This window comes from Chelmon rostratus, chromosome 1 (assembly GCF_017976325.1).
Source record: "Chelmon rostratus isolate fCheRos1 chromosome 1, fCheRos1.pri, whole genome shotgun sequence".
In the NCBI taxonomy this organism is placed as follows: Eukaryota; Metazoa; Chordata; class Actinopteri; order Chaetodontiformes; family Chaetodontidae; genus Chelmon; species Chelmon rostratus.
Window position 1 is genome coordinate 28750341 of NC_055658.1, and position 72089 is coordinate 28822429.

Consider the following 72089-nt stretch of genomic DNA (forward strand, 5'->3'; position numbering starts at 1 on the left):
CCTTCTCAAGCTGAAGTGTAAATGGACTTATATCACGCGTTTCTACTTTAACAGACAAAGTGCTTTACAATTGCCCACTCATTCACCCATTCACGCACACACTCACACACTGATGACCGTAGAGCTGCCATGCAAGGCGCTGGCCTGTCCATCAAGAGCAACTTAACCCGTGGACTTTTTGACATGTGGACAGGAGGAGCTGGGGACTGAACCGCCAGCCCAGCGATTAGTAGATAACTCAGTCTACCTCCTGAACCCTGGTGAAAGATGTTGAGGTTAAATGGATCTAAAGCAGTCCATTTATATTGTAACTCATTTTGAAGTTTAGATATTAATAGTTGATGTCCTAATTGATATATTATGGCAAATATTCTATGTATATTTGTGTCATTTATTCAGCTAAAACTGTTGATTAATGTTTTGATATGGCTGTGATATGATTTTTTGGGTTGCTGTCAGTACAACTGAGCTCGCCAAAATGAGTGTGACTCTGTTACAGTGTAAATAACTGGACCGTAAGTGTCAGGCTGCACTCGAGACTTCTATCATGTAGAAGTCTCTAATCTGCTCTTTGAAGTAAAGTCTGATCCAATGGAAACTCTCCCATGATGGCTGTAACCAGGACTTTTTTTTTTTATGTGGTGGCCCTGCCTCAGTCTCTGGTGTCACTTAGTTTAATCATGGTGCCTGTCTGTGCTGCTTAATTACCGGGACCAGCGTGGTGTCCACAAGGTGCCTGAGGTGAAATCGGCATGGAGCAGTGGACGGCAGCCAGGCACAGAGATTTGGCCGTGACGCTCTCTCTGTTTCATCCCAAAGTCTTTGTTTATGTAAAAACAGTGGTGAGCCCTTTACCCCTAGATAACTCCCTGCTGGGAGGATAAAGATACACACACACACACACACACACACACACACAGCCTGGGAACGGGCCCTGGGCCAGGGCCAGCTCAGTCCAGGGATAAAGAGATTGAGGCACAGAGACAAGAGGCTTGACTACAAACCATCTAACCTTTGCCACGAGGTTTGCACTTGGTTGCTCTTAGTGTGATTACAGTGGAATAAAAATGTGTACGCCATGAAGCACTTGATATTCACAATTTATTTCTGAATGAAAGGAAAAGAACTGTAAAAATAAAGCTAAAGCTAAGGAAATCAGATTTTTCTGATCTGCCTTTTTGATTTGGCAATGGCTTTTTACACTAGGATACCCTTCCTGATGCAACCCTCCTCGTTTATCCAGGCTTGGGACTGGCAATGAGAAATACTCTGGCCTGTGCATCCTCAGTGGATGGGGAAACCAGGGGTCAGTGTCTTAGCCAAGGCAGGAGGAGGTGGGGATTGAACCGCCATCCCTGTGATCAGTAGACAGCCTGTCTGTGTTTTAGATATTACTTTTCATACCCTACTTTCATGAGCAGCTCAGCATCAGATAGTGACAAAACTGTAGCCATCAAAACATGAGCAACTGCTCAAGAAAGGCAAATTGTTATTGGTTTACTTTTACTGGCGTTAACATTAGTCAGTGAACAGTCTTGGATTGATTTAGATCATTTTTGGCTTTCAAGCCATAATTCCTGATAAGCACAGCATATCTCTTTCTCACACACACAAAGCCAATACTGCTGCAGGCATTCCTTCAGCCGAGGGAACTCATTCAGCACCTTGGACAGCGGCTCTTTAACCAGTGCAGAAAGGGTGCAGGTTTTTCTCCTGGACCACCACCTCCTTTTACTAAAGACCCATTAAAAGCCAAAAAGCAGAAATAGTTGCTAAACTGTTATCCATAGTTTCAAACTTTTGTGAATGTCTAATGAAGCCAAAATCATTTCATGTGCTCTACGATATCTGATTGGGGTATGGCCAAAGGTGCAGCATGCTAGTCTTTAGGGAATGCAGCACCAACGGTTTTCTGACCTATGAGACCGATGATTAATTAGTTTTAAGCATTAGAGAACAAAAACTTGTCAACGAGATGACCTCGGCATTACAGTGATACAGACTAGCTGTGGATTTGTGAATGTTTGTCCATTTAACAACCTTAAAATATGTCTCTTTTAACAACAGCAGTCCACCAAAAACTGATGTAAATTCGATGATAGCTACCTAAGTCACATTTTCAGCATATTGCTTGGAGTGATTGATTGCAGGTAGTGACAACAAATTGATTGGTTTTCTCTTCAGAGGAGGAGCAACCTGCCAAAATACCTTTCTGACCTCCTCACCTGAGTTATCTCGACCAGGAAGAGGCTCCACTCTTATTTATTAAAGTGTATGTTATGTTTTCCTTGAACTGCAGTCGTATCTTCATCAGGCTTGTCCGGGCACAGTAAAACTTGATTTGGGTCTGTTTTTTGGAGGGGGGTGGGGGGTGGGTCAGTACTGAGAAGCATTACTGTTACATTACTGTTGTCTTAAATAATATATATAGCATTTTTTGGACCATTCCCTGTAAATGCAGCATTGTCAGAGACGAGCAAAAGTGTCTCCTCACCAACATCACAGTCTGAATAATGACTGATGTGGCTGAAATGAGCTGAAGAGATATTGATTGTGGGAGAAAATATTCTTAAAGACTAATCCATCATTCTCAGAAAGTTTCCCCATGCATTATTTAGTTCTGTCAGGCTGACAACTTTTATGATTGTGATTTCTGACTAATCAATACGTAAGCACCAGCCTCTCCTTTACTATAAAGTACTCATAAGCCTTTAGTGAGAGATGAATCTCTGTTCACCTCTTCAACACTCATCCATGCATGAAAATGATTTCAGCAAGTCTGGTAGATTTCAATTCACAATTTCCGCAAGCAGCAACCTTCCCATCACTCTCAGTTAAAGAGAATTTAGAAGTAAAACCTGGAGCACCACAGTTTGAAAAACATTGGTGTTTTTGTGGCAGCTGGGAAGAGAAACAAATGATCTGTCTCTGCTGCTTTTTAAGGCTTAACTGATGAAAACATATCTGAGCCCCGGCCTTCAGTGTCCATTAAAGAACACACTCCTTTGCAGAGCGTTTACATCAAAGCATACATATATCATAAAAAGAGTAAGACTCAGCAGTGGCTGTAGGAGTGCTGCTGTCACCACAAGCATTTTTCAAGCAGAGGTGCTGTGTATTAGGAGTTTAAGATACTGTGTGTTACTGATTCAGCAGATAGATTCTTTGGATGATGACATTTTCATAAATGTAGTGCTTGTTTTTCACCTGATACCAGCAAAAGTTTGCTGTTGTTATACACTGAAGAGATTTTACTCTAACTTTTAGTTGTTAAACTTGTTCAGGTTGTTACAGTCTGGGTTTGTTGTGTTTTACGCGGTTGTTTTGTGCAGCATCTAGGGAATTATTTTGTCATGAAGAATTGACTTTTTTTGGTCCATTTATTCTTGGTTAGTTAATATTTTTGCTATTTCCCACAAGACTTTTTTTCCTGACAGAATTTGTTGCAGTCACATGTGTAGGCGGATTGAGCTGTAGCAAAGTATGTTGAGAGTTTCTCTGTCAAGACAGATGAGTTGTGCCGCTTTCTCCAAACACATCTTCAAGCTGCACTGAGTCACTGAGGCGACTGTCAGGTCAGAAAGTCCTGTCTCTGCCTCTTCCAGGATGGATCTCTTCCCGTGTGGTAGTTAAGCATTTATTCTTAACTGGCACTCAGAGCTGTTTCTTACTGGAAATGTTGCACAACCCCAATTAAAGAAGTTGTGATTCTGGATAAAAGGTAAACAAAAACAGAATGCAACCTCGCTCCATCCTCGCTGTGAACCACTGAGCCTTTCCAGGATGCTCCTTTCATACCCAATCATGATACTATCACCTGTTACCAATCAACCTGTTTACCTGTGGAATGATCCAAACAGGTGTTTCAAACCAACTGGTTTGAAACGTGTCGCTGCATCAAATTCAGAATAAGCAGACATTTACAAAAATCTATGAAGTTGATGAGGAGAAATATTAAATATATTGTCTTTGTACTGTCTGCACTTTTAATATATGTTTAAAAAATAATAATTGATGTTTTACACAGCGTTCCAACTTCTGGAATCTGGGTTGTGGATAAACTGAGAAAGAGACATTGTAGTTGTACCGTAATGTCTCAGTGTGACTTTGTTTAATTTAACCAGCAATTCATCGAAACAAGATAAATACAAATAAATTCAACCAAAAATGCAATGTGTATCAGCTGTATTTAGGCATTTTAGGGGGGATCCTGCTTTGAGGTTTGTGCAGAGTTTGCCTGATATTAACATGTTATGTCATAACATCTTAAGGCAGACATCAGCATATATTGTACAATCTAGTTAAACCCAGAAACACACTATTTTTAGCCTGTTGGGAACAGTACAATTGATTTACTTCTGTCCTCAGTGTGACTTACTGAGTTGTCATATAGATAGTATCACAGTAGTGTGCAGACAGATAGCGAAGATATAATGGCACAAAGGTGAAAAAGCTAGTCTTTACTAACCGTAAGACATAGTTGCAATAAAATCTAGCTTCTAAGCCATAGTAATAAAAAGTACAGGTTGTGAAGAATGGACCCTTGTTACATAACTGTAGAGCTGTAAGATTTCCTTAGAGCAACACAAACACATGGGCTTACTTTAGCTGAATTGCAGATATATTATATTATTATTATTATTATTATTAATAGAAATAAACACTATTTATACTGCGCTCTACATGGTTGAACCAACATTAAAACTGGCCACTGCATTACAAGACATGTGATCAAAGATGTGTTTGAATATGTTGAGTAGCAGTATCAATATAATGGCCTCAGAAATCCAATATTGGTCAGACCCTACTGATCTAACTTCTCCATATACAGTGTACTGGTCTGCTCAAACAAAGTGCTTTGTTATTAAGAGCATCTCATTATTGCTGCTTTCTCTCTGGTGTTAACTTTCACAGCTATATCCTGTACAAAATTCCAAATGGGACTCTTGTCTCTGCAGCGCCACATGCCTGCCTCCCTCTTCACTTCTTCATCGGCCACCACGCTACACTACACCAAACTGATCTGGAGCTGACGCTTCAGACTCTCCAGCTCTCCATCTGTAAGCACCTTGTTTAATACCTGAGAGACACGCAGCTACACCTCGCCTCCCCTACTTCTCAGACACAACAAAGCTAGTCCATGTGGCCTCCAGCCGACCCCCTAATCCACCTATATAATTACAAATACCTCTCCCCTCAGACTGCCTAAGCAATCTCCCAGCAAATACACAGGAGGCTGGAGGTGGGTGGTGGCAGAAATCAGATTAGGAGGCCTCTCAGCTTCATCAAGTGTTTCCTTATCACAGACTAAAGACACTCAAAGAGTGCATGGACATGCACGTATTCAGAAACATTCCCACACACATACAAGTACACTCTTTCTCCCAGATAGATAAACATGGCCGTACACAATACTACCAGGAGAACATAGAGTGATGAAGATGAAGGAGTCAAAATAAATAAGTAATTCTGCTCAGCAGCACAACGACAGATTGATGATGATTGTCGGCAGTGCTGATTGACCGATAAATGCATGCAAATCAAAACCTTTTTCTGACTACCATTTAAATCGCTGTTTATCTCTCCCACTGGGATGGAGTGAAGGAGGGCTCCCAATCACCCACCCGTCCATGCTTGAAGCCTCTGGAGGGAAGAGAAAAGAAGAGGGGGAGGCTTAAGTAAACAGAAGAGAACAAATGAGCTCTGTGACGGCTCAGCAAGCACTGCCTCCCTCCTTGCCTGTCTGAATGCCCGTCCTTTGTTGATGGCTGAATAGGGGGCTAAATATCCCTTGAAATCAGTGCCAGAGCCAACTCTCTGGATTCTATATTCTGAGGCTAAATCCTTTCATATGCAAAGAGTGACTGGGTTAGGATTGGTTCTACCCCAGTGGTTGGTGTGCTATAATGGACATCACATTTAGGGTCAGAGGATGAGTAATGGGGCAATATTTGGGCTTCTCATCTTCAGTTAGCTTTTGGAGTCTTTGATTGTCCTTTGGGTTATTAGCATTGTGTGCTTATTCAAGCTGGTTTGACAAGATCTCTCCTTTTTTATATGGGATGTGACCAGATGGTGTCCCATGAACTGGTGTTTAGCATGGCAGGAAGCAGGGTTTGGGGTGAGAGGAATGCTTAGTTACAATTCACTCAAGGATGAGTGTGTGTGTGTGTGTGTGTGTGCGTGTGCGTGTGTGTGTGTTTGATGGGGACACATCGATGTGTGTTAGTGGCTTGGCAACCCATTCATTAGGACCTAAATCACCAACTAATACCCTCTGAATTCCCTAAATGGGTTTGGTCCTCAAAGCAGAAGCTAACAGTCTGTGGTGACTTTGGTCGATGTTGTTAAAAGCCAGCAGACACACACACACACACAAGCGCTAATACAGCCTCTCAGAAGTAGATAATGACACCTACTTCACCACCTTCTTTTGAAGCCGTTTCCACGCTGAGCTGGATCTTCTTGCGATAGTCAGCGACCAAATTTTGGCTCATTCTTCATAAATGCCACTGATTAACCAAGATGGACATTAATTCCTTCAGCAGTCAAGTCACTGTTTTTTATGCGTTTGAAGTTTTCTGGCATTGTGAAATTCAGTTTTGCTGACACGATCTGTTAAGACCTGTGTCATCATTTTGAATAAACTTCCTTTTTCCATTCACACAGCAACACATCATGGGCATTCTCAGATGAATTAATTGTGCAGAACATGTAAGAAAAGCTCTGTTGTGGGGTGAAAAACAACCTCCGTCTACGTAATGGCCAAACAAGAAATGAGAAATCTGTGTTAGCCTCCTCAAAGTCTTCAAAAAGCATGAAAAAGTAGGGGCAGCATTACCAAAACTTCAGTTTACAGAGTGAATTAAAGCAATATATATAAAACGTGTCTTTCCTGAGCACCTAGTGTTATATCATATTACACACTGATTCACACCATTCATTATACCGCTGTGTTTAAGCTATGAGTGGATGGTAAAAACGGTTTGTAGATGTGTAGCAGGATTCGACTCTATCAGCATGCGATTCATCCAGAAAACGTGATAGGCCTTGCTCCACCCACCCCTGCACCCACCTGTGGGGAAGATTATATGATCTCTCCATTCTCCCTGCTGTGCTGAGCTTGGTGCTTCCTTGTGGGAAGTGAAGAGGTCAAAGCACAGACTGAATAATAATAGTCAGTAAGACTTAATCCACTTTGACACAAACTGTAAATTAATGATCACTGCTTAGTTTGTGAAGTATATTCTGGCAAAATCAATCATCCTGTGCTACACTGATGACGACCATGTGAACTGAATAACTTTGGTGATTTTTTAATTATTTTCAAATGATTTTTTGGAGCTTTTAATTTCCCCGGCGTGGGATTAATAAAGTGTTATTTTATCTTAAAAATGTTCACCATCAAGCTAAAAATCATCTCTTCAGCTGTCTCGGAAGGAACAGGAAACAAAAAGCTATTTCTTTAATATAATACTGTATCGGAATTGCAGCAATTTGTCAATACACAGTTTTTCAAATAGGGAAACTCATAATATCCTCAGATTGGTAGCTGTCATGGAAAGAAAGACCCATACAATTTTCTGCTGCCTTGAAGAATACTTGAGTGACACTCAACAGCTTTCTTAAGAGCAGCCAGAACATTGGCTTTTGTCGGTGTCTGGAATGAGGGCAATTACCTGTGCCTCTTATAATGCTCACTGCCTTTTGTAATCTTGCTGTGGAGAGGCTGAAAGGAAAATATGAGGGATTACTCAAGTACATCTACGCTCCATCAAGATATGAAGCACAGAGATTTCTGTTTGGTCAAGGTAGAATAAAAGAGGTCATCAGTTGAAGGTGATCCTCACCTGAGGATTTGAACTTGAGCTGCTGTCGTCTCTCTGTAATGTACTTCATGATGCTTTGTTTGAAGGCTTTTCTCCAATGTCATTTTGCATGTCTAATTGTTCTGGAGGACACAGGGCTTGTGCGGGAGCACTGCAGCGAATTTCACTATTGACAAAATTGACAGTGTTATTAGTTAAACACGCATTAGAAGTGTGTCATATCATATCGTTCGTGACAATATCAGTACAAATCTTTCAGATATAATCTAAAAAAATTTGCATTTAAATGTCTGTTAAGTCACAGTTGAGTGAGGTAATCTGTGATTGAGCCTGTGCAGTATTGCAGTAATTATATATTTGCAGTATTGTGAACTCGGTGTCAGTCCCGGAAGAAATGTATTGAGTTACTGTGAATGCAAATCGACTTGCAGCTTCACATTTAACTGGTGAAAAAGTTGACTTTCATGTTGCTAAAGTGCTTGCTCATGAGGGAATTGTTGCATCTCTGTAGATAAAGAGTTTGGTCTGTACATGTGAAAAGTGTCCTGAGACAACTTTGGTTGTGATTTGGCGCTATATAAATAAAATTGATTTGATTTGATGAAGTAGTCACAGTGAAATGAAGTGTGTCAGGGAGCTTTACAAAAAATTGCTATCGTTCATCAAAAATGTGTCTCTTTTTTCCACTATCGAATATTAATTTTAACATCCAAATGTAGGGATTTTTTACAATTCCAATCTTAATTCGCATTTAGAATATTCGCTGACAGCCCTCGTCTTGTGTAAAGTTAAAGGAAACAGCTGCTGGCTCCGCCTGACAAGGTTCGGTTTAAAAAAAGGAGCACACTGAAGTTAGTTTCATAATCACCATCAAATTGAAGTTAGTTCTCTAATTTGATGTTAATCAGGTGACTAATGTCAGTACAACAGGTCTGTACACCTGCTACACCTACCGGCTAACTAACCAGCCAACCAGCCAGTAGCTTCTTCAGAAATAATGTCATGGCAGAGATGCCTTGTGGCATCAGGACATTATTGCAAGGCCGTGTTGCCCATCCATTTCTTGCAGTAGGAATGACAAAGTATCACCTCATTTGTGTGAAGACTAGATTCTTGCAGTGTCATAAGAATTGTTGATAATTAAGAATCATTTTTCGATGCATATAAAATCTGAGCAGCTCCCACCCTTTTGATTCTCCATTACTGTGTCCGTTATTGTGTGTGTGTGTGTGTGTGTGTGTGTGTGTGTGTGTGTGTGTGTGTGTGTGTGTGTGTGTGTGTGTGTGTGTGTGTGATCATGGTGCTCCCAGATTGTGAATCAGTATTATAATAAGAGAGGCACAAAACCACTGAAACATCTCCGTTTGCTGCTATTTCTGAGGCTGCCTCTTAATTAGAGCTGAGTGGCAGCCTTGAATTAATTAGCATTTTGTGTGAGAGAAACGGGACTCAGACATAAATACATGTTGACACGAGATGACATTCAGCAGACTCTCTTTTAAACATCGCACACAATTTACTGCCAAATGTAATTCAAGTCATTGTGATTTCACTGTGCGCATACATTACAGGCACACATTTGTGGGCCCACATATACGCACACTTAGAAAGTCAAAAGTCAGATGGAAGGAAATACTCCTGCACTTTCAGTGCTTTATTTTATTTCTTTATGAACAGTAATGCTCCATTAAAGCCAGATACAACTTACAGATACTGATCGCATGTAAAAGAAATCAGTTTCAATGTATCTGCTTGTTGCAGTAATGTCTGAGACTGTGGATGGATTTAAAGACGATGTTTTATTGACAATATGTTGTTGAGGATGCTCCTCTTATACCCAATACCTGTTACCAATCAACCTGTTTACCTGTGGAATGTTCCAAACAGGTGTATTTGGAGCGTTCCACATCTTTGCCAGTTTGTTGTCCTGTCCCAACTTGTCCAACTTGCTTCATCAAATTCAGAATAAGCAGATTTTTACAAAAATCAACAAAGCAGATGAGCTACAATATTGAATATGTTGTCTTTGTACTGTTTTCAAGTCGGTGTTGTTCGATTTGTCGTCTGCCCAGACCTGCAAAGGTCCGTAGAGAGTATGCATCGACTGAACATGCAGTGGGTGGGGGTGAAAAAAATAAAAGGCTGCCAGTGTGCAGAAAGTGTTCTTGCATGTAGGGCAGCATAGAAAGCACTTGATCCAGTTTTCATCAGACCACCGTAAAGGGCGCATTATCATGTTTTATGTACCATAGAGGCATGCAAGATCGCACTTCTGATGCCCTTTTATTCTGGAGTATATTTGAGCCTTAACTCTGCTCCACGTGCTCTACATGGCCAACAGTTTTGTCAGAATCAGATGAATTACAGTTTGTTTTTGACTGACAGAAGCTATAATTGTCCTTCAACTAACTGAATGTACATCAGTCAGCAGAGACTGGTTTGCTGATATTGTAAATTTCATGTTGGAATTTTGCCTCCTTGCATTTATGCCCGTTTATAGATATAATCCCCATAATCATTCAGGTTATGATAGAGTCTGAATGCTGTTTGTCGTAGCTGGAGGCAGTGTGCTACAGGTGGAATTCAGTGAACACTGTTTTACCAAGTTAAACGATGTCTGAGCATCTGTATTAAATCCAGAAAATCTATCACCAAAAACAGGTTGCAAATAACCATTTATGTTACATACAGTGCCTGGGAATATTACATTCTATACATACTGTATACTGGCTATAGCCCATAATATACTGATTCCTCAACAACTTTTTGATGACTATATGTCAGCATGTCATGAGACCTTCACAAAGAGCGAACCATATTATGTTTACTGGAGGTCACACAGTTAAAATGAAGGGAAATCAGCCCATGAAATGTAAATTAGTCAAAGATTTGACATGTAACAGTGGGAGTTATTAGTCTTAATTCTTACTTTACAGTTTTAGGGGAGGGAGTTTATCTCACTAATTAAACTGTAGTATCAGATCTAATCTCTCATCCCATCTCATCCAAGCACTTCTCTGAAAATCCAAGCACACTCTGAAAAGCTTCTCTCCATTTTTCTCCTCTGTTCCCAGATCACCGATCTGCAGCACAGCAATCAGCAATATTTGTCCTTGCTTACCCTGTGTCAGCCCAATGATGGGTCTGTATACACGCTCAGACGGCTGCTGGGTTTGTCCTCCGTCCAAACAGCAGCCCAGTTCACTGTACGCTCTGTGTAGCATGTTAGCTGCTTTTCACCTCTGTGCCTGCTAATCATTTTTAAGGAAGCAATTACTGTGAATCCAATTTATGTGGGACACCACACGGGCAACCTCTGCAAGAGCAAAGTGAGCAGACTTTGCATTTAGATTATTTACCACAGATATGTGTCTCCCCACGTCAGGAGTGACTCTCCATGCTCGAACATAAAGAAATGTTTTTCTTTGTTTGGTGTGGAAGAATTTGACTGGCCTGTGCTGAGCCCTGACCCCAACCCCTCACCCATTCAGGATGAAATCAGAACCCCACCTCATTGATGCTCCTGTGGCTGAATGGGAGCAAATCCCTGCAGCCAGGTTCCAAGATGTTGTGGAAAGCCTGAAATCAGAAGAGTAGAGGCTGCTATAGCAGCAGATTAAAGCCCACCTGCGCTACCCGAACACTTTTGGCCAGGTAGTGCAGTGCTGTGTGAATTACGATGGCTGGACTGGGAAACGTCTGGACAACAGAAAGGCTGTCTCATTAAAAAGCCAATTATTTGATTCATAGTTGTGGAATTGATAGAGGAGGACTGCAGGGCTGAGAGGTTTGTCAAGTGATTTGTGTGTGTTGAGTATTTGAGAAGTAAACTACACCAACCCCCAACCCGTACACACCTAAATGACCGCTGTCTATCTTTCTTTGCTGTCCTTCTCTCTCTCTCTCTCTCTCTCTCTCTCACACACACACACACACACACACACACACACACACCCTCTGCACCCTTCCTGAGGACAATAGCTGTGCAGTGAGGTGAGACTGCAAAAGGAAAAGCATTTATCCAAGCGGAGTCGTGCTGATGACCCTCCCTGCTGGCTCCGTCTTGCTCTCTTTCTCCCTCAGGGCTAACACAGGAAGCTTTTCTGTCGGCTGGACAGAGTCGGGGTGGGTGTGGGGAGGGTGGGGGTTCGGGTTAACGGCAGGCGGACCGCTGTCACACCACACACAGCTTTTTCAGGACACAGGCTGTACTTTTGACATGTGTCTACTGACATTACCCATGATGCCGCCCCCTCCTCCCCCTCTCCCCTGGCTAGGGTTGTCTCCTCGCCTCACAGGGGTAATGGTGTGTGAGACAGGTCGAGAGAGGGAGAGGGAATATGCTGTGTCTGTATGTGTGTGTGTGTGTGACAGAGAGAAAACTGAGGAAAACAGGCCAGACGCAGACAGAGGAAGAGCTTTTGCTCCTGCAGTTCTACAAATTGTTTGTCTGTTTGCTGGTTTAGTGTTTACATTTGAGCTTGCAAATGTACCAAAGCACAGATTTCTCTAAGTAACGTCTCTTTGCATGTAAAGCTTATTTCCCCTCACGTGTCTACAGCATCTCTTTGATTTTGTAAAGTAATGAAAGGGAAATAACAAGCACTACTTGCTAGCTTACTTTCTCGGGTTGTTGCAGAGCAGCCTCATGTAACTGGAGTGAGAGCTGTTTCTGCATTTTCTGCAGTGACGGCATGTTCACATCATTTAATGGATGGCTGAGATGGAAAGATTCATATCTCTTATGACGTGCTAGTGTGCACGTTATCGGACAACTCAGAGTTCTTGTGGTGGTTAAACAAATTAGACATGGTCAGTAGAACGCTGCATCCAAGTTTGGGGTTTAATTACCATGAACACAGACTTCCTGGTACTTCCATACTACTACTACTTTCTTAGCACCAAGAACAATTAACTTTTACAATCATCTGAGCGTTCCAGTCGTAACTACATCTTGGATGTTGACTTCTGTTTTTAAGTTTGAAACTGGTAATGACAGTAACATGAACGCTGCATCACTCAAGCACTTTCTGAGTGTGTGCTGGCCTCTGCCCAGGTCGTGGCTCGTCTGTGATTCTCACAGGTAGTAGCTTAAGTTATAGCAGAGCAGTGGAGAGAGTCCAGTTTTACCTCAGCACTGCATCTCTCCTTTTTGCCAGTTTAATTCTGGCTAATTGGACCGCAGTCACAGCATGAGCTTCGGTGGTTTACAGCCGAGTGTTGTTGCTGAGTGCGCAAATGGAACGAAGGTGAGCAAGTCCAAGGACACCGTATGGCTCTCTGCTGGAAAACAGTTGATTGGTCGCGTTTGGTTGGGTGTGAGTTGCTGCCACAAGTGAAGGGGTTTAAGTATTTCAGGATTTTTCAGTCCAATATGGAGGCTGATATCGACAGGGTGTGTTGTCAGCGGTGATGAAGGTGTACCGGACTGTTGTACGAAGTGTTTGACTTTGGTTTGATTTGATCTACATTGCAACCTTCACCTAAGGTCAACAGCTCTGGTCGTTCAGTTAAGATGTCTCTGGACTTTCCTTGGCACGGTGTCTGGGCTCACCTGTGGAGATAAGGTGAGGAGCTCTCTGTGTCAAAAGGAGCCAGCTGAGGTTGTTCAGACATCTGATCAGGATGTCTCCTGGTTGTCTCCCTGTGGAGGTATTCAGAACACGTCCAACATGTCATGTCATGTTTCGGGGCTTACACGTGTTTTTGTGTGTGTGTGTGTGTGTGTGTGTGTGTGTGCACCAACACACCTTTCAGTCAGGGGTGATGTCCGAGCGAATGCTAACTCACAGCTCAGAATTAATACCTTGAGATCTGGATAGTCTTTCCTGATCAAAACATTTGTTGCACCTCGTAAGCAGCTTTATTCACAGCTGTGTGTGTGTGTGTGTGTGTGTGTGTGTGTGTGTGTGTGTGTGTGTGTGTGTGTTTACTCTCCTGCACACCAGTTTGTGTTCTCACACGCGACTGCACATATTGGTGCATTGTAACTTGTGTCACTGTGCGATTAAACATGTCAGTGCTCGTTCAGGCTGTTGGATCATACAGCTGTTTGCTCATTTGGCTGTTAAAGATGGTCAGTGTTCATAACTCAGCCAGCAGCAATGTGCTGAGATGTTTATAAGATTTCACATATAAGAAACTATATAATGCCAGTCCATCTTTTACAAAACAAACCAGCGTTAATCATCAGTGACAGTTGGCTGATTATTTGATTAGTCTCCCTGAATAAATCCAGTTTTCAAAGCAGCATTATATTCGGTCTGGTGTTTTGACCGCTGCTTTGAATTCCTGTTGGTTGGAGTCTCCCCCCTCCACTCTGCCGCCACACTGAATGGGCAGTTTCCCCTTTTGCCTCTCGCTTTGCATAAAGCCCATAGAAATCCCAGGAACAGGCTCACACTCATTTGCCTGTCACATCAACTTGGCACCTCACTTTCCTCTGGCCTTTAACCACTGTGACCCACCCAAACAAATGACCTGTTCATACAGCACAAAGCCCCCCGCCTCTCTGTCAGCCTTCCGGCTTCATTTCACTTCTCCCTCTCTACAATGACCTCCTTTAACCTTTACTTCCTCTTCTTTCTTTTCTTTTTAAAGTTACTTTACCCCATTACTTCACTTAAAACTAGTTGTGTTGTGTAAGTTTTCTTCAAAGCAACTTTTAAGCTTCAGAAACATGCCATAGTAGAACATCCTCTGTTGCCATGTCTATAAACAAATCTCATTCATAACAAGAACACTAATTTAGAACAATAATTTGATCTTTATTTGTATAGCGCCTTTCAAACAAAGCTACATAGCTCTTCACACATGATGTCTTAAATAAATCCACAATTCTTCTTTCTTAGTTTCGACATTTGCAAAAATACGACAGCATTCTTGTAAGGATTGACAGCTAACGTGCACCGCTCTGATTCAGAAAAGTAGTCTGAGCAGTCTGATAGATAACTCATCACAAAGCACAGGTGCAAAGTAGAAACATGCAGAAAATTAGCACAGACCATCAGGCAGAGATGAGTCTTACAAATGGCCAGAATTTTGGTTTAAAACACTGAATGAACTAAAATTTTGAGCAGAATGTGAAGAGGTAGTTAGAGTCTATTAAATAAAGAAAATAGCTCTCGACAGCTTCCGACTCTTTTCCACACTGGCGATGACCAACCTTCCTCTCGCCTCATGCCTCACCTGCGTCTTCATGGTGTCCAGAATCAGATCCTGGTCCTAACCGCTTTAAATCCCCTTGGTACTTGGTATTTCATGTTGTCAGACTGGCCTCCTTCCGGCGTCTTAACTGGACTGGCTGCACCCGGATCTGTTCCCTGCAGTGTAAACACCAGCTATCCAGGTGCTTCAAGCTCTTGGTTGGGGCAGACTCCTGTCACTAGCTGCATGGCTAACTGAGCTAGGTAGCTAACAGCTGCTAGTTGCTACAGCAAAGGGTATCGTGAGCAGCAGTTAGCGGTCACTCTGGTGGTATGCTGCCCCCTATTTGATTGGAGTGACCCTCGACAGGTGGCAAATTCTTACACATTGTACCCCTAAACTCACAATCACGAACACACACACATGTACGCACTCACACAAACACACGCACACACACACACACACACACATGCTATCCAACAGCTATGGTCAGTGCAGGTGCAGGGCAGACTTGTTAAGGTTTACTTGTGCTGATACATCAATAGTCACAGAGGCCAGGTAAACACTAAAGACACACACACACAGACACACACTGCTGTTGTGATTAATTGGAGTGATTATGAAGGGTCCAGGTGTACACATGGAGATAGTGGAGCATTTGTCAAATCATCAAGACAAACCCCAAAAGACTGTCGAACACGTCCACACACGGTTGATGTCATTACAGCAGGTATCATTGTAGGCTCTTTGAACCCACTCTGGTAACACCTGTGTCTACATCCTCCAGTGATTTCATAGAAACATCCACCAGACACACACTGCATGCACATCCTGAGGTTAGAATAATATAATGGATCTCTGATTGCCGAGGCAGGTTCAGCACTTTGTTCTCTGACTACAACTAATCAAGCAGTCTGTGAAACCTTGATGGCAGTCTTCTCTGTCAATACATTATTTGGTTTATGAAACATCTTCCCTGCCAATCAAAAGAGTCTCAACACTGTTTTAAAAGATTTCTCACCATGCTAATTGGATCAAATCATTATTTTTGGCATGAAAATGGTATAATTAATAGTTATTGTGCCGCTACTTAACAGAATAATAATGTCTGGCAGTATTTATTTAAACATCTTAGTGGCTGTGAAACACTAAAAACATAAGTTTAATGTGTGACTGACAGAATTTAACAGTGATTTGTAAAGTAGTGAACTCTAGTATTGAAATAAGTAGACAAATCAAATTCCCTGGTAACAACTAGTTCCATTTATTAAATGTAATATATTATCTCTTTAACTCTTGATAGTTTCTTTATTTAAATAGTGTTGTCAGCAGAAAGTAACATGCAGCAGTAAATGAGTCAATGAAAAGTAAAAATGGCAACAATTTACTGCTTACACCCAAATTTGCTTCTATAGTTCTATAGAATAGATGAAATGTCAAATGTTTTTATAAAATGTTTTTTACTATTTTCTGACCTTTTAGAGACCAAACAATTAATGGAGAAATTATATTTACAGTTAGTCATTTGTTCTGTTTTGGTCTCCACCGACTCCTGTGAGAAACACCTGCGCCTTTAGCTGCTAAATTCTTGACTGTTTTCACCAGATGCTCGTTTACTTGATGTTTTTGTGCTGAGCAGGTGCTGTGCTGTCAGCAGCGCTGCTTTAAATGCCGATGGCAGATGACTGTGATGACACTCAACCGAACACTCTGAGTTGCTGGAAAACCAACTGGATGGTTGAAAAGCGGCATAGAGCTGCAGATACGCGTGTTGATTGTCAGCGGAGAAGTCATTTGATCAAGTGTTAATATGAGGAATATTGCTTCCTGGAGCTTGGTTTGAGTTGCATGGGGATGATATCCAAACAATCAGGTGATTATGTGAAATGAATAATTATTCCTCAGTATTTCTGCTAAACTCTTGCCATGTTTTACTGTACTGAACCGTCTCCCTCTGAGTTTCTCTGAAGTGGCACTTTTGCCCTGTGATCCTAATTATCTCTGAGGACATCCTCGTTACAGCTCCAATTGATGGAGGTGGAAGGAAGGAAGTTTATAATCATGTTCAATTAGTGCTCCTTCACATTTTATATGAGCCCTTCCACTGTGCTAATTACTTATTTGTACCAATTATTTGCTTTGCTGAGCTTGTTAACCCCTGTGTTCACCTTGGCAGTTAAAGCGATTGCTGTGAGAAGTGTTTCACAGTTTCCCTTTTATGAAATGAAAAAGCCTTTTTTCCTGTTGTTGCTTTGTGTCTGTGAGCCACTGTTCTGCTGTCTGTCTCTGCTATCGCTTACTGTGTATCACAAAATGCATTTTTAATTACAACTGTGGAAGCCAGACCTCATTACTCAGCCGCCCGCCTCAGTTTGAGCTCTGATTTCGCCTGATTCAGGGTTATTCCCTCATTTCCCTCATCAGAAATTAGTTCATTTGACGTGATAGAAAGTTTCAAAATCCTCCTAATGACCGGTCCTGTATGTGAGGACTTATAGAGACGTTCTATTCAATGAAATCGCCAACATGTACATTTCTGTTTGTTGCAGGAGACAAACAAACAAAACAGCTGAAATATTCTTCCTCTTTGTTTTCTCCACCTCCTCAGTCAGCGTGGGTGAGAGAGGAGTCGATTGATCTTCTAGTCTGAAGTCAGAGTTTGTTTTCTGTGCTTTGTTCATCCAACTTTTGAACTCCTGTCGTCCTCGGTTTGAAAGGAATAGTTAAGGTTGGGAAAGCTAAAATGTGTGCAGATTAAACACAACGGATTCAAATGTGAATCAGAAAGAATCAGGTTAGCTGTTTCCTGGCTTTATGCTAAGCTAAGCTAAGCAGCTGCTGGCTCCAGCTACATATTTACTGCACAACCATGAGACCTGGTCAACCATGTCTAATTGGTACTTACAAAAGCAAATAACTGCTGTTGCATTGATCACTACAGACTGGGACCAGGATCAATTCATTGATTATGATAAAGTGACTTAGATAGTAATTTTAAAGGAGACATACTTTCTAATGTGGTTCTCAGTCCCCCTATTCGTTTAGCTTGAAAAATCACTATAGAGTTGTGTCAATGCTTCTCTGACGTGGCAAATAAGTGAACAGTGTCACAAAGGTAATATTTACAGTGGATCCACTGGATTACATTACTTCGAGGTTTCTGTTATTCTGGCCACTCACTGCATATATACACTTGATATTCAGAGTACTGTCAGGTGACTGTTGGCTTGCCACACTAAGCCGCCACCGCTGTTCTGTTCTCCTTTCAGAAGCCCCTTCTGGTCCCTCCTGGACAAATAAGTTACAAAATCCAGTTTAAGCATTGTTCTCACCAGTGTGTGTGATCAAAGACCAGGGGAAAGGCTTTTATAACAGTAAAAGCATTGAATTATACATAACACTATGACAACTCAACGCTCGCACACTCACACACACAAAGCCCCTCTCTAATTTGAGCCCCTGGTCCTGAGTGGGCTCTTGTGTCCAGCAGAGACTGATGAAAGCTTCTCATCTTAAGGACAGGTCAGAAGATGAGGCGAGGCCTGAATGCTATCAAAGGGACCCAAATGACCTCTGGGTGCTGAAGCACCGGCGCTCTGTGCCTCTACACAAGCCCCCTTTAATCTCCCACTGCTCTCTGCAAGCACTTGGTTAGGTTATCCAGTGAGGGAGAGAGGCAGAAGAGAGTATCCCATTTTTATCTGCCCCTCTCTTTTTGTAAAGAAAAGAAAAGAGAGAAGAAGAAAATACTGCACCCTCGTGCACTCCTCTCCGTTTTCCTTCAGGCTACTTGGTTCAGCCCAATCGATGTGCTTATAGGAGCTGCCCCTGAAGAGGGGATACACAGAAAAGAAAGATGTGAAGGGGTGTAGCTGCTGACAATGGGATGGAGAAATGGAGACGCTGGGAGAGGAAGATGAAACCATAAAAGGCTGTCTCTGTGAGAAAAGAGAGGAAAGGCTCATCATTTTGCTCTCCGTTTCGTCTCACGGTGCCATAAAAGAGAGATGAAATCAGAAGGCTGTCAGGTAGCGGAGAGTACCTTCACCTCCCGCTGAAATGGACCGAGGAGAGAAATGGAGAGGAGAGACGAAGAGCGCCCTGCATCACTTCTCCTTCACTGCAAAAGCTCTCGACTGTCAAGAGAACAAAAACGCCTTAGATCAGGATTTTACAGGCCGAGGAGCCTTTAGGTGGAGCACAGTCAGCTTTTAGCAGAGATCCAGGGGAAAGGTTCAAAATGAACTGGGTCAAATGGTGAGAAACCGTGCTCATTTAAACATGGCTCATTACTGTTCTGAATTTAGACAATTTAGACTGTTCCACATCAACATGAAACATGTCTTGAAACAGTATCTACATGCCCACGTGTACATCGAGACAACCGGATCGCTTCTGGTGTTGTTTCAGGGTTAGACAAAAATCCGCTTCGCTCTGCATCCCGAAGCTTAGCTGAAGCTCATTCGAGGCTTCAGCAGCTGTCAGACTAACTGAGTGGCCTCCAAAGTTTGTACTTCAGCATTCACCCTTCATGTTCCAGCTTCACAAAAACTGTGGGAGATGCTCTCTCGCCCACATCTGACTGCTGAAGGCACGCGTCCATCAACACCTGTGATGTTCTGGACACGTGGACACGACGGGACTGTGTTCCAGTTAATCTGTCCTTTAACACGCCTTCAAATGTGAACTGGAGAGTGACATCTTATCACGGGTCTTTGCATTTATAGATGATGAAGTGTGTAGTATCTCGGTTTTGCCGGCATTGTGATTGGATGTCAGTATGCAGATTAGGCAGAGTTAGTGCGGTGTCCCGGTTCAGGTGATGCTGAAGTATGGGCTCTTCTAATGTAACCTGTACATCGGTTATGAGGTGACTGTCTCAGACGGCGCGTGATGGCCGGTGATGTCAGGTTGCATACGTTCTGTTTTTATTGTGTGAAATAGTTTTACAGTCGATTCCCCGTCACACGTTGTGCTTCAAACACTTCTCTCTGGCTCATTTGCTTCATTGATTGTGAGTTTGTGCTGAATGTTGTTCTGCCTGGTCACCAGTGGCTTTAGCTCCATTTAAAATTCACAAACGCCCACTCTGTCTCCTAAAAATCTCTAAAGTTTGTGCGCTGCTAACTTGTAACTGCAAATACGTTTAGAAAGACGCATAAATTCTGCCCGGAGTAGATTTTCTATCAATATTATATGGGAGCATTTTAAGTAAACACATCTGAAAAGCTGCACAATTATCCGCTTGTTGCAGCTGGAATCCTCTTCATGGTTCGGTCAAAGCACTTGGCCAGAGTGAGGGAATAATCTTCGTCTTCGTCAAATGTTTACTTCCATATATCTCAGTATTTCTCAATATTTAACCAAAGCCGCTGTCTTTACTTACGGGTTGTACTTTAACTGAACCACATGTGATAAGCAGAATGCAGGCCCTGGTCTGTGGTCCACCTTGTTGTGACTTTTGTGCCACTTTATGGACCCGAAAAGCCACCATCAGTGAACGTCATCCACACAATCCAGCTACCTTCAAAAACCCGCCAGTCAGAACTGTTTAGTGTCACACAAACACGATTTCTAGGAGGCAGGATTACGAAAGGACAAACGGCTTTAATGTATTTGAAGACAGTCTGTACGTGCACGCACGTATAGCTCAGCATTATGTACTCAGCCTTCAGCCCACACAATTAGCGAAATGCATGGCAAAGAAATCGCCCCATGTTGCATCCCTAACCACCCCGTCTCCCCCCTCTCTCACACACAGTCAGAAATCACAGCCTTACAGCCAGCACCCCCACAAAAGTGAAAATGAATGCACTCGCCACCTGTGGTGGGAGCAGAACAAGAGAGTGGGAAAGGACGTGGGAGGGGAAGAAAGAGAAGGAAAAGACATGGCAGCCGTTCAGGGCGATGAGTCAGTGAAACAGGATTCACAGACTGACATTTATAGTACATATCACGAGTTATCCTATGGAAGCCTGCGCTTGACAAAAAAAAAAAGGTTACCATTTCATAAGCATGTGCTGGTCGTTATTGGCAATGACGTTAATGCGTGAGAGATCTTATCTTCAAATCCTGTTTCACAAGCATCACTGATATCTGCACAAAGCCACAAATTCCCCAAGTAGTTTGTCTTTTTCTTTCTCAGGTGTGTGTGGGAGTGTGTGCAATGTGAGTGTGACTGAATGTGTCTCTGTTGGCTCTGTGAGTCAAGTGAGGCAACTGTGTGTGTGTGTGTGTGTGTGTGTGTGTGTGTGTGTGTGTGTGTGTGTGTGTGTGTGTGTGTGTGTGTGTGTGTGTGTGTGTTCGTGTGGTCTGCCAAGCCACACAGATCCTGAGCTGTGTGTCTCATCCCTCCCACCATTACTCCTGTCAGCAGGCCTGAAACCACAAACCATCCCGTCTGGAAACAAAGCCATTAACTCACAACAACCGTCTCCGTCTCCCTCACACCTTTTTACTTCAGTTCAGATCTCCTCTCTGTGTCACACTTCGCTTGTTTCATATCGGTGTGTGCGCTGACAAATATATTACAAGTCTGTGTGTCACAGCCGTGACATTTTACTCTTCCCATTACCAAAAAATGACACCTACAGTAACTACTTCATTTCTTTGTCAACAGTGGCATTTGGTCTGATTTTTTTTTTTGAAGCCTTTTCATTTTACAAGCACTGAGTGTGTTTGTGATTTTACAGGATGAAATGTCAGGTTGGTGTTGTTGTTCACCACATTTTTAAAGCAATATCTAAAGATCTCTACCAAATATACTACTTCTTAATTTCTCTATTACAGTTTTATTGTCACTGACTTCCACCAGCTTTGCTCTAGATGTCTGTGTGGATGAAGCGAAAATAGCTCAATGCCAAAAGACAACAAACAGTGATTCAGCGATGTGTCCATTTTATCATTTCTTAAAATCTGAACTCCTACAACCCAGATTACAAAAAGGTTGTGAGCTGTGTGGAACATAAATACAAACAGAATGGAGTCATCTGCAAACAAACTGTGTTTAACAGTTTGACAAAGTGTTCCTGAGCCTGTGTATTAACATGCTTTAGCTAATCATGTGTTCACAAAGTGTTGAACCTCGCTCCATCCTCGCTCGTGAACGACTGAGCCTTTCCAGGATGCTCCTTTCATACCCAATCATGATCCTATCACCTGTTACCAATCAACCTGTTTACCTGTGGAATGATCCAAACAGGTGTTTTTGGAGCGTTCCACAACTTTCTCAGTCTTTTGTTGCTCCTGTCCCAACTTGTTTGAAACGTGTTGCTGCATCAAATTCAGAATAAGCAGATATTTACAAAAATCAATGAAGCTGATGACGTGAAACATTAAATAAATTGTCTTTGTGCTGTTTCCGTTGAGTATATAAGCTGATAAAACAACATCGTCAAACCCACAGTCAGTCAGCAGTGACCATGCTAGCAGATTAGCTCACTAGCTCAAGTGCTAGCCTAGCTTCGACTGGTCTCATAACTCTCACCTTGTGCGTTGTAGCAAGAGTGTAAATGGTGTTAAGCTAACTTGTTGTCTCAGGTTGCTTTGACATGAACTTAATACAGTACGTAACTTTCTCAGCCTACATGTTTGTTTTGACTCATAAAGAGGTCAGAATTTAACAAAAGCTGATTCATCTGAACTTAACAACAGCAACAAACCTTTCATTCTGTGTGTTTCCCTCTTTAATCAGAGATCAACATGGAATTCAGGAACACGCCCGACAAGACGTGGCCTCAAATGCTGCATTGTGAATGTCACCGGGAGACAAGTCGAGAAAACTGAATGAGCCCTGGGTCACACGGAGGTGAGTCCAAACTTATCATTCATTCACACAATTGCCAACCACACGATCCTCTAATACTGGTTTACTTTCCAACTCCTCAACTCCTGTGAGATTCAGGAGATGTTCAGTGAAGTTTGTCGTAAATAATATTTTGCTCTTTGTTCTGTTTTAGTGATACATGGGCTTTAGCTAAATGTTGCTCAGGGCTATGGCCAGGATTTTATACAGGTAGCCGTCATGAGTCTTTGTTGCAAGTCTTCACTAACCTCAGAAAAATTAGACATTTTCTAAACACCTGGAACTTTAATTTCTTATTTTATTATGTGAACATGACGCTCAAAATGCTCTAAAAGCCATTGTGGATTTATTATTAATGTTGGGTTAGGGGGCAGACTATTTCTTGGCCAGGAGCAGTCCTGTTGTTGCCATGATGTTGCCAGGCAACAGAGTCAGGCTAGCTGTTTCTAGTCTTTATGCTAAGATTACCATCTATTGAGTGTAGCTTCATATTCAATGTACCGACATGAGTGTTTCTGAAAATGTCTATTCCTTAAATTGTTTGACAAAAAAAATCCTGTCAAGTTTCGAAAACCACCAATACCTGCTATCAGTGTGGTAGCTTCGATCCTGATCCATGTCAAAGACTGATGCTTTACACAACCAAAGGCCTTCAGACGCCCATGAAGCACATCAGAAGTGCATTAGCAGATAAAACATCATCAGAGGGTCAATCACAAGGAAATGGGCCATTCTACAAAAACGGTTTTATTGATTTATTAACAACTGTACATTTCTTTTCAGTGCTGACAGCATTTGCTACATACTTTGGTGTGATTCAGAGGGACTGACGCATTTTGCCCCTTTTATTTTCTTGTACTTGAGCACAGTGTACAAACCAGAATTACTCACTGTTGTCTTCACGTCAACATGGGAGACATTTGATTTAATAATTTGTGTTTGTCTGTTCCATTCCCTCCTTTTCGCATGAGCAGTTACACGTCTCTGCCTCTCCCCATCATGGCCGACCAAACATGTTCCAGGAATATTGATAAGATACAAGGGGGCAGAAGGATTCCAATAGCGCAGATTGGACTGTTTGAGTTTAGTCTGTAGCCAAGAAATCAATTGTGCAATTCAACATCCATATTACGTCAAGTTAGCAAAAAGCACATTGTCACTCAGTTTGTGCCTGCTGCAGTGCTTCTGCTGCCAACTGAGGTCCAAAGGTTAGGCTAAACATTAAACGTTCCCTATCTCCCGTAATCTAACAAGGTAAAACAAACAAACAGGGAAAAAGATAGCACAGAGATGTACACTTTAAAAAGGTCTTTATATATATATATATATGTGTATATATATATGAATTAAGTTTACATCCATCTCTTTTCCTGAATCATAGCATCCTGCTCGGTCCCAAACTGGTCCAAACCAGCAGAGGCTCTGCCCGAGTCAGAGGACTCCACGTTTTCATCGTTCGGTAAGAGCACTGTGACAAAAGGCCATTTTAAAACTCACAAGTTTCACGCTCCTCTGTTTGATTTCTGAAAAAGTCAGCCTGGAGAATGTGCTTTAAGAAAATCAAAAAGTTAAAAAGTTCTACCCTATGTTCTGCTCCCCCACTCATATCATGGCATAGGACAGAGTGGGCCAAAAAAATCATCACAATACACCCAGGACATGAAAATATATATATTCTTATAATATATATATAAAATGTCTTTTATTTAATTCGATATGTACACTTTTCACAAGACGTCTGGGGAACGAGGTTCTCAGAAATGAAGCGCCGCTCCATCGGGTTACACCCAAATTTTCTCAAGGAAAACAGGAAAAAAAAAAAAGTGTAACCCAAAAATAAACCCTCCAAAAAAAAAAAAAAAGGATAAAAAAAAGACAGGTTGACTTCTTCTTTCCAGCACAAGCATCCTCAGGCCAACATCTCCATCGATTTCTGCCAGAGAAGTTTTCCAGATCTGTAGTTCGTCTCAGTCTGCTGTAATCCACAGATGGATGGTCGGGGGGGAAAGCACAAGTCATCTCAATAGAAGTGCTGAAGCAGAGCGGGAGCCTCCTTCCTAGTAGATGACCTCGTAGACGGTGGCCTTCTTGTCACCGGATCCTGTCACGATGTATTTGTCGTCTGCTGAGATGTCACAGCTCAGGACGGAGGACGACTCCTTCGACTGTGGAAGTGAAACACGAGAGAAGTCACCATTAATGTGTTACCATTATTTGTGAAGATAGGGGAGTACAACTTTTTGTTTCTTGATCAGGGCATTAAGTCGGTCTTATGTTTAACAGTTAACCTCATGAACAGAGGTGGAACGGTGTATTTGTCCATAGCTATTCAGTATAATTACTGTTCAGTTAACTTGAATTCTGGGTAATTTGCTCTGTGATGATGGAACAGTTGTTGCCTGTTAAATAGACCATGCTAGTCAGATTAGCTCATAGAGCAAACGCCATAGCTGGAAGCATTACAGTACCACCGTAGCTTACTTAGTCTTGACTGAGTATAGTGTTCAGAAAAATGTGTATGTTAAATAATCCTAAACCACGCTGCAGTCAAAAAGTCAGATGATCCTTTAACCGTCATACAAAACAGACAAAAAGCATCAAACTTGTGAGGCTGGAGCATGTTTGACTTTTTTCACTATTACTTAAAAAATAATTGCCAATTACTTTTGTCGATGATTAATCAAATATGCAAGTAGAAGGACTGAACTCAAACAGCTGATGAACATGTTTTTAGTTTGAACAAGATTTACCATTTACCACCATTATTAGCATGATTGGTAACACAGCCTTAATATAATATGAACACGAACTAAATACCTTTATTAGTTTCTCAGAGCTTTACGCTGCATCTTACAATCTCCTTCCCTCCCACGTACGACTTATCAGGATCCACAATTAGTTCCCGTGATTACATCTGACAAACATGTAGCTGAAGATGACTGGGATGTAGATTTGTCACTATAATTGTGACAGCATTGTGTTGTAAGTGGCTGAAGAATAAAGGCAACTGTGCTTCTATTTTGTACGCCAAAAAAAAGATGCACAGTAGAAACGACACTTCTTTGTGAAATCGCCTCGAGACCACTGAGGTTACGCAAACTGTAATGTTCCCCGAATACCTGTTAGTTGAATAGTGTGTCTGAATCTCGTTACCTGGAATATGCTGGCACCATAAGGAGTCCTCCATGCGTTCAGCAGATTGTCCTTCCCTGTGCTCACAAACCATTTACCTGCAAACACAGAGCAGACGTGCTGAGAATATCATCTGAAGGTATGTGTGCTGACATACACACACAGTCGTGTTTGTCACCACTGTCTCCTCTAGACTCTGATTTACAGTAAACCTCCAACCCACAGCTAACATGTGACTCTGTAATACCTTATCAGTGGCCCTAAAAACCGCAGTGAGGAAAAGACCATTACATTAACAATCATAAAATGCACATAATGAAGGAGACTCACACTATTTCCACCCTGATTATTATTTAAATCACCCTCTGATTAATTACCCAACTGACTAGTTGGCTAATGATTTAATTAGTGACAGCAAAAGCGCTGAAGCAGAGAGCGTCATCTGAATTAACCAGTTCTGTGGTGGCAGTGATTTGAAACGGTGCTGTGGGGGGCTCTTGTGAGGGGAAATGAATAGTGACAGTTCTGGCAAAAAGAAAAGTGAGTCGATAGTAAAACCTCATTTATCTGAGCCTTAAACTTGAAACCAGCTGGTCTGCCCAACAGGCAGAATGATCCAAACTGAAAAAGCAATGACAAATTTCTCTAATGAGCTCATTTGTAAAATAACGGCTTCCTTGTTAATACAGCTACAAGCCTTTGCTGTGTGCAGTTTAAACTGTAGAGATATCCGACATCTCAACACAATGCAGTGCTCAAAACAAATTCTCAGGAATAAACAGCACCCACTGGGAATTCAGATTAAAAAATGCACTAGAGCAAAAAGAAACCGCTTTTTATTTTTAATCACGCCATCACCCTTCAAGCGACTGAATAACAGTCACTGGATGTTTGAATTACTGCAGCATCTACAGAAACCGTCCCACCAGTAACCGACTAGCTATACGTCCATCTGATACTGATGCTGCGACTGGTGCTCGTCTAGACTGCAAGGATGTGGTTTCTAGCTGAGTGCCCATCGAGACGATCCTGAGGTGATTGTAGTAAAATGATTTCAGCAAGACAAAAGTGAATAAACCTGAGAAATCCATGTTCAGCACTGACCAAGTCTCGGGGAGGGCGACAAAAACAATAATCAACACAACAACTCCGAACCCACTACACACTTACACCACACACCATGGACACATGCACTTTATCACACACACATCCATATGCTGGACTCCATCACACACACATCTAAATGCTGGACTCCATCACACACACACGTCTATTTGCTGGACTATTGCACACTGTTTTGCACAACTGTGCCTATATTTAACTGCTTGAATGTTTATCTTGTATAGCCTAGTTCTTTATTTTTATTTCACTATTTTTTTTCTTATATTGTTATTTTGTATTGTATTTTTACCTCTTTCTAGTAAAGAAAACTTTTCAAGTAAGTTGATCTCTACTTGTAAGTTGTTCATTACTTGAAAGTAGTTCTTGTTCTTATTTTGCATGCTCTTGTGTGTCCACCTTTTGAGCTGCTGGAACTGCAAATTTCTCTTTGGAGATGAATCTATCTATCTATTATTCATTTAACTAATAACTAGAATTCTGTTTGTGTGCACACATTAAGGAGACTCTTTGCTTGTTTCTTACCACAGTAGGCGAACTTGAGTGAGAGGACGCAGCTTTCATGCAGGTGCAGCTGGTACTTGTCGGGCTTAGTGTGGTGAAGCACCTCCACGTTGCTGCTCTCCATGCCCACAGCCAGCCATTCTCCAGTGGGACAGTAGCCCAGCGAGAAGATCTGCAACACGGATACAACACAGGTCAGTGTTTCAGCACTTCAAATAAAGCCTGTTTTAGCATCGAGCATCAGCTGAAGACACTCTGGAACGAGTGTGAGAGGTTTCTCCCTGCCTGTGAGGTAAAGTCGTGTTGCTGGAGCTGACGTCCCTCCCTCAGATCCCAGGAGCGGACGGTGTTGTCGAGCCCCCCGGTCCACAGTTTGGTTCCATCGTGGGAGATGTCGATACAGCTGGCTCCATCTGTGTGGCCCTGGAACTGCCTGGAACAGCACAAGACACCCAAACATGAAGTCAGGAACAGAGCAGAAGGCCTTCCCAACTCAAACAACAAGGGTTTCTTACAATTTGTGAGCTGTGTATTAAAGAACGCCCGAGGCACAGATTCCAACCGAGTGAATTCTTAAAATTTGCCATATTGGTAAAAAAATACATCCCTCGAGCCAAAGCACTGACCTAACGAGCGTCTGGTTATGGAGGTCCCACACGGCGATGTTTCCATCTGAGCAGCAGGAGAAGCAGACCTTGGCGTCAGGACTTATGGCCAGCGCGTAGCAGGCTGGAGCAGAGGAAGTGAGCTCGGCCTTTATGCGGGGCGTCTGTGAGGCCAGGTCCCAGATGGTCAGCGTGCTGGCCTCGCCGCCCACTATCAGGGTGCGGCCGTCAGGCAACAGCTTGCAGGAGCGGATGTAATTGTCCCTGTTCTGGAACAGAAAACAAACAGGTATCGTCACGATCTTGTCTGGAGGTAATTTATCTGTAAATTTGTCAACGTGTGAAATTTGAGGTTAAATAGAGACTTGGTTACAATCCTGTGAAGCAAAAAGAGATCGGCAGCATACATCAGAGGACCCACATCAACACCTCCTCTACTTAAACTCAGGGGGGAGCTGAGTGAAGTTTTTAGGCTGCCGCTGACTCTTGTTTCATGTTTTGGTGAAGATGTGGATGTCAGCTTTAACAAGAGATGCAGGGAGAGAGCGATGCTGCAGCTGTTGGCCAGGCTCCAAGAGAGCAGGAAGACAGAGATCAATAAGACTGTGGAAGCTCTTGGTCGAATTAAAACAGCACCCTGATGGCTTTATAAGACCCAACTGCACTCTGGACGCACCTTAAGGGTGTTGGAGACCATATGAGTTGAACGGCATGAAGTCACAGTATCAAAATGAGAAATGGGAGGCAGTTGGGAGGAAGTAATGAGCTGGGTAATGGCAGACAGGGTTGGCCAATCAGAACATCATTACTCAGCAGGCTGGGTTTTTTTCCTCACCCAGGATTATTTCAGCACAGCAGTGAGACACTTTGCTGAATTATTCACATGTCTGTCAGTTGGAATCTGGGGGAAAGCTACAGCGGGATGTGGAGTCAGGCTACATTTGATGCTCAAGAAAATCTTAATGAAGGAGACCGATTGCAGAGAACGCAACATGAGTACATTATGTCCCTGCTCTGGCAGGACGCCTTGTTACCACTTTGAAACATCCGCACTAATAACACAGATCTGAAACTCTTCTGCCATGACTCGCAACAAAACAATACGACTAGTTACCAGGCAGTCGAGCTGGGACACTGGGCTCTTGCTGCCTGGTTGGCTGATGTCCCAGATCTTGACACAACCCTTGCCGCCGGTGTAGACGTGGCGTGTGGGGTTGCTGATGGTGACGGCGCACACCACCTCCCCGTGGCTCAGCGTGTTGATCTGGCGGGCGTGGCGCGGGATGCCCGGGCCTATCAGTGCGTCTGGAGGGAAGGGAACGGGCTGCATCTGACCGTCTGCGCTCACATGAAAAGAATAAGCTCTGCAGACGACAGAGGAAAGGAAAGATGGTCAGTTTGAGCTGAGACGTATGTGCTATCCGTCGATAAGAAATAGCGAAATCCAAAACTCACGGTTTTCCTCCAGAAATGGACGTGAGGCTGGCTGGCAGGCCTGGAGCTCTCATGTGAGGATGAGGGTCAAACCCCGCCTGCGTGAGCAAGAAGAGCAAAGAGTTAAGAGACAACCCTGCAAAGATAAATTAAACTAAGCTAATATTCAAATTGAAAACTACGCTTCACTTTATCTGCTAACGCCCAGAGGAACTCTTGTACCATCGTTTCCAGGCAAATCCCTTGAAAGGCGCAGATTCAGCTTCATTGCATACAGAGAAGCTTTACACAAGGCTACAACATCCCACTTGCTAATGCTAATGAAAGCCTGGGAGATTTTCAAACACGGAGATGCAGTTTGGGGGTGAGCCTTTTTTAAAAGCCTTTAGAATGCTAACTAGCTAACATCAAAGTAAAAGGAGCCATGCTGTCTTTGTACTTTCTCATTATGTACACACAACAAGCTGCAGCCAGCCAAGCAGAAATACTCACAATGAGTTATGGAAATACAGGATGAATGCTTAAGTTTCTCAAAGTCGTTTTACAACCGAGGAGGATAATTCATACAGAAGCTGGTGGAGGGCTTGTTGTGTCAAACTGATAGAGGTGGAATATATGAATGAGTATATGTGAAGAAGAGGAGCGGCAGTCACGTGATTCATAAACTCTATATAGAAGCGGGAATAATTACAATTGGTGAGCGTCCGTATGCGGCGGCAGCTGCGGCACTCATCTGTGGGGAGATGAGACCCGGATAGACGCCGGGGCTGGTCAGGGATCCGTTCATCTCATGATGACCCATCATAGCAAATGGGCTGGCATAGGAACCCGCAATGGACAGAGGTGTACGCAGGGCCGGAGCGGCTAGAGAAGAGACAGGACTATTTTAGTTGATCTGTAGAAGCTCTGCAGGAGAAATGATAATTAACATCTGTAAACACTAAACTAAGGTTTGGAACTATGAATGAAGGGCTGTGACTAATGATGGTTTCCATCATTATTCAATTCCATGTCAAGTGCATCTGCTGAGGAAGACCATGTGGTGAGATTGTTTTGTCTGTTTCCAAGATCAACAATAAACTTTAATCTTAACATTACTTCCTTGATGAAAATAAAGCCCAAACTGATGTGTTTAAAATTGTTTGTTTTATCAGCCCTCCAGAACCTAAGATCCTTTTCTACGTAAATTTTCACATTTACGTAGAAGAGGACATTTATGCGTCTTCAGACAAGCATAATTTCACTTTAAGAAAATCTAATTAATGAAATGTTTCCGTTCTAAATGAGAGTGACGGTGAAGCCGTTCAGGTACCTAACGCCTCCATGCCGGTTGGCTTGCCCATGGTGAGAGGCCGCAGTCCTGGAGTGGTGCTGGTTCCTGGTGTCGGGGCCTCATTTCTTGGTGTAGGTGTGTTGGACTTCAGGCTCGGTGTGGACGACTTGTCATTCTAAAACAGAGATACTCTTCAACCTCTGGGTGCAACCTTGTTTTATATCCTCTTACTGAAAGTTGTACGTTCACTTACTCTCAACCACACATGCACGGAAATGAAACTGCGTCCACACCAGAGTACAAAAAGAGAAAAAATCTCCCAGTGAGTCAAAAATACCCCCACTGGCAGGGAAATCCAGAGTGACAATCTAAGTGGATGGCTCAAGGTAATCCAATCTAACACTGACACTTCATTACAGCCATAGTGTGCGAGTGTGTGTGTGGTGGGGGTAGAGGCATAAACCGTTGCTTAGGAGTCAAGCTTGTTAAGAGTGGCTAGACAAGCAAGATGGTGGCCCAAACACTTCTCTCATAATTAATCCATCTTTCTTCTTCTGCAAGTCGAGTTCGAGGAGTGGGGGGTTTAGCCTGGTGACACACACTAATGAGGGATGGAGAGAAACTGGGTGTCATGGGAGGTGGAGGGTAGTGATGTGGGCTATAAATCTATCCTAATCCTCAGCGAAATGGTTTATGTAAAACCGATGCACGAGGATTGTTTTAGCCTGGTTAGCGAGAGCTTCTGCATTGGGGGAAATTGGGGACGGAGGGGGGAGGGGAAGATGAGACGAAGCAAGAAAAGAGGAAGACAGCAGTTCCCTCGCTGCTGCATCTCTGGGATATTTACAGCCTCGGGCCGAGGAAGAAATGACCATTTATTGGGTAAGCCATAAAGGAGATTGAGAGGAGTGAGCCGCAGGGTTTGATTTCCTAAGAGTGCATCCACCCGCTGCCCCTTCAAGCCCCTCACAGCCGCCAACTGCTAAGCCTCCTGCGCATTAGTCCTTCACACAGACACCCACTTCACTTGACAAATGCCCTTTAGCCTGTCACCTCACCCTTCACCCCCCTCCACTGTAAACTCCTTATTTCATCTCAAGTCGCTCGCCGTGTCCCTCACACTCACATGGGCGTGGTCCTTCGCTTTGGAGGACGGCGTGCTGCCCGATGAGGCGACGGAGGCGGGGCTGTTGGGGGCAGCATCCTTCTTCAGGACTCGTGATTTATCCAGGCCGTTTTCTGGAGGTGAGTGAGCGGGGCTGACTCGAGGGGTGGCCGGATCCTACAGAGTTAAACGAGACAGACAGAGAGCGAGACTGAGCAAACAGACCGGAGGAAAGCCACTGGCATGTACATGTAGGTCAAACAAACTGGGGCCTCATGTGCAAACACAGATAAATATACTCGTGCGTGCTCGTACTCTCCCTCGCACACACATACACACATTTTTCATTCACCTGTCACTCCCTTTTCTCTTTGTGTTCTTTGTCTTACTTTCTGCATGAATGGCAAAAGAAATACAGCGAGTACACACACTCATGGCGCGCACGCACGCACGCACACACACACACACACACACACACACACAACCAATATTATGACAGACTTTTTGGCAACACTGTGAAAGGTGTTGAGGCTTCGACAGACAAATGACAAAAGAGAGCTGTGTTTAGTTTCTGTGCGGCGTTCAAAGTGTGGAATGTGGCCGAGCAGCTCAGTTCAAACGCCGTCTTACCTCGTTGGAGACGTCCACCACCAAGTCGTCGCTTTTGTCTCCGTCACTGTCCTGAAATGAAGGAGTGACAGGCTAAGTTTAGGGAGACCACTGCTAGAGATAAAATGACAGTATAAACCAGTGCAGTCCAATGTTTTGACTACTAAATGAAAGTGAAAGCCACACCAGATTTCTGGAATCAACCATACGATGTGTTTATTATTTGCTTAAGATACTGTATAAACATAGGAAATGAAACTGGGCAAGGCTTTATTTTACAGGTCAATTATTTCACAATAATTGCAATTTCTTGAAAGTTTCCTGGAAAGATCTGTGTAACGTGGTAGTAATAACAGAGACAGAGAGAGTTTTGAGACTGTTACTTTTGTCCGTTGTTGATATCCAGTAGAATTTCACTGAAAGAACTTACCATACCACGAACTATATGAATTCATATTAATGTGTTATGGGAAACTTAATATGTTTAATTGTACACAGCTTTTAATTGGAATTACTACATAAGAAGTGTATGAATTGAACATGGTCTGTATTTCACCTATAATTACAGCCAAATAACTTACTCCTTTCCAGGACACTTTCAATGAATGTATTTTAAAATAAAGCATTACCAAAACTGTGGTAGTTATATACTCAAATAAAGGGCAATAAAGTGGGTGCTAAGTGCTTGTCTTGCTATGATTTGGTTTGCTTATACTGAACGTCTATCCTGATGGGCAACATTTTTCGAGGCTCAAAGTTAAAATACTACCAGAAACAAGCTCAGGATCACACCAACAGCTTGAGGAGGAGAGCAAAAACCTTTAATGTGAAACACCGCAAACAATGAAACGGGCAAACACTCACATATCTGATCATGCTGTCTTTGTCGTCCACTTTGCGTTTCTTGGAGTCGAGGCTGTAATCTGAAGAGCCGCGATGCTTCTCACTCGCTGCTCGCAGGCTGTCTGATGGCGACACTGAGTTATTCTGCCAACAACAACATGCAGCCAGACCACATCAGTCTCCAGTTCCCACCAAGTGTACTATACCCGACTGTTAGCATCCTCAAAAACTGACAATAACCATCTCACATACAGAACATTACTGGTAGTTGCATTGTGTAGAACTGCAGCTTCAGCATTCATGTGTTAAGCTTAGCCAATATTTTAAATGTCATATTAACCCTTCCTGAAAATGACATGGTCTAACGAATTGTGTGGCTCTTGCAAATAAAGAAACTTCTCCCTTAGCTTGAGGTGCAAGATGTCAGTGACCCAAAAAAAAGGAAAAAAAAAGAAAAAGAGTAAGTCCTTGTCTGCCAGTATATGTCCTGTGAATATTTCAGGGCTTAAATGCAGCAAGTGACAAACCCTCAGAAACCAGAAAAGCCAGACTGCTACCAAATGGTGCATTTAAGTCCAGGCATGGCCCTGGAGCCTTTTCATTTGTCAGAGCTGTGACAATATTGACTGTAAAGCTAAACGTACAATGCTCCTGGACTGATCGGGGATAGAAGGTGCAGAGGAGGATTCTGGGACAGCTTAGCCCTGCTACCGCTGCCAAGGCAGCGGAGCAAGGAGGAAGAAAGACGAGGCAGCTGAGCAAACCCACAGATACACAAAACGCCTCTGGAAGACAAAAGCATTAACTCGCAAGCTAGGTGATGCGTGTGGCAGAGTAGAGGTGGAGGTGAAACGCGAGGTGGGAGCAGAGTGCCGCATGGAATATTTGGTGTGTGTACACACACACACACACACACACACACACACACACACACACACACAACCTGACATCTAATCCTCTTGTAGACCCTCACAGTGACCTGGTCAGAGACACGCTTGAAGCCACATCAACAATTCAGACCAAACACAGCTTACATTCCTGACTGCTTTTTTTTCTGTCTGTGGCATGCAAGTACATGCAAATTAAAACAAAGCAGACCAGGATCTCTAACGGTGTAACTGTAAAACCCAGGTTAATGACTCCTGCAGAGTGTGTGTGTGTGTGTGTGTGTGTGTGTGTGTGTGTGTGTGTGCGCGCACACTGTGACAGGCCAGTGACAAAACAGCAGAAAATGACAGAGGAGTTCATGAAAATCAACCAGAATAAAAAAGAGGAAGGAAGGAAAGAAAGAGGCCACTGAGGGAACCTGGACAAGAGTGCAATGTGAAGACACAAAGAGGGTGTTGCCAGCAGAGAAAAGAGCCATGAAAGAGGCAGAGTGAGAAAATGAGGAAAAAAAAAAAAGAGGAAGAAAGACAAGAGAGCAAAACAGGAAAGGAACTTGGCAAGCAATGAGAGCGTAGCAGTGTGGCAATGAGTTCTCCCCACTAGTGGGAATGCCCGGACAGGCTGGCACTCTCTCAGAAGCTGCAAACGGGGTTTTTGTAGTCTGGGCACTGGTGTGGTGGGGTAGCGCTGCCAAACGGGCCGAGAGGCAAGGAGGGAGGGAGGGAGGGGGAGGAATGGTGAAGGCGAGCGAAGCCTGAGGCCAGCCCACACTGTCAGGCAGCTCAACAAATCCCTGCCTTCATCAGAAACAGAAAGATATGGTGAAAGAGGGAGAAGGAAGATGTCTGACTACTTGGCTGCGAACGACTGGAAGAGAAATAAGAGCGGCAGTGAAAGGCAACAGCCTGAAAACTGAGTGAAAGGACGACATTAGAAAAAGACCTGAGCTGAGGAGAGTGGCGATAAAAAAAACACTGCTGTCAGACAGTTAATGACGCACACACACACACACATACACACACCAACAGCCAGCCCAGCAGCGTTCTGCCATCCTCCTTCTCAGGTCAAAATATGGAAATTTGTTCAGCTACTGTTGTGGAAAACAAATCCACCAAGAGTTTTAGTCTGGCTTGGTGTGAAGATGCTGTCTGACAGACCAAAACCTCTTGCAGCATTACAGCCTGTGTGTCTCTGAGCCTGTGACCTTTAAAGGATTGCTTAGACTCAATAACCCTGCACTTGCCTCCAACTCTGGTATCAGATGACCTGAGACAACAGGACAGGAAGGCTGCAGGTGTGTGTGTGTGTGTGTGTGTGTGTGTGTGTGTGTGTGTGAGGAGGAGGAGAGGAGGAGGAGAGGAGGAGGGTGGTGGGGAGATCAGGTAAGGTTGTATTGGCAGCCGCTCGTCACCATAAGAGATGGGGGAAGAGTTTGGGTTCCCTTCAGACATGAGTGGGCTCATTCAGGATGGCCAGTCAATGGGAACTCAATCTGGCCGGGCAGATCCAACAGAGCGTTACGCTCCAGCTAACTGAGAGCTTTAAGCTGGTCCAATAAACAAGGACTTTAACATGAGAAGGAAAACAGAGAGAGATACACAGTGGGAGATAGAGCGGCAGAGAAGAAGCAACGGAGAGGAGTAAATGAGATAAGAAGACGGAGCAGAAAATAAAGGTAGAGGCAAAAGAAAAGGAGAAAGGTAGATAAAAGGAGATGAAGGGAGTCAGGTATTGGACACATGCAACAGTGAATCCTTTAAAGTGGTGAGAGAAGACGAGAAGGAGAGTCAAAGTCGCTTTTAATTGCGCTGAAATTAAAGGAGGTAGCTGACTACTAATCCTCGCCCAGTGATTGGAGTCATTTTCCACCTGGATTAGATGGCACTGGCTTATTTGGCCAGACTTCATTATTTGATTTCAGCCCCCCCCCCCAGAGTACAAAACCGTGGGTGTTCTTACACAGAGAGCATGAATTTCTATTGAACAGTGGATTTAAGTCTATGTAAAGTACACCTAATCACCAAACACAGTGAGCCAGAGACCGGCAGAGTCAGGACACACAGACAGGAGACGGGGGGGGGGGTCAACGTACCGTGCTCGACTCGCGTTCTTTCAGAGGAATGGCCAGAGGCGAGTGAAAAGATGAGGGGCCAGGAGGGACAAAAGCAAAACACAAATTAGTATGGGTGTCACCACAACATCACGCCAATCAGATAACAGTAATAACACTGTTATTAATCTCAAAGAGACGCTCACATATGCACTTCCACCTTTTACAGAGGGTTTATAAGATACATGTCATTACTGATTTGAGTCTTATAATCAGTTAAAATCCATTATTGAGGACAACTTGGGCTTTAGGCTGTGAGATCTCTGGCTGGTGTTTATCCTCCTCCAGCAGGACACTTGCTGAGTCTTTTTCAGATCTTTAGTTCATCAGGTAGACTCTCCATTGGACTGTTTGACCTCTGACCTTCTTGAGGGCCGGGGGGAATCTGGACCAAATCCATTTAACTTACAAACCGCAGATTTGGTGACGTGATATGCTCATGAGCCTAAAGTAATGAGTGTCTCAATGCAGAGCTGCAGAATTGATGGTTCTACCATTATTGATCAGCCAGAGATGATTTTAACATGACAACCCAAAAGCTGATCATATTATTGGCCCATAACTGATTAGCATTAGCAAACTAGCAAATTATTTATAAGCAAATCATAAAGCTATAAGCTACCATGTATACCCCCTTCTACAGGGTGACTTATTAGAAAGTGGTGCCCTAATTCACAATAACAACTGTTCAGAAGGTCATCTATTTTTTTTTTTTTTACATTACTACCCACACATTTTTTTGCCTGTTCTTCAAACATGTTTATCCTCTACAAACTCTTTCTTTCCTGTTTTCTAATGTGAATATAAATGACACTTTAAATTCTGTACTTAAACACATTTATTTAATAGCATACAGTGACTTGTGTCCACGATAGATGCATCTGGCTGGTGAAGCCGGCTCTCGGCAGGTACAGTCAGCCGTCAGTGCTGAAACGCTGCAGGCCGTGTATGTGTGTGTGTGGCAGGCTGTGCTCCTCACCTCTGTGCTCCAGGTCGTGGTGGTTCTTCTCATCCTTCACTGGCAGGTGGGCCTGGCTGCCAAGAGCACCCAGAGCCAGCAGGCCGGAGCCAGCGCCTGTCACAGGGGGGATGCCGGGCGGCTGCAGACCCGAAGGGTGCGGGGGCAGCTGGACCGGGGGGCCGTGGGCCGCGTGAGAGAGGTGCTGAGCCTGGAGCTGCTGCTGCTGTAAACAAACGCGGAGAGACGGGAGACAGGACAGAGGACAAGTGGGTCGGCTGGGAAGTGAATCCATGAATGGCCGCGCTCGGCTCGTGCATCAGAGCCGGCTTTGACAACATTTAGTTCAAGGCCAAACCGTTTATGCATAATAGCAGCCTGACAGTGACTGCCAACACGCTGATCCAGCTCATTCACTGTCTGAGGGCAAAAAACAGATTCTGTTCATAGCTGTAGATGTACAGCACGAAGATCATCTGGTGCAAAGTGTTAGACAGGAAAACATTCATTTCCGTAACATTTTCTGTTGTTAACATTATTTCCCATTCTCAAGGTCTTTAACATTTGACTGTGCATCATAAAACAGACCACATATTGCATCATGAGGCAGCAACATGTCACATTTTAACAACTAAAACAGTAGATGTACCACTTTAATTACACACTGATCAACTAATCTGTTGTTAAGTAGGGCTGCAAATAACACTTCATATATTAATTAGTGGCAGAAATTAGTGAAAAATGTCCATCAATGCTCTCCACAACCCAAAGTGATGTCTTTAAATTGCTCATTTTGTTTGTTCAGCAGTCTAAAATATAAATATTTTCAAAGTTATAATGATATAACTAAACGAAAAGCAGCAAATCATCACATTTGAGAAGCTGGAACCAGAGGGTATTTGATGTTGGAACAAAACCGGCTGTTGACTGACAAATAGTTTCAACACAAAGTTGACTAAATCCAGCTCTGTGCAAAGGTTTGCACATGAATGAGCCACAGTGTTGTGCCTATGAGCAGACTGTCTTCAGGTCTATACTACAGATCTGCGACTCTTTTCACAGCTCTGCTGCACTTATAGCGGTTGCTTTACAAATTGCTTTTCGTTTCTTATTTATGGTACGGGACCTTGAGGACAAACTATGTTTGGTCAGAAACGGTGCAGAAGGTTTTTGCTCACGCCCAAACCCGCTGTGCTTCAATCATAGCTGGGACAGTTAAAAATCAATAGGTCTACACTTGAAAACCTCAAAACCTTTCAACACGCTGGAAAACCAAGCAAGCATGCCCACTCCTCCAGCAAAATGCTGTTAAGCACAGACACAGCGGAGAACACACACACACACACACACACACACCTCCCAGGAGGCCATGGACGTCTGTGTGAGAGGCTGCCAGAGAGGAGTGAGTAGATAGACAGGAGTTAAATAGCCACTCAGGCAAGAGGGAAGCAAGTGCTTTAAAACAAGGTTAAATAACACTTAGCACATCCATCAACTGCCTCTCCAAAAAAGAAAAAAAAATGTGATTGCTATTCTGCTTGCTAGATAGAACTTCAATAACCTCATCCATACATTCATTACATCAACTAGACGAGGGTATATCTAGTGGCTTACCACATTTAAAGGTTTATTTAGCAGCTGGCCATTATTCAGTCGGCTCATTATGTCGAGCTGGACCCGAAATCGCACAGTGGATGTAAGCGACTGAGGGGCGGCATTGTTAATCGATATTGTGCTGGTGTGCCGAGCAGCCTGTTTGTTGCGAAGGAGGGAAAGCGAGCGAAAAGAGAGAGAAAGGGGCAGCCGGAACAAGAAAAGGAGGGAGAGGCAGAATCAGAAAATAACAAGAGAATGAGAGGGAGAGGGATTGAGGCAGGGACGTCCCTATTGAGTGTGCCTAATGAGGAAAAGCGTGCAGGGATCATTATCAAGAAGCCTCATTAATGAGCTATGGCTGAGGAGACGAGCAAGGAGAGACGAGGGGGGGAGAAAAAGAGGGGAAAAATTCAGAAAATAAATTGCTTCCAATTCAATATTCATGGATAAAGAGCTGGCTTCCTTTCACACTTATCTTTTTTCATTATGTGTAAATGCCGCCGCAGCTCAGGCAACTTCCACAGGAAACAGGCAATTAAAGTTAACTAGGCGAAGCTGGCTCCCTGCAGAACCGTACTGTCAGGTGGAACAAGCATCAACAGCACCAGCACAAACCAGCTGGCAGACTGGCTTAATAAGTCTGGCAATGATCGCCACATTACCTCCTTATCCTGTGCTTTACAACAACTTCGGCGGCTCGTCATATTCTCTGCAGTTGTTGTGACAAAGATTCGACTGCACTAAAAAAAAAAAAAAAAGGTACGCTGACAACAGGCCTGACTGATTTCAGTGGCGGGAAGGGAGTGAGACACAGAAACGTTTTTAAGGTTAGAAATAGTGCTGTCAAATCTGTGACACCTGAGTGAGGCAGACAAAGGAGAAACACACTCACACACACTCATGCTTTGTCTCAAACAGGCATCATCTCCCTCCTCAGAGGAGCACGTTAGACTGCCAGCGAGCAGTTCAGACTGGTTCTCTCTGTTTGGTAACTTCCCTGAACACTGACCATGAAGGCTGGGTAGACGCTATGAGGCAGCTGCTGCTGCTGCTGGGTCAAAGCAGAGAGGGAGAGGAGACATTCAGCCAGAAATGAGCCAAGCAACCACGTATGACACAATGAAAACTAGTGCTAGTCGATTTATCTACAGAATACGTTCTTCATGGATCGATTAATCCTGAAAACTCAGCTCAAGGTGACCTCTTCAAATTGCTTGTTTTGTCCAATCAACAGTCAAAAACCCCATAATATTCAGTTTACTATCAAAGCAAACAAAGAAAAACATCTAGCGTTTGTATTTAAGAGGCTGGGAGCAGGGATGTTTGGGCTATTTTTTACTTAAAAATTACAATTAATTATTAAAATAACCGATTACTTGTCTGTCAAACAACAAATTGATTAATCAAATAATCATTTCTACTAACTGAAGCTTATATCTTATTAAGAAATGTATACAAGAATAAAATGTGATTGGTCCACGTACCATCACGCTGACAGAACCTCACATGATGCTGTGAAGTCAGCATGTGTCACCATGGACGCTCCTACTCTATAAAAAGGCCTACGCACTCCAAACAGATGGAAATACGACCTTCTCTGATAAATATGAACACCCAGGCGGCGTAAAAACGTTCGTTACGTGTTCCACAGATTAGCATTTGCATAAGGGTTGCTGATAAGCAGCACAGCACATGTAACCGACTCGTTAACCATTATCTGAGTACAATCTCACCCCGTGTAGAAATCATGGAAATGAGGGTGGGAGCATGGAAATGAGACGGCACCTCTGACACTTGTCAAATCAAACTCGATCATATGTCAGCTCCGGACAAAACTCAGGCAAAGCATGAGGAGACTCGTTTGCATCTCTGCTCCATCAGAACGGGTCAGTGCACAGTGCAGTCGGTGGACGGTGGACTCGTGTTTTTGTTACGTTTGATATTATGGAGACTACGTGTTTACAGAAGGCATCCTGATATTAGCGAGTACTTTATCTTTGACAGTCCTGTCCCACTCCTGACCCTTTACAGGTCTTCATATGTCCTGATGAAAGCTTGCACTATACTTTATTAAATTAGGCTTGTGAGGTTGTGTCGTTTTTTCCCCCCACATTCATAATTTTCAATTAATTGATTACTCATCATCAAATATCTGAAAATCGTGAAGAAGGCACATCCCAGTTTCTCACCGTCCACGTCGTCACGTTGCTTGATTTATTCAAGCATCAGCTAAAAGTCAAAGATATGAGAGTGAATTCTTCCCTTCGAGCAGCTGGATCTGCTGAAGTCTTTATGCTTCATAACAGATCAATGATCAATCAACTTAATCATTTCAGCCTTCTTGAGTCTTACAGCCTTGTTTTGTCCTAGAAGTCCACTATTTGCATATCAAGTGACCAAGCCGTGAGGCGGTTGAGTGTTTGGGGGCTTAAATATAATGTTCACAATATGTTGCATCACATACCAACACTCAGCACCATCGTGTGTGTGTGTGTGTGTCAGTCTATTTTCTGATCTACATGCTGTAGGAAGCCGTCAGAGCCTGATGCTCTCTGAATATCACTTTAATGACAGGACACCCCAGCAGCTCTGCTTCACTCACATTATGGGGACATGGAGATTGATCACCTGCCATGTCTGCGCCCCAGTAATTAAAGGCTGTTTTTCCTCAGTGTGTGTGAATGAGTGTGTGTGTGTGTGTGTGTGTTCTCTCTGGCCCTGCCCTCCCTTAATGAAGGCTGGGTGACTCCTGTTGTGGACAGCCTCACTGAGCTGGTGGGGGGTGGGGGGGATAGGAAGTAATTACCTTGAAAACTGGGGGTTGTGCTCCTGGCTCATTTACGTTAATAGAATTTCGATATCTGCCTCTCATTAGACTTGACCCCCTTGCACTGGGACTAGCTAACCGCTGACTAACCTCTGCTACAGAAGACTAATCAGAGGGGTCAGTCATCCATTTGGGTCCAAAGCAGCTATTAAAAAGCAGCTAGGCTTATGATAAAGCCAGCTGAAAGACCAAATCACTAAAAGTATATTTGGCCAGAGTGGATTTTGTGTGTGTGTTTGGGGTTGTGACTACAATTAAAAAGTCAAATACTCATTTTTGAAGTATAATCATTTCCTCTATTGACGTTGAGAATGATGCAGATGCTGTAAATTGAATCAAACATGAGAAAAATTACTTTTCACATAATCTAAGTTTAAAAAAACAAAGTTAAAAGCTTAAAATTGTCCTCAACCCCTAAAAACCCGATGAGAAATCCTGCAGCAGACATGATGCAGCATGTTCAGACTGGAATCGCAAGCAGTCGAGTGAGAGAAGAACATTTTCCTGACATTTTATAAACTAAAACTATTGATTAATCAAGAATTAACAGGCAGATCAATCAATGAAAATTATTATCATTTGCAGCCCAACAAAAGTAGCTAATATAGGCCATCTATATGGTGGGACTACAGGGCTAGCAGTGTGTGAATGTTGTGTTTCCTGTCAGCATTGCTTGGATGCGACTTCACTCTTTTCTCCATTACACTTCACAAATGTTCAGTATCTGCTGCGTCCACACTGCTGTAATCTCTGCTGCAATCACAGCGCTTGTCCCAACCTGACCGCTCTAATTCCTCCTGCTATTGGGTCAGAGGTAGGGGTAAGCCTGTTGGCTGGAACCTTTTATCTAATTAAAGTGCAGCCAAAGTGAAATCTGAGAAACGCCGTGATCTGATCTAAGCCTGCACTGCGTTACTGTATATCAGACGTTCTCTGACCCTGCCTGAGAGGAGAAGCTCGGGGCAGAGCTGCTGTTGGGAGCCGCATCCTGTGTGCTGACAGGTCACGGTTAACCAACAGTCAGAGAAATTATAGCAGTGAACGCCATACTGACAGCACATTGCAATCATTATTCACTCAAATAAAAATATAATGAACACTGGAGACAGGGGCAAGTCTGCACAAGAGAGGAGGACATGGCATTACTTGTTTGTCAGGAGGAAGAATATGTTTGCAGATTAATACACTAAGCTACCCTTATTCCTTTTTCACTCCTGTTTTCATCCTGAACCCATTGCCCTTTCCAAACCCATCTTTGACATGCAACACTTCGGCTGAAGCGTAAAGATGGAATAAACCCATAAGCCGAATGTCGCCCGTTTAAACAGCCTGTCTGTGTTGGGAGTGCCGGCCCCCCTCTGTGCATGCAGTTTTGCCCCTGGCCTCGGGTCAAATGAAGGAAGAAAAGGGGGTATACACACAGTGAGGGGCAGATTGGGAAGTCCACGTACCCCGATGATAGCATTCAGCTCAGTCATTGTCACCTGCTTGGCTCGCTCAACAGCCTGAGCCACCTGCTGTTGATGCTGCAGGACACAAACACAAAGATTAGACTGCTGATGGAAAAGAAATCATTACAACAGACTGAAAAAAGCACTTCTCCTGGCCTGTACGGATGGTTTTCCTACACACGGCTACAAATAGGCACTTTACATGAGGGAGAAAAACATGCTCCATAAGGTCATCAGCATAACTGTACATAAAGAGGAATCTCACAGCTGGTACAATATGATATATAACAACTAGGCATGTTTATGATCAATAAGTTTCTGATAAAGGAGTCGCTGCCACACTGTGAGAAATGATGTGAATAAATTTTCAAGTCGCTTGTATGTTTGGTCTCATCCACTTTGCTTTCCAGAGAAGCATGTAGCTTTTGCACAGCTGTCACTTCTTTTTTTTTGTATTAGGTTTGGCTATTTGTTAAATAACGACAGATAGAAAGAGAACGGGAGCAGCACTTCTTGGTGATGGCGATTGATTAAACTAATTTACCTGTTTTTATTTAATTTATGATTGAGATACATTATTTAATGGAGTTGTGCTGCTAAAACTGTCAATTCAGTAACCTTTTCATGATTAACATAATTGCTTAAAATCTTTATTCCTATCATTCACTGAATGCATGTCCCATTGACATTAGCCACCTTCACAAAACCCTACAGTTACTGAGCACAGTGAATAATATGATTCTCATTCCTAAAATGCTGCAAACTGCAGCGACACTCACCTCTTGTGACAAGAACGGCATGATCTGAGCCAGAATTGCATTGAGACGTTTGGCAATCTCAGTCTGTGGAAGAGAGAGAGAGAAAATATTAGAATGATAGTCTCTCGGTGTGCTGCACGCCAAGGGCAACACTATAATTAAGCAGTTAAACTACCAGTAAAACAAAAGGGAGTGTATTTGTGCACACACACACACAAAGACAGACAGACACACAAATGTTTGCAGCGTCCATCTGGACAGACCATGTATTTCTTAACTAAATTGTGACCGCCTTAGAACAAATTTACTTCCCCCTCTCTCCTGCCTCCATTAGACTCTGGCCTTATTTCATTAGGAGGCTGAAATATGCTAATACCATCTGGCTGGAGAGACCATAATGAGGTCCATACTTCATAATTATGGCCCATAGAGAGGGGGGTGGGGCACGCTGAAGCAGACAGGTTAACTCTCTGGCCCTATCTATCAGAAGCATCTTTGGTATCGACCACGCGGTATAAGCTGGGACAGTAAGATGATCCGGCAGGGCTCGGCGGGCATTGAGCACTTTACAGCGCTGCACTCGGACAAATGGATGTGCTGCACCGCCGCCGCCGCACTTCAGCGTCCCAAGACATTTTCCCAAAACCCATTTCCTTTTTTAAAATCTGTACTTTCCACCGAGAGAGGAGGAGGAAGACGGGGAGGAGGAGGAGGAGGAGAGGAACACAAAAGTAGAAAGCAGAATAAAGGAGATGGGGCGGGGTGTGTCGGGGGGGTGATGAACGGTGGAGTGAAACGCTCTGATTTGACACTAAGGTAATGTAGTTTGACTGAAGCGGGGGAGGTGAACTAATTGATTCTGAGAGATTAGGGGTGGAGGCCCAGCAGGTGTGTGTGGTGGGGGGGGTGGGTCCTTCCCGCCGTTTTATACGCTGCTGCATTCCACTCATTTTCTCCCTTAACCTTGTTTGACTGTGAAAGGGGGAGGAGGAGACAGAAAGTGGAAAGGGGGGACATGAGGTGCCAGTAGCCCTTTGCACAACCCTCAGTGTCAGTCTTTTCATTTTGGAGGAGGGGGGACAGGAAAAGAAGGAGAGGAGAGGAGGGGGGGCAGACCTTTGCTGGCCTGTCAGGAATTATCTCACAACCCCCCAGTCTGACCTTAGACGTTCTGTGCATTCTCTCTCTCTCTCTTTCCAGCCTCCCCCTCCTCCTCCAAATGCTTCTTCACACCCCTCCCTGCTAATCTCCACTACTCTCCTCTGTGCCCTCCCTCCTTCCTCCTCTTCCTCTCTCATCTTCCCCCTCTTCTGTTGCTGGGGCAACGCTATCTGGCACGGCTGATCGTTATGTAAATTGGGCTGGGGCCCTGACCAGAACAGCCTGTAAAATCATATTAGGCGCAGCAAAGAGGCAGGTCATTAAATTGAATTTTCGGCCTGTCGATCTGATCGGCACGGGAAATTAATGAGGGATAACTGGGAGTGGGGAGGTTGGGAGGGGGCTGCACTGGGGGGCGGGGGGGCTGAGAGAGAGAGAGGGAGGGAGCTCTGTGGAGACTCATAAACCATCATCATTAGCGGGGGCTGGATACAATGACACACAGTAGGATTAGAGTGTTTCAGTATCACACCACTTCTCTGGAAATGGCTGCAAGGGGAGCAACATGGGGCTTGTAGGACACAGCGGTACGCTGATACACTCACTCAGCTATTAGAGCAACAACATTACAAACCCTCACCGCAAACCGATTCATGAGGAAAGGCATCCATTTGTTCATAGCCAATCACCACGCCAGAACCGCCATTCGAAGCCAAAAACATTCGTGGAATTCAGGTGCACTTTAGTGTTGAGTTGTTTAGTGCGCTGTGCTGAAAACGCAGGTTTCTCTCAGCGGTTCACTTGGAGAGGCGAGCTGAAGCACCAGGTGCGCAGAGCGCTGAGATCATGCTGAGCTGCGTTCAGGGTTTTTTAAGGTTAAACGTTCCCGGGCCCTTGGCTTCCTCTGAAATTTACCCCAGAGTTAAAATATTACTTTGGAGCCAGGAAATGAAACAATGGAACAGACTTCCTTTGCATCCATTTCTGTTTTTCTTTTTGTGGCCTAATTATTGCGATGCTGACGTCGTGCATTTTGCCGCCATATCTCACAATTTAGGAGAATGAGGGCAAACATGACTCACACATCAACCTGAGAAACTCACTGTAAAAACCCTTCGGCTGAATCACTGCCTTTATCGGCTACATCTTGTCCTTCCCTTTCGAACACACTCACTCCACTCTGCACAGACATGACTTCACGCATGCTGGGAGGGCAAACGGGCACACGGCTTATTTACGCGACTTTTTCACTGCCACCGAAGGTGGAAAAATACCGATAACACATCACATCCAATGACTCACAGCACTCTTAAATGACTCCCACTTTACTTTGGAGGCACTATTTTCCACAGTGCTTTTAGTGGCGGTGACAGGCACTGGAAAGAGTTTATTGTCACTTAAAGCCACTGAAAACAGAAGCCTTTGAGCCAGCAGAAGCTTTTCACTGCAGCTCCACAATTACAGGTACTCAGGGTTGTCTAGTAGCAGCAGAGCTTGGAGAGGCTCTCTCTCTCCACTGCATCCCTCTGTCAATGGTGCGTTGAAAGCCATTTGGCTGTTTGTCGCTCCAGGCATTAGCCCCCAAGTGGAGAGCAGAGTCTCTGACGAGGATTCAATTGGCGAGGAAAACAAGTGGCATATGATGGGGGGGGGGGGGGGGGCAGAGATTGCTGTTTGGGAATTATCTTCTCAGCCAGAGCAGAGGAAGAAAGAGGCACTCAGAGGTATCTTGTTCATTACAAATGCATGGAGAATATTTTGCATGTGCATGTCATTCTATTTTGAGCTCATACATACAGAACTGGAGTGACATCTTTTCTGTGGGGGAGCACGTGGTGGAAATGGGCTGTTTTCCAGCAGATTACATCTCATTTCGTTCGAGTTCAGATCATCAGGTAGACAAGAGTTTTAACAGGTAACGTTTTGAATTAAAGCATCTCACACGGACGGACGTACACACACACAAAAAGTATCCTGTTCCATTTAACCACATCACCGCATCACACAAAACCATCATCAGCCGGTGGAGTACACACACACAGCCAGACACTAATTGTATAACACTGTTCATCCAGCCCTTCTAGCCTGGCTATCAAAATAAAGCATGTCTCACAGCCTCCAATAACCTCGTCAACCTCCCTTGAGAGAGCGAGTGTGTGTGTTCTCGTAGTCAGTTTGTTTTGGCTTAGAGACAGGTCGGCCATCATCACCTTGGCAAACAATTCCAGGAATCCTGTATAAATTATTCATTTGCACAAGCTCTCGTTCTCCCTCCCTCTGCTCCTCCGTTTTCACCCTCTTCCTCCATCCAGGAAACGGACATATCTCTCCTTGATAAAGCACTTTCTCCGTTTCCCTCATCCACTCAACAAGTGAGGAAATGGATACATGCGATAACATCCAAAATGGCTAGGATGCATTTTTCTATACGTGCTCCTTTTGCTTTCAGTTTACCAAAGAGAGAGCAGGAATCAAAACGTACACCGGCGCACGGGAGATAAACGAGGACGGCGACAGAGAACAGAGGAAGTGATAAACAAAGCAACCCCACCACACCCACACCACAAAGTCAGCAGGGCCATGTTGCTGAGGCAGCCTAATGAGCTGCGCTAATTAAAATCACTTATTGACAGCAAGCGAGGGTGATTACCTCCACCCTGCACTCTTTGCCATCATAAGAGACACTGTCAAAACAAATTACCCCCCGGCAACCACACACATCCCTTCGCTAGCAACCATTCAGCTCAGCAGCAGCAGCAGCAGCAGCGTAGGGGAAGTGGGTGTCTGTTGCAACTTGATTTACAGCATGTGTGTGTGTGTGCGTGTGCAAAGACACAACTGGTGTTACAGTGTGAGGGATATGAGTATTTAGATATATGCGCATACTATATGTGTGTGTTCGTGCCCCATCTCCCGCTTTTCAATCCAGCTTTTGAGCGATAACAACACAAAGTGAGTTTATCACGTCTTTTTTCACGCTGCCATAAATATTCAACACGAGCGGAGTAATACGCCTGCATCCAATAATCCAGCCCCCCCCCCGCCCACCCCCTCCTCCCAATAACTGGGACGGCCACGGCTGTCTGTTTACCTCTCGCTGATGTCATCACAAACACTCGTTCACCAGGGATGGGAGAAGGGAGCGGGAGGCAGGGAGGTGGCAGGAATCATGCATTATTCAGAGAGCTCCGCCGACTCCACCGGGCGTATTGATAAACAAAGGAGATGCGCAGGAGAGGACCAGTCGATTAACCCATTTACCCTGAAGCCTCTCACTCCTTTCCTGTCTATGCCCCCCCCCCCACACACACGCACACCACGCTTTGTCCACCGCCACCAGCATCCACCCACAACAACCAGCTCCGCCCCCCATCCTGCATCGCTTCAATCTCCTTGTTGGTGATAAGTGCCTGACAGAAAATGCTCAAGAAAGGGGAGGAGGAGGAGGAGGAGGAGGAGGGGTGAGGAGTAGTGAGCTCCTTGATAAACAGAAAACACCTAGTTAGCACACACACACGCACGCACACTCGCACACGCACACACACCACGTGCGCTACATAAAACGTCTACCACTGATGAATTGTGCAGTGTGCTGCTGTTCCAACTGGGCTACCCTCCCACTGATGCCATTAACCTTCTGGATCTGAGGGCCACGAAGCCTCCACCCCACCCCTCTCAGTCTCTCTTTCTCCCCCCCGTGACAGACTCCCACCCTCATACATCATATCACACGGCTAATGACACAAGGGCCATCATTCACATCACATCGCTGGGGTGGCGGGGCAGACGGAGCAGGGGGCGAGGCAATGAAAAGACATAAGGGCACGAGGAGGAGGCGGAAAGGGAGAATCGAGGAGGCAGAGGTGACTGAGAGACACAGAAGGCGAGACAGAATCAGAGAAAATGGAAATGTAAGAGTGGAAAGATAAAAGTGGGGCATCTTGAGATCACGTTAATCTTTTTTTTCCTCTCATTTCAAGTGAACTGAATAAAAGATTATGCTGATGTCTGTTAATACAAAAGAAAATGTGGGTTTCACACGGCTGACTGGAAGGCCTCAGGTCAAATCTTTAGCCAAACAGAGTGGTTTCGCAGTGTTCTTTACAGGCGTAATCTGACTTTTATAGAGGGGTGATGTCTTGCATGTGGGACTATGGTATCTACATCAGGCGTGGGATCAGCAGATGTCTTATCCCAACCACACCAAAAGTTAACCAGCCAATTACCAGACGGCATGAACACTCCTTATCCTGCGGACACGCCTTCACACATGAGATGAAATGCTGCAAATGCCCACCTCCAGACATCTTACAATTATGACAAAACCCGTACATGCTGTTATGCAAAACTGTACTTTTGATTCATCGATCTACAAACCTTGATCTGCAACGAACAACTTTTTCATTTTCAGATTAATCTCGACTTTTTTTTATTTTTTGGGGACTTTACTTTGGATAGAAGGAATGAGAGCTACCGCGGCGTACATAAAACGTCAAAAATTGTCCAAAACATTCATCACGCTTTCTCAGAGCCAAAACTTACATCATGAGAGCTTGTTTTTGTCCCACAAGCAGTTAAAAGATATTCAATCCACGATATAAAAAACAGAAAAGCATCAACTCTTCCAGTTTAAGAAGCTGAGCCCACTGATTCTGTTTTAACTGTTTCAGCATTACAAAAAAACGCAAACTGAAACCAAGGGATGACACTTTAAAAGTGAGAGCGCTTATTTCCAACATACAACACACCAAGATGTCAAAGTCACAGAAGAAAGCTCTTATTTTCGTGCAGAGGACTGTCAGGACACAGCTGACAGAAAAGCACTGCTGGAGCTACTGAACTTATCGTGTCTTGCTCGAGGTCATGTGAGCAGGGTGCATTGTTTGGGCTCTACGCTAAGCAGGTGGGTTGAGGGACGGTTTCCACAAACACTAAAACAACCTGCCTCCAAAACTCTGGACATGACAGGCCGAAGATCAACTGGAAGAAAAACCAACAAAGAAGCCTGATGTGAAACGCGGCCACTTTCTAAGGCTAAGATGATTTTAACCCCCCCTCCCCTTCCCGTCATGCCTCCAGTCTACTGAATTGGCTCCTTGGGTGGTGTGGAGGGAGCTGCAGATATTTTTTGCCCTATTCATCTGTAGAAGTCTTTCCACTGCAGCATGGTGCCCAGTGCTGGGTGGCAGCTGAACTAATGAGCTTTTAGCCCGGCTGGCACTGGGGAGGCAGACACAGAATAGTGCAGGCATATGTCAGGCGCACACACACACACACACACACACACACATTCAGAAGGACAAGCCACACAAAAACACATCCTCACAGACTGTCTGCCAAATACTTCACTTTAATCTTATCAAACCATCCCCATCAGGCAGCGTGCCCTTCGTGTTGTTTCGCCTGTCAGCGTTTTCACTACAGGAAACCAGTATGTGTGTGCCTCCTAAAGCCATTTAAGGATGAGGGTAGAAACTAAGGTCAGGTATGTGTGTGTGTGTGCGTGTGTGTAGGTGTGTTTATATTCTCAATCACTAGGGGGAAAAAAAACAGCAGTGTTTTGGCTGTACACAGACCATCCCTGATATGGCTACATACCTGTTTGTGCATCTCAATGTTGAGCCCATAGGACATCTCATAGTACTGCAAAATAGAGGAGAAAAGAAAACGTCGTTACATAACAAAGTTAGCCTAAAACATTTGTTTCAAAGCCTTTTCAGTGATGCATTTTCATTTGCGCACTGAATCAAAGTAGTAATTGAAGGAGGGACATGATCCCAGATATGTTTCCTCATGATTTATTATGTGTACTTTCTTAATTGTGAACAACAAAATAAGAATCCTAAGTTTTTTGACTTGGAACAATGTGTTGGCCGTAAAACATTGTGTGTTTGACTGGCGTGACACTTTTTTATCGACCCTCTAAAGCACCCCAACAATAAGAGAGACAAGTTGAATACTTGCTGTAGGGATGAGCCATAAAAAACACACTAACATTAACCAAAGGCTGTGACAACTTGTGTTCTTTGTGCAACCACAACCGACAGACGACTGGCAACTGTTCTCGCTTACTTCTGCTGGGCACTGCCAGTCTTTGAGCTAAAAACACAGTCTATGGCTTCAAAAACTCAGGAGAAAGCCAATACTATTATTGAAAACAACATTATCTGCAGCTGATGGCCAAACGCTTGTGAGCCCACCAACAGATACAAACTAAAGCCTCGTAGTTTGTCTGTCTTGTTTATCAAACACACAGCGAACAGCTTCCATTTATTATAGCTACTCCCACCACCTTCTGGTTCCTCACAGGGAAAATAGTATTTAACAAACATACTGCTGCGTTTGGTTAAAGTCATTCCTTTCATGTACAAACAAGATAAGCACGCACATACACAACCTGTGAGAGAGGTCTAAGCTAGAGCGCTCTGCAGATAAAGATTGTTCTTTTTCCGTGTGCACGGTCGTCTTAGCAGAGGCACAGATTTCTTTGTTTCCATTTGATCACCGGGGAGCTCTGAACTGAACCGAACATGTTTTAATTGCAGCATTGGAGCCGTTTACATTTCACCTCTTCGCAGCTCTTTGATAGGAATCAAGCACCTACCGTAGCGCTCAAGCAAGGTTTCCAGAAAAGGTAAAAGTGCTGGCACACACAGTACACACACACCACATATACAGTGTAAACCACTGTATATCTTTGGTTACTGGCTTTCAATGGTAATGTAATGACATTGGAGCTGCTATTACTTTAATCACTGTTAATCATTTGGTCTATTATATGTCACAACTAGCAAAATAAATGCTCATAACAATTTCCCAGAGCCCTTGGTGACATTTTCACCTCGGGCTCTGTCCGAAACCCAAAAACATGTGAGGTTTATGTGAGATTTTGCACATATTTCTCATATTGTGACATCGATAGCGGAAAAATATTCTCATCAGTACTGTGATATTTATTTCAATGACAACGCCTGGCCCCAACAAGTAGTCTATTATCCTTATGGTTGGAGAAAAACACACAAAGTCTCCCCATATCTGAGAAACCCCAGGGTGAGTCAAAAGTGTCTGAATGACCCTGCGGTTCACACTGGGGGAGTTGAGAAGTAAAATAAAATACAGGAAACCCTCTGATTCATGCACAAAGCCAGCAGACCAGTCATTAACCCCCAGTGGGCCATGCTGGGTGTATTAGGGAGGGGTGGCGGAGGGTCATAAAGAGGGTCACAGAGCAATAGAGGGGGGTCGTCACACCCCACAATCAATAGTTGGACATTTGACCCCATGCTCGAGTTTCAACCACCCTTCCGCATACCCCCACCCTGCACCCTCTTATCCAATGAAAACACAGGCGCGAGTCAACAATACCAAACACCAGAGCGGCACCACCTGCGACTGCTCACCTGAGGCTAAAGGGAGGAAACGGCAGTAAATCAAATTCACAGCTTTACGATGACTGCTCTTACCATGACGTAGTGACGCTGCATCTCTGTCTTCTCATTGGCCAGTTTATCATACTCCACTTTCAGACTTTAGAAAGAGAGGAGAGAAATAAAACCGTGTTTTATGGCATGTTTGATACACGTTACATGAATAAATTTAAGCACATTCTTAATCTGGGTATATTACGCCATGTAAAAAATCAACAATAGAAATATTTAGGGGTGTAACATCAGTGAGGAGCTGGTGCACGAAGCTAAAAAAATGGAACAGAACAGAAGCTGCTTCCTCTTCCTATTCTTTTCAGGAAGCCAGCACTGTTTACATCAGGTAAACAGCACTGGCTGTGGTCATTACCTGTGGTACTGGGCCTGCAGGAACTGGAATTCGTCTTTGATCCTGTCGCAGGACTCCGCTACAGTGAACTTGAAACCAGGCTGCCCTGGCTGGTGAGGTGCCTGAAAAGTGCAAGGTTGGAGATACCGCAGGTGTAAGCAACGGCATCACAGGCCAGATAATGGTCTGGTCTCACTCTGGCCACCTCCGCCACCTCTTTCTTGGTAAACTGTGTGATTTTTTTTTTTCTCCTGATGGCTCGTCCTCTCATTTCCCCAGAGCCCTGAAGCCGCTTTCACTCAACATGTGCAATGACAGAGGCGGGCCATCCATCCTCAATGTAATGCTACATGATGAGGGTGGGATTTAAAAAAAAAATATGCAAAGTTGTGGGATTTCAGTGTGTGCAGCTAAAAAAAACAGTTGACCTTTTAGCACCTATAACAAACTGCACTGAGGAATTAAGTCCGTTTACAGAAGGAGGTGATCTACTTTGCTGAGTTCAACCAAAAGCTCTGATCTTGTTGCCAATAAAAACTCTCAGTCACTCTCCTGCCAGAGTGAGCAGCGCCGATGCAGACCATAAATAGCAAGGTGTGGATCAGCAGCTCCGCTCTGACGAGCCAATTAGGCTGCTTTGAAGGGCGGCGCATTTGCATCAATTCACAAACAGTGACAAAGAGCGCGACTTACCGGATGCCGGCCTTGTGGATACATGTCGCGTCCTTTACGCGGGGGAATTCGGTGTGTTCTCTCTCTTTCCGTAATCCCAGCCAAGGTGCGGTAAATCACCGCAACCCCCTCCCCTGTATGCGCAGGATGGCGGCGGACAAAGCCCTGCTCTCGGCAGACCCCGGCCCCTGGATGCACCACCTCGTCGGCCTCTGCTGTGCACCTAAAGGAACAGAAAAGGGGGCACAGCTGAGGGGCTGGATCACTTTCACAGCACGCCACCGTCGCACCTCGGCTGTAAGCCGACAGGAATGAAAGCTTGATGAACTTAACCGGACTGGTCTACTATCTGCTCCCAGACCAAAAGAGGATGTTTTTTCCCTAATCCTCACTGTGGTATTATTTTTTAATTTTCTATCAAAATGCTCAAATTTTCTGTCAAAAATCTAAATGTGCCGCCTCGATGTGCATCAGCAGAACGTGATTGATCCGATGCATGCAATAAATCCCAAAGTTGGTACTTCTGATCAACCCCTCATCGACGTGGTGCCTTTGTTTTTCTCGTAAATCTAACGACTTGTCTTCCTCAAAGCGAGGAAGAACACACACAACGGCTTGTTTTGGTGGTCCGGCGAGATCAGAAAACAACGAGCTGCTGCTTTCAAAGTCGGCTGCCATAAAGCCACACCACCACCACCCGTCTTGTTAGCGGCTCTCTTCATGTCGCCCTTTTTACCTTTGTCTGGACTGAGTCCTCCCCTCTCTTCTGCCCAGGTAAAAAAAAAAAACTAGTATCCCGACACAAAGCTTAATATCCTTGACACAGAAAGATCAGGGCGGAAAATGTCCGTCGCCGTTTCTACACTTCATACACTTCTTCTTCTTCTTCTTTGCCCCTTGAGAGTCCTTTAAAACCCCGGTGATCCCGAGGCGGAGAGCTTCTCCCCGTCAGCTCGGACGTTACAAACCCCTCGATTTGGACGAGTTGTTGACCGCGGACAACTTAAAAAGAAGCCTATAGTAGATCCAGTAGCAGTACGCGATTCTTCCAGTAAGTCCAAAGATTATTTTTTGGCGAAAAACCGAGTAAATTTCTTTGAAAATGTCGGCCGTTGTGAAATATACCACTAGCTTGCCGTTGGGTATAGCCAGTTCCTCCGCCGCTCGCTGTACCACACACAGACTGTGCACTGACACGAGGACCCGACTGCCGAGAGAGGAACGTGCGCGAACCAATTGGGTTCTCCGAAGGAGTTTAGCAACGATGACCAATCACAGCGCGGTGTCCCCACGTGGGGTGGTCGGTACACCTCCGTTCTGATTGGGCTGCGAAATGTGACCTCACATGTTCGCCATTTTGGATTTGAAGTGACATTCAGTGCGCTCAACAGCTTGTTCAAAACAAAGGCAATAATTTATATGTCCGTGCGTTGCAGCCGGTGGTTCAGCCTTTCACATTTTCAGTATATGTACCTGCGAGTATAATCATCAAAAACTATGCCGATTCAAACACACTACGCTGGTGTAAACAGGAAAACCATCACAGAAGCCAGAGACAGAATTTATCATTTTAATAAAAGCATTTGGCTGTAAATGTGCTATATGCTTAATATGTGGACGAATGCAAGGGAAGCTGGTCTGATCCTGGACAATGGTTCAAAGTCTGAAAAAGGAAGATCACGCTTTCTATGCAGGGAGAGGCAGAGACGCCAAGAAAAACAAAAAATAACTAAGCCAAGAAAAACAGCAGCTCATAGAAATTCATTCAAGGCCCGAAGTGCGCAGAAGACGTGAATACCGCTTAATCTACAGCAGAGTGTCCTTTGAGTGACTTGAATTGATCGACCTATTTCTAACGAGACCTCAAGCATCTACAAGCTTTCCTATCAGCAGCACTAGGTAGGCTACAACACGTCTGCGTGTGAGGATATCAGCCTATCAAGTGTTGCTCACTATGTCCGGCCCCACGTGGGTCCTCTTCCCCTCCCTTCGCTGCTGTTCATCCAATAGCGTCGCAGCTGTCTCCCTGCGCGTGTTACAATTGGCTCAGCGCTGGAAAAGCTGTCAGTCAAGAGCCAGAGTTGTCAATTAAACCCACGTTGGGTACGCCGCTGACAAATGCCTGTGCTACTCTCCCTCCTGCCTGCGAATAGTGCCTGGAATGGCTGCTTAATTAGCTTCGAATGGCTTTTCCTTTCAGCTCAAACAATCTGTCACTACCATGTGGTAAAAAGAGCCTTGCATAAAACAAAAGCAGGAAAAAAAAGCCAGTAGGGGCTAAATATCAGTTTGATTCCCCCCCTCTTCAACCCCTCCTCCATGAAAACATTTGCTGGAAAACAAAGCTTTTACCTCACTCAAACATTGGCTCGTTTCACTCATCTGTTTCTGCTCTCATTTTCTTCGAAAATTGTGTTTATTTGTTTATCTGGGTGTCCATTTCATCTCTTCGCATTTAAATTTAAGGATGGGGTTTCAGTACTCCCCGGAACAAGTACACCAGGTTTGACAAGCCTATATGACATATATCACTTCAGTGATTTATTAGGATGTTGTTAAATGTTGGGGGAAGTAGCTTAATTCTCTTGAAATAAGAGACACATCATTTTAATCTCGTTGTACACGTACAAAGACAATAAAGTCATTGAAGTTTACTAGTATTTTTGAAGTGCAAAATAAATGCATCCCTACAGCAAGATGATTCTAAAAGTAAAATTAATTATGGCACATATAGAGATGTCAACATAAGGAGGAAATTAGGAGGAAACAAAGGATACAAAACATTGAACAAATACTGACTGCAACACAATCTAGACCAACCAAATAAGATATTACACAATGTGAATTGTTATTTATATTTATTATTACTTTGCACATTGAGGAAAAGCACAAGGATATTTAAGCAAGTATTTCTAAAATGCAGATAGGAACTACTCAGAAACTTTCTGAACACCTCAGACCTGAACTCAATTTTATATTATTAATAGCATAACAGAGTGGCCAAAAGTCAAGAAGTACACCAAATTTTGAACATGACTGTGGCTAGCATGCTGCGAGCTTTATCTGTTGCTTAGCAACAAATGCATCCCTCCTGCAGATGCTCTGACATGAGTTTGGATAATAACTCATGCACTGAGGGCATGTCAGTGAGCTACACACTCACTGGGAGACTTTAAAGAAGGTTTTTCACACAAAACCTCTCTAATGATGAATTACCTTTGTAGTCCTGGTTGTAACCATACTCGTGGTTTGAGTGGGAACAAACAGTGAGAGCGACATGCTGTATAAACTTTATGTACTTCTCAAAAACCAAGCTTCCTCTGGGAACTTCATTAGTTTTGTCAGTTGCAGGTAACAAGCACTGATTTGCACTGACCAATCATCTTGTGGATGCTGACAAAATGGTTCTCAACACATACATTCAAAATTAGAAATTGAATTGACTACCCTTAATATTATATGAAGATCCTATTTACAATTGATAATTTCTGTCATGTGTTGGCATCAGTTGTTATTAGTGTGAATATGCAGGGGGATAGATTTCAACGTTGGTTCCTCTCGAAAAAAGTCAGATATCCAATCCAGGATGCTGCAGTGGGACATAACACAGGTAAAGAGGTGCAAAGTGGCATAAATAAGCAGACTTCACAAATGAAGCTTCAGTATGACGCAGCCTTGCCTAAAATGATACAAGAAAAATTGTACTTAAGTTAATTATGTAATCTGAGTTATGGTATGGAGATTTATTCCAATCTTTAATATGCTTCATATATTTTAATAAAACTGTGACAAGTTCATTACTGAGTTATGGAAAACACTAATTATCAACTAATCTCTCTGTAAAGAAAAAAAACCCAGTGAAATAATTTCCTCTTTACTGTGCCGTTGTTTGACCTTTGACCTTAAACACACATACCTGCAGACTGCATGAGTCCTGGCTGCATGAGTGAGAAAAATGAGCCCAAACAAGAACAGACACATGAATTCAGGCTCCTGGAGCAGTGTAGCCTCAGACTTTGTCCAGCCTCTGCAGTAAAGGCCTTGATGATCGTAAGAATCCATCGCACGAACCTTCTTAAACTTAAGAGGTGTTTCTCAGAAACTTTGTAACTGAAGACAATCTTGGAAATGATCATAGATTACCGAGCGCCTCCTACCCACCCCCAAGCTGCTACAAGCATCTTAAGAGCCTCCTAAACTTTCAGGAAGAGCCAAAAAGTGCAGGTTCTAATCAAGGTTTTATAGCACACGTCATGAACACCTGTGTGCTTTGATCAGCGATATTTTACGTAAAACGAGTGATGATGTTCAATTTGGAAAGTAAGAAAATACATCTAAACTCACAAACAAATAAATTCAGCTATTATTATTAGTCACGATAACTGATATTCATTCAGCTCATTTGCGCAATCAATCTGCCAGTTTATGTCAACATTGTCTTCCTCTCCCTCTTCGCGATTGATCTCTTCTGTCTGAAGTGCCACTTTCCTGATGATGCACCTTCAGCTTCGGCACATTCTCTATTTATATAAGCGTGTGTTTGTCGCGCGCAGCAAGTGTAATACAGAAGTGGTGACAGAATGACACGACAACAGAAGATGTGCTTATTCATGAAACGTACAGGAACCATCACTGTCACATTTTAGGTTAATATGAGTTGAGGCGCTACGTCTCCCTCGAGCAGCACTTACATCAAAGTTTACTTTCTTAAACTGACTTCCGCCCAGTGACGTGAATCATAAAGCACAGCAAGCTGAAGGCTGTAGACTGTTGACTGCCATCCCAAGTATAAAACATTTCTTTGTGTTGTTTACAACAGTCACGCTTCGCAATGGATGTATTTTTAATAAACAGACTTACAGACAGTTAAATATGCACAGTTACATTAAAGTGTTTTCAGTATCAACCTCAGCACCACAAACAGCCAGCGTTAAGAAGCTCTTACCAACGTTGGTGTGCACTCGCTCTTTCATGCTGTTTTGGGAGATGCGCACACAGACTTAAGAGCATGCGTAGAAACACTCGTAGAAAATGCTCATATCTCCTAAGATAGATCGCTATTGAGAAGCGGAGCCCAGAGTTTGCATCAGAGAGCGGCGGCGTAGTGGATCAGTGGTTCGCTTCACCTCACAGCCTCTTTCTGTGGGAAGTTTGTTTGTGTGTATTTCCACCGCTTGCTCTACTTTCCCAGCCGGGTCTATTAGAGGCTAAATTGCTCACAGGTATGAACATTGAGGTGTCTCTATCTGAACATGGCAGCCTGCCCTCTACACACTCTATTCTGGTATAAGTTACTGTAACACTTGGAATGATTAAATGTCTATGTGTTCTGGTGTGTAATGAATGATTTTAGGGTGTTAAAAACAGAATAAAACTGTTTTTTGTCCAGTTTGCCCAACCGAAGCACCCAAGAAGAGTGGCAATGCTAAAAACCTCTTCCTCCACCTCAAATATGGGACGATGCCAAGTATAAAGAGGGAGCAAATTACTAAGTATTTTATGATCACTTCTAAGTCACATGCCACAGCACTATTTCAACCTACTCATTTTCATGTCACTATACTTGCAAACGACACTGAGATGGTTTTGAAGATTGTTTCATGTTTAGAAACTGTGTACTTCTCTGAGTTGTTTTTACTCTCGTATACACACTATTTCTACAGGTTTCACTCAGACTCTCAGCTATTATCCAGACTTCCCCTCAAGCAAAAGTATTTATGTCATTTTGACACACTGAAAACAGACATCTCTCTTGTCATTTTAATGTAAAATAAGTTTTTAAAAAAAGTATATTAGGATACTCTCTAATGTCATCAGAGGAAGCACCATGCTGTACACACTATTCAGCCAAGTAAAATCCTCCAGTCATCCACATAGTGCCTTTGCAGCAGAGGTCTTAATGGGTCCAAACCCTGTCCAAAATGGACCTGAACCTGACATGCATAAATTAATTTAAAAAAACTAAACAAAAAACCAATAGAAACCAGATCTGAAAGGGACTAAAGCGTGGTTTAACCCAGTCCAAATATAAGTGCAGATAATGATACTGGGACAACTTGAAAATACCAACACGGGCAGCAGCCGATGATGTCAAAAACTCTGAGAACACACGTCATATTTCTGTAAATTTCACAGCTCGCACTCCTCATCCTGCATCACATTTTTCTCCTGTGATGATTGCAGATGACAGATCACATATACTTTGGGTTTCGACATATTGACGCACGAACCAGAGACCAGTGGCAATACATCATTATCTGACTCAATCAGACTGAATATAATTTACAGTAGGCGAGTAGGAACTGAGTGGATCTGCTATGACTGTTTTTCCGCTGTCCAAAATCAACTGCTAGCATATCAACATCATCTTCCATTCATCACATCTGGAGCGGGCAGGCGCTGTTGGTTTATGCAGAATTGTTGGTCAGTTGTGCTGATATTTGTCAGTTTGCTCTGTGCTGAGGATCCTGGGATTGGTATGTGTAGGTCCAGTGTAAGGATGTGGGTTATCTGGGAACTGGCAAACACGGCGGCGGTCTCCACAGGCCCGCGACTCTGATTCAAGAACCACATACAAACAGACATTATCATACAGCTTCATCTCACACACTGAGGGCTGTGGATATATCACACACACACACACTCACACTCCTGCACACAAACAGTCACACACAGATCAACTTTTCATCCCACTCAATAGAGAGTGGCCTAGACTCAGCAGCAACAAAGGAGTGGGCTTCACCTCTGGGATAAGGGGGGCCAGTCCACCCTTGTAGACCTCTGCACTGTTTATTTGCACTGGAAACCCAGACGCTGTGAAACTCCCACTCTGAGGCACTACACAAATATTGGGGCTATTTGCAGAGGTGGTTTTAATTCTTTACAGAGCAATGATTGGCTCTTTTCACTCTCATCGCTGCAAGAGCTTGGCCAATGGATTCTTTCATCCTCCTTTGCCCACCCCCACCCCCTTACCAGCTCACACCGCCCCCAAAGTAAATAGAACTGATGTATATTTTCAATGGCTTTAGTGGCCACTGAAGACTCAAATCCCGTTTATTCTGCCTGTGGTATCACATTCTCTGCTCAAACAAATCCTCAGTACCAAAACCACAACTTCTATAGTGAACCGACGCCGGCTCCTGCTTCTGCTGTACACAAGGATCTCGATACTTCCTGAGAAGAGAGACCGTGTTCAGCCGCCTTTTGGAGGCCTGCAGTGTGAAAGCAAGGAGGGGCTGTGCAAAGCCATAAAGCTGTTCTCGAGATATTTGGTGTGGTATGTGAGGAGGTTAGAAATGGAGAGGGGATTGCACGCCGCTTCAAACATTGATTAGTGCTTTTATTCTCGTGTAAGTAGTCACACCTTTGTGAAGTTGTTTGACTATCAGCATCCATCAGATTAATTACTTCGTCCATTCAACTGTCCCCTCTTTCAAACCATCCCAGTCATCCCTCCTTCCTCCGAGGAGTGAAAAATGGGGCCTAGTGGTCTGGTCGGTGGGATGGTGGCAGCGGCATTGTGAAGCACCCACTGACTGGGGATTATTGACATGCTTTCACAGGCGAGTTCAGGCCATGAAAGGAGACATTCCTCGCCACAATGGACCCAGTGTGTGTCGCGGGGGCTGCAGACATGAATAGGGCCCCTAAGTGTATCACTGTGACTCGTCAGACTGTAATCAATGCAAACAAGATGAAAGGGCCTTATCAAAAGAGACAAACACAGACATGAGTAGTGTCCGAACAAAAATGGTGAAGGCCTTTTTTGGCTGAAGTCCATGCATCTGTTTGTCCTATTGGCTGATGTATATACTGTATGTGTGTGTGTGCATACGTAGGCCTACGCACATGCAGTCTGCTGTCTTTTCTCTGGCGTTATCATGCGTATCATGCCTACAGAAAGCAGCACCGTTAAAGCCAGTGAGCTGCCTAACAGGGATGACATACCAGCAGAAAACAGGGCCAAAAATATTCTCCGAATTGTATTTTAATTAACTAACGGAGTAGGCAGAGCTGAATTTCAAATGCGGAGAGGATCTCGAGGAATTTCTTCAAAATCCTATCTGATGATTTGCTGTAATCCCTCCTTGAAAGAGGGCCCCATCCCTCGCGAAGACAACCTGCGACAAGCAAGCTCTTTAAAAACACAGCTGTCTATCAGGGCAGTCTGTTAAGGTACTAAAGGTAAACAAGAGAGACGCAGTGAGAAAAGACAGGAGGCTCCTCAAAGTGCCTTGACAAATTTTACTTTTGTTCCTGTCTTTAAAGAAGCTTGGAGATATTAACACGCAGCGCTGAGAGACAGTGTGTGCTTTACAGGCAAAATATATTAAGATTTATTCTTAGACACACTTCATGCAGCTGTAACCACCTACAACTGGTCTTGTTAAGACAAAGAGGAAGAGTTTAAAAGTGGTTAAATTATGACAACAGTTTAAGTGGTGGTTTGATTTTTCTCAGTTGAATTTGAGTCATTTATGTAGTATCTTTGTAAAACCAGAATACTTGTGAATGCAGGTTAGTCGTAGTGTTGCTGTATTCTATGGACCTCTTGCACTGGAATGCAATATTAAGCGCTCATGCAACACTCATGAGTGTTGGCTGTGCACGCAGTGTCAATTTGAAATGAGTTCACCGTTGTTGATACCCGAGTCTTTTTTTCAGACTGCTGCGTTGAGCATTAATGAATTCAGAACGGCTCTGCCTCTGATGCCGTCTGTCATTAACAGGCTCATTTAGTCGGCACTCACTGTGACCAGGTCTACAGGCCAGCCCAGTAGAAGGCTTTTTAGTGGGTCGGTGTTATTTTTTGTGATTACCGTCCAAGTGGCTCCTGTAAGCAGCAGGTCAACAAAGTGACCTTACCCTCAGCTGGAGAGAGAAAGGGAACCTAGTGATGATGCTGAGGCCCACTTTGCCTTTACCAAGTGAATGATAACACACCCAGGGAGGTGTCAAGTACCTCTTCTGCTACTGCTACTGCCACCAATGAAAAACAGAACAGTGCCTGGTCCAGCAACCCTGAAATTACATTTCTATATTAAACTGTTTTCCCAGTTATGTCGTGCTGACACACGCAGTCACTGCCTGGATTATATTAACAGGCAACACTTTTTGGAGAACGAATGAAGTGCTACATTTATACAGCACTTTGGAGTTGCTGGATGGTGGGTGCATGAAGTGCAGGACTGTGACTCCGGAGACCAGAGTTTGCATCCAGAGTCCCGTCTGTGGTGAGGTTCAGGCGACAGAAGCATGCACACAATCACATTGTGTCTCATGATTAATTACTGTGGATATTTTCTATATCAAACCAGACCACAGTCTCTTATCCTATGGAAAGTTTGATAAATGTCCATAGTTTTAAGTTTAATAATGTCAGTCATTATGAATGAATATTTTACATGCTGATACATTCAGTATTAACATTTTTGCGACTTGCCAAATATGTTAATTGAGGATATTTCCTCATTATGTTAATATAAAACATAATTCATCCAGCTTTACCTTTCGTCTGACACCAGGAACATCCAAACATGTTTTGTCTGATCTTCTTAGAAACGTAAATCTGTTGCAGTAGCTGCAGCTCTGCAAATTGGCAACTGTTCATTATTGGCAGAGGTCAACTACGTGCCTTCTTCTTCAAATGTAAAATTTCTATTAGAAAGGAGAGGGAAAAGGATCTACAAGTATGTGAGAGCAGCCTGACATCTTTGTGATATTTCAAATGTCTTCTCTGTGCTTTTTTTCATCAGTCACTCGGCAGGCTACCAGAGAACCGAGTTCATTATGGACCAGAGCAAAACATGGTTTCCAAGGGAACAAGCCCCTACATGCAGTGTCTCAGGACTGTAGGCAAGATGAGGCGTTTGCACTGATGTATACTTCAAAGGGAATCGTGTAGCATTTATCCATGTTTATTGAGAGCATGCAACACGGTGCACAGCCGTGTGTGCTGTTTTCATGCATGTGGACACACTCAGCCTCGTGAGATAAATGGAATGAGGTAAATCACCTGGGAGATTGCAGTCAGGCCATCGATTTCATGGGTCATCAGATAATACTGGGGCTTGCTGAGCACATGCCCTTCAGCACCAGGCGAAGGCTATCATTTAGCCAGATCAATAGCTCTAATTACCCTGCTCCACCCACTGCAATAAATTCGGAACCTATCGTACTGTGTCCAAGGAACTGGAATGGGGAAGTGCAGTATCGCTGATGTAATCAAAACAAAGTTCCAATGTTGTTGACTAAATTTTTGATGAAGTCCGGATTTACTTCATATTTAGACTAAATGGCAATTTCTCTGCAGCTCTAGCATCCAGACCAACAGCATCTTCATGTTTATGTTTGCCTTAACCAATAACTGAAGGATCCATACAGCCTGCTGTTCTGGTTTCATCAGCTACCATAACATGAGCATACTAAACCATTTCTGCAAACCTAAGCCAGTGGAAAATGTAAGTTGATACTGAAAATACATATTGTTTATAACCAGATAGACATTTTTCTGGTTAAATGAGTCCCCACAACATCAACTGCAAGTTTTGGGTTGTATCCTACGATGGCCAGATGTCACAGATCGTCTGGGAGCGTCCCAGTTTCAAGGTTGGTGTCCTGAGTCCAAACAAATATCTGTTAACGCTAAAATGTCCCCGTTTTCAACATTTACTGCCAAACTGGTCTGGTTTTACCACAGTTAAAATAATAATCAGAATATTACACTTGTTTTCAGAGCTTAAAATTCATTATTACCTAAACCATTATAAAAAAATAAGCAATGCACCAAGTGTCTGAATTCGACACCGATTTGTGTGCCGTTGTCAAGGCTGTTGCTAGCCAATGCCATAGGGGAACGTCACAGGCTATGACGCTTGCGGCTCTTTCTGACAGAACCTGTCAGCATGCTAACGGTTAGCTGTCACGCCGAGGAGAAAGTCGGTCTTTTCTGAAGAGCTCCAGGAGGCTTCTTAAAGTACCCCTCAACAAAAACACAGTGTTCATGGTGCCTATAGTACTGAAAGGTGCACTCTGTAGGTGTGCTAAATGCTGAAATAATTGTCCCCCATCCTGTTGTTCCAATGGCACATGCATAAGCACATACAGTGCAGGTGCATGAATGTGTGGTACATTTGAGGGTCCTGGTTTGCGGGTTTAAAAACATGGTCACCCTTTTATATCCGCATGGTCAAACGCACTTATTGCAAGTCACTTTGGATAAAAGCATCAGCTAAAAGAATTTAATGTAATAAGGCAGACTAGAAGATGACCACAAAGCAAAGTAAGAGTTCAGGCAGCCAACATTAATCCTGGATGGTCCGGCTGCCATTTTCAGAGGAATTCCAGACCTTTGAATCGCTCGTGAAAATGTGAAATGTGTGAGGGGGCTCCAGAGGTCTGGAATAAGGCTGAGATTCTGACACTTCTGAGTATGTTTGTTAACGTGAGAATGAGAGCTGAACTCACCTATCAAAGAGGAACCACAGGGTGTTTCTGAAGTCTTACTAAGCAAAGCGCAGAGCGTTTTTAAGACGATGCGTGGGCTACAACTCACAACAGAAAGCAACCGAGAGACAAATAGACCGCTCGAGAAAACGCGAGCTGTCAGTTGCAAACGTGGTTTGTGTTGTCTGAGAGACTTCACCGGATCTGAAACAAATAAGCTCACAAAGCGCAGAAGGAAGTACGGGCCTTTGTGATACAGTTTCACCTTCACTCACTGGTCGAGTTTGATTTCCCCTCAGCACCACTTCTGCTTGATGTGTCATTAACTCTCAAGCACACACACACACACGCACACACACAGCATCTCGTGCTAATATCTTCCAGCTGTCCACTTAAAAGTAATGCTGTTGTCAGTGTTGTGCCCTCCCTCCCTCTGTCCCTCACCTCGAACATGCTGAGTGCTGCCATCCTGCTATCAGGTTTCTCAACGCTCAAAGCTCCACTTATCACTGAGGCTGGCGCGCTGCCCGCTGCCCATCATTTTCTGTCTGTCTGTCTCGGGGGACGCAGCTCTGTGGCTTGTGTGATGGAACTTGATGGGATGTTTGTTCATTATACAGTATGCAATATGGCAAAAACTGTTTACATGTTAACTTGCTATTAATCATGATATAAATAAAGTTACTATTTTGTTGTGCTTAAAGTTACTTTAAATGTAAAATTAAATAAGTTACATACAGACTGTGTGTATGTCTCTCTGTGTGTGTGCGTCTGTTCATCAAAGGTCTATCAAACTGTGCTGCCCCCATGCTGGCAGGCCATTGCAATGCAGGCGCACATCCAAACACATCCAAACATGCCCGGCAGCTGGCCTCAGGGCCAGTGTAGCTGTTTAGCCCATAATAGTGACTGATTAGAATACCAGTGGCGAGAACTGAACCGAAAGCAGTTGTTGACAAGGGATATTAAGCAGAGTGGGGAGTCCAGCCATGGGGATTTGATGATGCCACCAGGGAAACATGTGCTGGCCCACACAGTGGCTCTCTTTAACACCATAGCATCCAAATGGCTGATAACTCAATCCGAGAGACTACAGAAGGGTTACACCGTTACACCCCACAGAGGAAACTGAGAACCAAATGATGAAGCTCCATTAAAATCCTAGTAGGGATTAACATTTTTCCCAAAAATGAGACCTTTTCTATCCGGGAACAGAATCCCAGGAGTTGTGCTTGTTTTTAAGGTATAACTTCATCTACAGTGAAAACACATAGGTCATATTTCAAGAAACACTAAAAGCAACAAGGAAAAGCACATATTAACCTATGGCCTCCCGACAACTTTAGTGTATTATTTGGTGGTATTAATAATTAGTAAGTATGGCAAAGAACATCATTTATATTAATCAACATTAGAAAGAACATAATATAAACTATCCATGCAGATTGAACTTCATGATGGCTCTGAGGATTATTAAATTATGAAATGCAAAGTTCATGTGTGTGATCTGCCTGTTGAGACCAGCTTCAGGGAACTGACAATTCTTCCTTGCATAAACAAAATAAATTTGCTAAAGAATGAAAGGTTTTCAAAAATCACTTTTTCCAACTTTCCCATTAATATATTTCAAGGCGAATGGGAAACGGTTTGATTTGGTATTCCTGTGAATCCTGTTTCTCAGGTTTAATCCTTGGTGGGAACAGACTTGTCACGACTCTTCCATGATATTGTTTTACTTTTTTCATTGTTTTTTTCACCTGGTTTTCATCTTTCCTCTGTTACTCCCACCACAACCACCATAGCCCCGTGAAGTGCTTTGGAAACTGGTACAAAACCAAAACTGCTAATTTTATGTTGCTGCTTAATTATACTTAGTCATATCTTATTAATCAAATTCCTGGGACTTAAAATGGGGAAACACTTAAAACCTCATTTATTAATTTGTTTTCATCTTCTGTCGCTCAGTGAATTGACACACTTCCGCTGACCTTATTAGAACTGAAGGAAACTGAGATAAAAGAAGAATCACTATTCATACTGCAGTTCAACTCTTTATCAACCCACCCCAATGCTGCACATTTTTAGACCCAACTCGACTACACGCTGTACGTAGACAGTCCACAATAGTGTTTTAAAGTTTTAAAGGAATAGTTTGACATTTTGGTAAAAACACTTATTTTCTTTCTTGCCAGGAGTTATCTGAGAAGATCGATACCGCTCTCATGCTTGTGCAGTAAGACAAGAGGCTATGGCCAATGGCAGTCAGATTAGTTTAGCATAACGTCCATTTGCATATCAATACATGTGCCTGCTCCACCGCTGATTACACCTGTCAATGAGAGGAACGGCGAAGAGGAAGTGTCATTACACTGACTGTGATGCATCGGCAAGGTTCTTCAACAGCTGACATAAGCAGCACCCTGTTTACATGTGCCTGTAAACCATCATCGGGATGATATATAAATGATCATTATTAAACGTCGGAAGAACGATCAATGATTCATTGACAGAGCTCATACTGAAACAGACTTTGCAAAGGACTCACAATTAAGGATAAAATTAAAAGATCATGAACAGGGAAGTAATGGCTCCAAAGTAAATACAAATAATGCTAAAACTCATGACTCATGAATGGTTTAAACCTAAGTTTAGGAATTTCCTAGTATATAAAAGGTACATTCTGTACAAGGTTAGTAGAAAAAACACACACCTTCTGGTTCTTCTATCACTTTCTGTAATTTTTTGTGTTGAAGAACTCTAACTAGCAGAGCAGAAATACCATAAAAAATCATCCTAAAACGTGAAATGCACTAAAGTATTAATGAGGCTTTGGTCTTTGGGGAAATTTAATGTAATTCATTTTGTCATTGACAGAGAGCTATTAGCACCTTCCAACACTCCCCCAGAGATCCATCCTCCATGTTTCACTCTGTTTCACTGCTCTACAAAGTGCCACCTCAGTGTAATGAGTTGTTCATAATTTGTCACCACTCTGCCTCTTTCAACAAAGTAACCTTTTGTTCTGCTTTGCTGTCCACCTCAGTGCACTCTCGCAGGAAATGCTTTTAGGGACATCTACCTCAGAGAGGAAGAGTTGAGCGATGCGTGGAAAAGAAACGTGGAAGACGACGAGATGTCCCTTTTACTTACATTATTCATGCAGAAAAATGCATTTAGCTCCAGTGTTTTGGAAGCTAATATTATGTTAATAAGAACAAGGAATTGTGCGAGATATAGTGCACTTCATAAAAGGAAGAACACACGCCCACAAACATTAAAGAGATGACTGTTAATGTACCTTGCCGCCTTTTTGTTCCTGTATGCATGGGTTTGATGGTAATGGTCTTGTCTTGGTTGATCTGTAGTCAGCAGTGCTGCACCAAGGCGCCCACACTGTGCTCCTCTGAGCCGCAGCAATTCTAATGCAGGAACAGTTTTTTGTGCAATGACTAGATTTTCCACAATAAAGACTTTGATGCACAAATACAGAAGTAACTTTGCAGATACTAATATTACTTCTATGACTGTAAAGCACCAACAGCTTCTTACTCATCACTGTTGTTGTCTTACAGCAGCTTTGGCTTTATATGCTCATGTTTTGTGACACACATCAGGCCCTATGATTTCCTATGATCCAATGATTTTGGAATTAGAAAAGAAAAACAGTCTATAAACCACGGAATATTGCAAAATTGAAAAAATGTGAATGCAATTTATAAAAATCTGGGTTTTCTCTACCATAATAAGCACTTTTTCACAGCACCAAAGCTGAATAAACAGAAAAGAGACTTTAAAGCCTTCTCGAGCAGTAGTTGTTCTCAGCAAACTTTGAGCTTTAGGAATTGTTTTGGAATTATGTTTAATTGCTATTCAAAGTAGTCGCAATTACATATCAGTTTAAAGGAATTACAAGAGAAAAGCCATTCGATACTAGTAGGCTTTAGCAATTAAAGGATAAACAAAAGCTTACCTCATAGCTTTTCCATCTATGGTCACAGATATCAATGATTCTTCTTTCTGAATGGAAGCCCACTAATTTTTAGAGAAGATTGTTACTTATTGTGCCATTAATGGTGCATTACCTGACGCATACAACCCTGATTCAAAAAAAGACTGGGATACAGCAACAACTGTGATAACTTGCTAGTCCATGTTGACATATACTCAACTGAAAACAGCACAAAGAGAACATATATTTAATGTTTTGCATGATATACCTCACTGTTTTTGTAAATGTATGCTTCTTTTGAATCTGATGCGGCAACATGTTTCAAACAAGTTGGGACAGGAGCAACTAAAGACTGGGAAAGATGTGGAACGCTCCAAAAACACCTGTTTGGAACATTCCACAGGTAAACAGGTTGATTGGTAACAGGTTATAGTATCATGATTGGGAATGAAAGGAGCATCCTGGAAAGGCTCAGTGGTTCACAAGCAAGGATGGAGCGAGGTTCAACACTTTGTGAACACATGATTACATGAAGGACTTGCTTCCACTTTTGGAATCAGGGTTGTAGAGACATGAACAATGGCTTATTATCGGGATATAAATAGTAAAAACGTTAATAAAGATACAATCCTGAGGACTAATCAGATATGACTAAAATGCAGCATCACATCTATGTCACTGTCGTCCGTATGAACGTGTTTGTCATCAGCACATTCGTTCCAATTATCTACCGTGGAAGCGTGATGAGAAGATACATAATGGCTCCCTGCATACAAATATACAAGTGCATAGCTGCCACACATCCTTTGAGTAGACATATGTTTCCCCAATATACTGTATTCACTTGTAACTAAATGAATATGCAAAAGAGGGCTTTCAGTTCAATCAGGAGCACAGAGCTGTCAAGTAGAGAAGATTGTTGCCAGAGGGGCCTCGCCAAAATTACAATTAAGCTGTCACAGCCAGAGTCAAGAACACCCTCTTAAAGCCTTTCTCTCATTAATTGGGATTTGGGGAGTACCTGGGTCTCCTTGGTAGCGAGGTTCAAGTGGTTGTTAGTGAATGACAGAGCAACTCCTTGAGCTGTTCAGTCTTCCAGGCCTGGGAAGATGAGATTGTTACGAACGTGATCAACAGCCTCTCAGGGGTCACGATGTGGAGCTTTAGCAGCTACAGAAGTATGTACTTTACTCATGCTCTTTGTAGCATCACTCACAAATATGTTTTATACACTGACTGAAGTGCCTCTCAAACAACAGACCATTCTCTCATTCAAAGAGCCACACACACAGAACACCACCTCATCCAGGGTCGGGCTGTTTTTAAGTGGCTTTGGCAGCTGATGTCTTTATAATGTGCAGACGGCAAGCAAGTACTGCAGAAGTATACTGTGTCTTTATAAATACTGAGAGACAAGACTCGCTAGCAGCTCTGTGAGGCTGCATTTAGGCACAGAGGGGGTTTGAGCGGCAGCATAGCAACATGCTCACAATGACGATGTTAGCATGTTGATGTTAGTGGGTATAATGTTCACCATGTTCAACATCTTAGCTTAGCATGTTTGGCACAGCATGCTAACATTTGCTAGTGATCACTAAACACAGGCTGATGAGAATTTCAGCAGTTTTGCACATATTTGGTCATAAACCAAAATACTGAAGAAACTGAGTACTTGATGGAGGCGCTGGATGATCACCAAAGTTGTCGAAGTTCATGCTGAGTGGCACATGAATCTCTGAACCAAATGCCATGGCTATACATCCAATAGTAATAAAAGCCAAAAATATCAGCATGCTGGTGGTGCTAGAGGAAAAGTCAGTGGATCAGCAAAATCACTAGGCTCCATCGTAAAGGGACCATTAGTCTCTGTTAAAAACTTCATGGCAATCCATTTCATAGCTGTTGAAATACTTCAATTTGGACCAAAGTGTTTGCCAGGCCGACTGAAGACCATAAATGCCATCCCTAGGGTCCCATGCTGCTAGGATGGCTAAAAATGGCTCATGAAGATCCACACAAGAACACATTTATATGTTTATAATGACACATAGCAAAGGCAACAGTTTAAGATTGAATAAAGAGGCGACAGTTGGAGAGGGAAAATTTGGCCTTCCCATCGAGCTGTTTTAAGCAGCAAGATAGCAGCTACAATAGGCTGGGTCAGCGAGGTAACAACAATTAAATCTGTGCTAAGCCACATCATCTGCCTTAAAGTCATTTAGATGTGCTCCCAAAGATAGCAGTTAATGAGATTAAAGAACTGTGATCAAGCTGCGAGTAGCCAGCTGAAGTAGGCGGATAGAGCTGAAGACATGCTGTACTGGCTCAGACCGAGAAGCGAATCAGCAGCGTAGGGGGATGCTTTTATATCAGTGAGCCCTCTGAATTTAAGTGCTCTATTATTGTCAAATGAGAAAATTAGGGTGAACGCGCAGATGTCACAATTAGTCATACAATATAATATCAAATTTGTCAAGGGCATTTATTTGGGAGATCTATTATATAAGGTTATGTGTATAAATATGAGGAGGATTACTGTTTTCTTTGAAACCAGTACGGTCTAGATTTATATTTTTAAAAACCTAACACTGTTCATGGACACATGACTACATTTCACGACATAGAACACCCATTTTTTATCACACTACTGCTGCGCTGTTCTTACACCAGAAGGAGAAAATGGTATACTTTGACATCTCGTTGACAAAATCATGAAAGAGAACAAGTTCATGACACTGACTTTAGATTACAGCTGAACAGATGAGAACAGCTGGTTCACTGGCTGATTCATCGCTGCCATAAACTGAGCACTGAACGACAAATTCTTGTGCAACGATTCTGGCCCTCGGTTCATCCTTTCGTTATTTTTCAGTTAAATGACAAACATGGTTATAGACTATAAAATGTTCGGATTTTACACAGTCGTAAACCTTTTCCACTATTTTCTGACATTGTTAAGTATCCGGCAAATGAATCAACAATGACGATAAGTAGATCGCAGCCTCACGTCAGGTTGAAAATATGAACAAATCTTTTCCGTCTAACTTTCATATTTCATTTGGACTTTGGATAACATGTCTTTTGCTGTGTCATTGTCTCACACAGTCTGAACTCAGGCATGCTGTTGGCCAGATGAGACCTGGATTGCTGGCGAG

The 72089-nt window shown here is 43.4% G+C and overlaps 1 protein-coding gene across 5 annotated transcripts; it reads right to left on the reverse strand.

The window, feature by feature from the left end:
* Window positions 1–23511: 23511 nt before the first annotated feature.
* Window positions 23512–54710, reverse strand: LOC121606840 (transducin-like enhancer protein 3-B). Of its 5 annotated transcripts, none has more exons than XM_041937448.1 (21): window positions 54274–54710; window positions 53559–53760; window positions 52887–52987; window positions 52556–52619; window positions 50691–50735; window positions 44013–44075; window positions 43234–43308; window positions 37381–37585; window positions 36384–36400; window positions 33425–33547; window positions 32582–32632; window positions 31973–32128; window positions 30886–31021; window positions 30265–30437; window positions 29595–29671; window positions 29254–29503; window positions 28161–28408; window positions 27820–27967; window positions 27556–27706; window positions 25933–26009; window positions 23512–24944 (listed from the first exon to the last, which is right to left on the reverse strand). In XM_041937448.1, the coding sequence occupies exons 2-21, from the start codon at window positions 53580–53582 to the stop codon at window positions 24837–24839; spliced, it is 2292 nt and encodes a 763-aa protein (XP_041793382.1). In that variant the 5' UTR covers window positions 53583–53760; window positions 54274–54710; the 3' UTR covers window positions 23512–24836. The 5 variants fall into 5 exon arrangements, with proteins under 5 accessions (XP_041793382.1, XP_041793364.1, XP_041793357.1 ...); XM_041937430.1 differs by having other exon boundaries at window positions 36384–36442; XM_041937423.1 differs by having other exon boundaries at window positions 36384–36442; window positions 37381–37582; window positions 43204–43308.
* Window positions 54711–72089: the final 17379 nt, after the last annotated feature.

Coding starts and splice junctions, on each gene's coding strand:
- LOC121606840 (XM_041937414.1), bottom strand. CDS start 53,582: ATGTATCCACAAGGCCGGCATCCG. Junction 52,620..52,886: donor CTGCAGGCCCAGTACCACAG/GTAATGACCACA, acceptor CTCTTTCTAAAG/TCTGAAAGTGGAGTATGATA. Junction 32,633..33,424: donor AAGACAGCATGATCAGATAT/GTGAGTGTTTGC, acceptor CCTTCATTTCAG/GACAGTGACGGAGACAAAAG.